This window comes from Cololabis saira, chromosome 19 (genome assembly GCF_033807715.1).
Source record: "Cololabis saira isolate AMF1-May2022 chromosome 19, fColSai1.1, whole genome shotgun sequence".
Lineage (NCBI taxonomy): Eukaryota > Metazoa > Chordata > Actinopteri > Beloniformes > Belonidae > Cololabis > Cololabis saira.
The window spans coordinates 28102065-28169821 of NC_084605.1; the positions used below are offsets into that span (position 1 = coordinate 28102065).

General features: G+C 41.7%; 5 protein-coding genes across 9 annotated transcripts in view; all 5 read right to left on the reverse strand.

The window, feature by feature from the left end:
• LOC133419112 (5-hydroxytryptamine receptor 3A-like) overlaps positions 1 to 5556 on the reverse strand; it is a 16086-nt gene extending 10530 nt beyond the window's left edge. Inside the window, exons 1-2 of the mRNA XM_061708124.1 lie at positions 5520 to 5556; positions 520 to 684 (exon numbers count right to left, since the gene is read on the reverse strand). Coding sequence (XP_061564108.1) covers positions 520 to 684; positions 5520 to 5556 — 202 coding nt within the window. The remainder of the gene's footprint in view (positions 1 to 519; positions 685 to 5519) is intronic.
• A 7028-nt stretch (positions 5557 to 12584) lies between these two features.
• On the reverse strand, positions 12585 to 25191 carry LOC133419621 (5-hydroxytryptamine receptor 3E-like). The gene is made up of 12 exons (XM_061708891.1): positions 25105 to 25191; positions 23903 to 23974; positions 22755 to 22856; positions 22286 to 22449; positions 19542 to 19586; positions 19351 to 19460; positions 18609 to 18778; positions 18344 to 18504; positions 13417 to 13627; positions 13180 to 13332; positions 13011 to 13078; positions 12585 to 12917 (listed from the first exon to the last, which is right to left on the reverse strand). Exons 1-12 carry the CDS (start codon positions 25142 to 25144, stop codon positions 12684 to 12686), a joined length of 1530 nt encoding a protein of 509 aa, XP_061564875.1. The 5' UTR covers positions 25145 to 25191; the 3' UTR covers positions 12585 to 12683.
• A 1572-nt stretch (positions 25192 to 26763) lies between these two features.
• On the reverse strand, positions 26764 to 40687 carry LOC133419593 (5-hydroxytryptamine receptor 3A-like). Its single transcript, XM_061708846.1, has 10 exons — positions 40648 to 40687; positions 39401 to 39564; positions 37628 to 37672; positions 37437 to 37546; positions 36554 to 36723; positions 31903 to 32060; positions 31344 to 31554; positions 31045 to 31206; positions 27273 to 27358; positions 26764 to 27178 (listed from the first exon to the last, which is right to left on the reverse strand). The coding sequence occupies exons 1-10, from the start codon at positions 40685 to 40687 to the stop codon at positions 26948 to 26950; spliced, it is 1377 nt and encodes a 458-aa protein (XP_061564830.1). The 3' UTR covers positions 26764 to 26947.
• Positions 40688 to 41240: 553 nt separating this feature from the next.
• LOC133419620 (5-hydroxytryptamine receptor 3A-like) lies at positions 41241 to 60686 on the reverse strand. The gene is made up of 10 exons (XM_061708890.1): positions 60614 to 60686; positions 59168 to 59325; positions 59045 to 59089; positions 58831 to 58940; positions 56103 to 56272; positions 55760 to 55920; positions 45537 to 45747; positions 45285 to 45443; positions 42670 to 42755; positions 41241 to 41682 (listed from the first exon to the last, which is right to left on the reverse strand). The coding sequence occupies exons 1-10, from the start codon at positions 60651 to 60653 to the stop codon at positions 41464 to 41466; spliced, it is 1359 nt and encodes a 452-aa protein (XP_061564874.1). The 5' UTR covers positions 60654 to 60686; the 3' UTR covers positions 41241 to 41463.
• A 3696-nt stretch (positions 60687 to 64382) lies between these two features.
• rnf157 (ring finger protein 157) overlaps positions 64383 to 67757 on the reverse strand; it is a 28993-nt gene continuing 25618 nt past the window's right edge. For 3 of the 5 annotated variants that reach the window (XM_061708808.1, XM_061708809.1, XM_061708807.1), the window contains one exon: positions 64383 to 66253. In XM_061708808.1, coding sequence (XP_061564792.1) covers positions 66105 to 66253 — 149 coding nt within the window. In that variant the 3' untranslated portion in view covers positions 64383 to 66104. The remainder of the gene's footprint in view (positions 66254 to 67757) is intronic. The other 2 variants (XM_061708812.1, XM_061708811.1) reach the window with 1 other exon arrangement.

The window sequence follows — 67757 nt, forward strand, 5'->3', positions numbered from 1 at the left end:
AAACAAATGAAGACATCTGATTGGTTGCAGATCCTTCCGTGTTAAAAAAAACCTATTTGTGGATCTAGTCACGTCAGGGGAGTCTCAAAACTCACACACAAATCCAGCGCAACTCACAGACAAAAAAACATGTGTAAATCAGGTTATATTTGTGTGTGCATCAAAAATACATTTGTGTATCTTGTCCTACGCACGTGTGAATTGTTCTGTGCATTTGTGAAACTGTGTGTGTATTTGCAAATCGGTCTGTGCATTTGTAAAACTTGTCCTGTGCACGTGTGAAACGGTGTGTGTATTTGCAAATCGTTCTGTGCATTTGTAAAACTTGTCCTGTGCATTTGTGAATTATGAGACTGTTCTAGCTCCATACAAGTCACCCTTCAGATCCTTGTGGGTGGCGTTGGAGGGATCGGTCCGGTCATCTTATTAGAAGGGGCTGTATTATCTTGATAGTCACATCTCACACCTGCGACACCTGGAATGCAACTCTGTTGGAAGAAACTCTGTTATCTCAGCAACTCACCACATCCAGTATGGCATAGATCTTCATCTCAAGGAACACCCAAGTTAGATGACGATGGCTTTTAACAGGTCGGCTGACAGTAAACTTGTCGCTGCTCCTGGTCAGACCGAGGAAATTTAAAATGGCTTGAAAACTGCATTCCTCTGAAGAGTTTACTCTTCCTGAAATTATATGAAGACATATCTGTATCAGTGAGCAGATTAATAACCAGGAAATTAAAATAAATCAAACTCCATGTGGTCGAGAGCTTTAGATACCCGTCTGGACATGGGAGTAAGCATGTTGCCTCACTATTGTTTATTTTGAAAAGCAAATCTCCGGCTAAACATCCCACACAGCCGGGGATTGTCGCCACTAAAAGGACATTATGAAATGCAAATCTAGTAGTACACCCCACGCTGGCACCAAATCAACCAGTTATGCAAGATTTAATTGATTTTGCATTCAAATTCCTTTTCAACAGAGCCGTACATTTATTGTTTCAGTGAATGGTCAGTTGAAAGTTGATGTGAGCAATATTTTTCTCAACTGTCATCACTTTTGATCAAACATCATTCATTCAACACGCAGCATGGGTGCAGCATTCAGGCAATTTCTCTCTTTTGACGTCTTTGTTTTTACCTCGAATTCTTTCAAAGATCGGAGGTAAATTATCCGGGTTGAAGGATCCTGGGAGGAGAGCAAAAAGCTGTTCATTTTCATGCACATACAAGGCTTCTTTTCAACATATATTAATAACATACCAAATGTTATTTTATTATATGGTAATTATTAATATAACTTGTAATAATTTCTTGGGCGCACATCTGTACATTTCTCAGCGGATGAACTTCTTTCAGTAAAGTTTGTCTCAAACGTATTTCACTTTTGTTTAGAAAAACAATAGACTTGATTTTGATATTTTTTATTATGATACTGAGTTTAAAGCCACTTGATGTAGCAATACAACTTATGACCACATGGGTCAAGTAGCTTTACTGTACTGACAAAAAGCCACTGACACTACTATGCTGAGTGATTATGGTCCTAATTTCCTGTAATACCGCCTTTTCCCCATTAGAGATGCAGTTAATTGTGTCTTAAGATATCTTGCTTGACCTAAAGCGGTATAGATAATGGATGGATGGATGGATGGATGGATGGATGGATGGATGGATGGATGGATGGATGGATGGATGGATGGATGGATGGATGGATGGATGGATGGATGGATGGATGGATGGATGGATGGATGGATGGATGGATGGATACCTTGCTTGAGATGTGCTACCACCATGTGGCAGTATTCATTTATGAGAATCTTTGATCGTGTTGTACCTAGTATGTCACCAAAGGTCAGATTAGACATCCCTTGCTCATCATAAAGCTCCCGTGACTCTGAATTGGAGGCATTTCCACCTGAAAGAAAACAAGAACAAATTTTTTTCAGTGTCAAATCAGACTTCCAGTCACCAGATTGTATGACGATTCATTGTTGTGGTTTTTTATTTGTTTGTTCATTTCTTCTTAAAGGACACCTATTGTGAAAAACACGTTTTCTCTTGCTTTAACATATATAAAGTGGTCTCCCCTCAGCCTGCCAACTCAGAGAAGGAGGAAAGCAACCAAATTCTGCAGTGTCTGTACAGCTGCCCGGATGATCCATCCAGTGTGATGTGGATCCACGAGCCGCTCAGATTCTGCTCCTGTCGTTACGTAACGACGGAAGCGATGCATGAAACCACACCCACAACTAACTCCGCCGGCCGGAGCTTCCGCCATTTTTTTTTCGTAGCGGTGTATCGCGTCATTCAGGCAGCCAATCAGCACAGAGCCTCATTATCATAGCCCCGCCCACTCAGAATCCTGCATAGATAATGATGTTAGAGAATGGGAAGATAAAGACATGGTTTAGGCTGAATTTCTAATTTATTTAGCAAAAACAATCAAAAGCTTGTTTTTAAGACATTCAAGGTCTGTTTAAAATAGGTATTAGATGCTAAATAGGTCCCTTTTAAACAAAGGATTAGCTAAAAAAAAAAGAAAAAAGAAAAGGTTGTACCATGATATTGACCACGGTGTTGTAAAAAGTCCGTATTGGTTGAGTATTCGTACAATATTCTTCATGATGTTTTCTTTTTGACATTTAAACATTTGTTTTTACTGAGATTTATGTTCCTCATTGTCCCCTCTGGGGACAATAAAGGTTTTTCTCAGGTTCTGTAAAAACTTACTAAAAAACAAACAATAGAAAAATCTGGATTTTAGATTTGATGAAGTCCCAAATTGTCACAAATAGACGAAAGGTATTTTGTCTTTTAATTTCAGGTAAATCAAGATAATTTCATCATTTCATTAGTGGTTAACGACCAGTAGCTACCAATGAACAACACATACGTGAAGAGCTAAAACAGTTTGAAACAATGCTACTTTAGGGTGTCCCGTCAAATATGGACATTTTGGACCAAAATCAGGGTCTTGTTGCTAAAATTAGTTGGCACATCAAACACAATCCTCTCTAGATCCATCATAGTTAATGATGTAGTTACAAATACCAATCTCCAAATTTTAGACACAGCTTACTGGAAACCAAAAATATGTATAACTTATTTTACAAAAAATGTATGATCTTTTCAACTTTCAACTTTTCAAATTCAGGTCTGGGGTTCTTGTCAGCCCCATTTATTTGTCTTTCAGTCATATCTAAATGGACTAAAAGAGGCCACATGTGGCTGCAGATATTAGTCAACTTGAACAACATGTCGTGCCTCTTAGGCAGCATCCTTGTGTTTCATGTCATCAAGCATGCATTTCCTTTTCAGTTTGCAACATTTCACTCTGAAATTGAAGGGCAATTTTCATTGGTTGTGGTTCTTGAGAACATAATTGGTAAGCAGAAAGTTGCATTTATTACAATTAGCCTATTTTAGTGTCTTCCTTTTCTGAGAAAAATACATTATTTCCTGCCATCAGAATCAAATTACAGCTCTTATTGCACTGGAAGCCTCTGTGAGCGCTGAAAGGATTCCTGTATTCAGCGTTGGGTCTCCTGTCAGTGGTGCCTCCTGCTGTTGTTCAGCATTGGCATCTGTAAAGCTGTGGAAGTGCAATAACAACCTAGGGGCTTACGGTATATTGAAAATCCTACAAAATTGTAGTCTCCTTAACTGTACAAGAATCAATAAACCCCAAGTTATTGTTATCTGCAGGTTGCTCCGAGCCCACTACTCAACGCCGAAGAGGAAAAAAGAAAGTGTTCTGATTAAAATAAGGAAAGTTGGACTATATAACAATTGCGTTCATAAGGATAAAGTTTTAAAAAAAATTAAAATTAAAGAAATAGTCCCTTCTCCCCGTGTGTGTCTGCCTGTCATGCACGGGTACGTGCGCTCATGTTGTTTACTTTTAAGCCGGAATTATGGTTCTGCGTCACACCAACGCAGAGCCTACGCCGTAGGGTCCGGCGTAGGTGCGCGTCGCCGCGAACCCTACGCCGTAGGCTCTGCGTTGGTATAACGCGGAACCATAAAACAGCCTAGAGCAGCTCTGAGGGGAGACGGGAGGGAGGAGGGGGAGCGGGGGCTGCCAGGCCGCTGTCCCGAGTGTCTTGATGATTTGCTGAGCCTACCGTTAGTTTTTAAACTGTAAAAAGTGGGGGGGACAAATACATCATTTTGAAAAGTGGGGGGGACATGTCCCCCCTGCCCCCAGTGGAAATTGCGTCGTGCGATCGTGGCACTAACGGGCAGCAACGACGTGCTGCCACTCACTCGCTTTATTTTATACTATTTATATACTTTTTCTACTTTTACTGTGACCACCAAATAATCTCGTTTCACTGTCCTCTCTCCTCATCATCCACAACATCTAGATCTCAGATCTCAGCGAAATTCAGTGGCACGGTGGCTCGACACGTTCATTCATTCTGACGCATTCATCCCTAACAGGCTGCAGGAAGCCACTGCGCATGCTCAGTAGGCTCATCCATATGGGTTTATGGGCGTGTTGAGGGCGGGATATGGGGCGGATTCAGCTGCGCAGCTTTCCAGGTGGACTGTGATTCATAAAGGGAACATTGCGTGGAAGTCTGCGTGCATGCGGTTTTATAGATCCGGATTTTTTTTTGCGCCCGCCATTTTCGGCTTTTGGGCGTACGTGCACTTTTAGTATGAATCCTACGCACTCCATTTTAAATGAGGCCCCAGCCTTTAAAAAACACTTGAGGTGTTTATTAATTCCTGATATTTTCACACATCCATCACCCGAAGGAGACGCAACAAGTCTTATGAATGCTGACATCAGTGACCACAGACCGTCTTACATTTCCCTGAGGAGTTCACGTTAGGCGCAGCCGGCCTCTGGTACGGTGGGTGATAGCAGACTCAATGTTTTGCAGGGGTTTATTGGCAAGGCAGGACCGGCTTGGGTATCCATGGTCATTATTGTGTTGGTGGAGATAAAAGTTATCAGTTTTGATCATTTTTGATAACTTGCTGATTGTTCAGGAGTAGAACAGGTGAATCCCAAAGCAACAACACAGTGTGAGACTAAACTAGAGCTCATGTCCTCACGCTGTGAAATACATTTGTTTGAAAAAAGGTTCTTAAGTTCATGAGATCACACAGTCAGTTCATAAAGAAATAATTCATCTAGATGTTCAACACGGCACTTATTTCAATGTTTTTTCCCAGCTGCATTATTATATAAGAGTTTTAGAGCATCCTTAAATCACACTTCAATGCGCTAAAGGATTTTTAAAAACAGTTAAACATTGTTATCATTATCATCATTATCATTATCATTATTATCATTATTAATATTATCATAATCATTATTATTATCATTATTATCATTCACAATTTATAGAATTAAACCATTTATATTTTTCTCCTCATTTTGCAGTTGTGAATCTGTGTCATTTAATTTTTCACTTATTCAAAAGATCGGTGCCGTTTTCAATAATGGTGAAAATATTTCACAGTTGACCTGTACATTATACAGAATTATCAGAGCTTACCTGCGAGGAGGAGCAGTGAGAGGAAACCTAAAGGCATCATGGCTGTGGGAGTCAGCGAGCATCTCCGTCGCATCTGTTCTGTGGAGATCTGTTTCCTCTGGGAATCCTCACATTTGTCACAGCCTTCCTTATATTGGTGGGGGCCGAGCATTAACCAGGAGAGGATCTTTCATAATGATGACTCAACTAAGAGCGCCAACATCACATCAAACGGATGTACAGAAAGCTTAAGCAAACAGGAAGACTCACTTATATTGGAATTACTGTAATCACAAAAACAACTTCATAACTGCAACGGTTGCTTCAAAAATATAAACAAGCAGCATGTTTGCCTTGTGTGGTAACTGTAAGAATGTATTTGAATTATCAGCGTAGCCTGCCACTAGCAGCGTTGTCGCCTGATTGACTGCGGGCCCCAGAATACTTCCACATCAAAGTACCATGAAATGATCCAACGTAGCTCCTGGCACCTAAAACCAGTCGATCCTCGAGGAGCTGCAGAGCTGCCAGCAAACACATGCAATGGAGCTGCATGTTGTTTGGAGGGATTTAGCCAACATTATATGAACATTTGTAGTTTCCTATAATTTCCTATAATTTCCTATAATTTTGAAAAAACACTGGGTACAGTTGGATGTGAAAATCGAAACAGTAGAGATGTGATTTTTGGATTCAACCCCCACTGGTTAGTCGGTGGTTTCATTTAAAAAATATATTTTTATACTGATTTTTTCCCCTTTTTTCCCTACCTAAGTCAGTCCTGGGCATTGCTCTCTACCAACCTGGGAGGGCCCTGCACTGAGCTCAGGTCTCCTTCTTATCCTGAGGAGTGAGGGGGCCACTTCTTTTAACCAGACTGGCCAGAGGGGGCATGTATATCCCAGGACTGTTGCATGTTTTTGTGAGGGTAGCTCACATTAGCTACCAAGGGAACACGGGGAGAACATGCAAACTCCACACAGAAAGGCCCTTTCTCCAAACCCACCCAGGGTGTGGGCACTGAAGTCATGGGGGAACTTTAACACGCATTCAGCGCCCACAGCGTCCCCGGTGGGAATTGAACCCAGGACCTTCTTGCTGTGAGACGGCTGTACTACCAGCTGTGCCACTGTGCCCCTTAGTCGGTGGTTTCAGAGCTGTGAAATCACCTTTTCTGATTTCCAAAGTGTTTCCACTTGACCTCGACTGGTACGGTTCTGGATATACCGTTTCATCTGTGTTTAGCAGTATTCAGATGTCAGAAATATAAACTGTTAGTAATGTCTCTCCGTCTAAGCTGTTTTTCTAAGCGTGGGGTTAATATTTTCAACCAAGCTGTGAATCTCAACTTTCAACGGTGTAAATGTATTCAAAATTAGGAGTCTGGTCTCTTGAGTGGGGTCTAAAAGCTAGCTATCCCTTCATCTACTTGGCCCCTTCACTGAACTTTTGAGAATAAAGGCTTTTCTGAGCATAACCTTTGCTATTTTAAAGATGAAAGTGAGTATAGTGAGAGAGCGCTGTAACCAGTGTTGGGTTGGCCTGGAAAGGTCCAGGGCAAAGCTTAGCAACACAAACTTGAAGCCCCTGAGCAAGGCCCTTAATCCTAATTGCTCCCCATGTGTTTGTTCTCTCAGATGCAAGTCGCTTTGGATAAAAGCATCTGCTAAATGACATTATTATTTATTATGTCTGCTACCCCATGCATCATATTCAACCACAGACTATGCAAAGATCTTTTCAGGTTTACTAACTGCAAGCCAACCGTTGGGGCTGCCATAGCGACTGCAAGTCCTCATGGCAATCAGGTGACCGTGGGTTCCTGTGCAGCTCAGTTAAAGGTGCTCTTGTTTTGTTTCAGCTCTGGCAATACTTGTTTCAAGTGGCGTTTCAGTCGGGATGGGGTGCGTCCGGGACCACTGCGGGAACAGAGACGGGATGGGGTTGGCAGCGCTGACGACATCTCCATCGGCATCTGTACAGAGTCTGGATGCTCCAAACGCCAGTCGAATTCACCAGAAGGGTGATCTCCTCCTCTTACCCATAAAAATAATAAAAAAGTGCCATCTACTCTCCTATGCGGTCCTTGGTAGAAGTTGGTCCGTTATGTCACTATTTGGAAATTGTAACAGAACCCAAATGTAGGAGAGCGAGGCAGCAGGAGTGGTTAAAAAAGTACTTTATTAGAACAAAGTTGCTGCAACGCAGGAATAAACCAAAAGTAAACTAAACCTCGAGCAGAAATCTCAGGAAGAACCAGAAACCCGAACACATGCAGAATAAAACAATACAGACAAGGCAGGAGGAAACAAAGGACAAGACAATATATACACACAACGGGCTGATGAGACACTGTTGCAAACAGGGCAGATGTACTAGAGAAAGTCAAAACAGAACTAAAACACGAGGACACAGACTTTCAAAATAAAACAGGAACAAAACAAACCCAAAACCATGACGTGTTTCTGGAAAGAATGGCTCTGGTGCAGTGATGAGTCAATAAAATTTAATTCAGAGGAATATTAAAGAAGGGCCTGAAGGTCGGGAAGAATATTTTGGAAAACCAGCAAGAGTTAGGGGAATTTTGAGAATAAACATTTAAGAATCACAACTTTCTATAGAATTCCGGTATCATAGAAATAAATGCTCAGAAAAACATCTGTTAAAGCAGCACTATGTAACTTTTCCACCTTAATATCATATTTCCAGAGTCGTTGTGATGGTACATCAACTTACAACAGGTTTAATGACATCTCTGTCATGGTCTGAGGGGTCTGTATCGCCTTCACTGGCACTATGTAACTTTGAGGTGCATGGTAGGAACCTTTCCACACTAAAAAACTACACATTTTTACGGCTTTGACTGCTTTACGGCATACGTCACTTCCCCCTCCTTCCCGATTTGTAGTCGAGACGAAAATGGGCGGGGCTTGGAGCGCAGCTCAGCAGAAGCTGGTAACCCGTTGCTGCTGCAGCAGCTCCACACATAACAGACGTGGGGAAAAGATCCTAATGGTTTAACTTTTCACCACTTTCCTGCTTGGAGGAAGAACCACGGAGGCCAAGTATCTGAGATAACAAAGAGTCGTCGGCTCGGTTGGATTGCGGCTGTAACGACCAAACATAACCTTCCACAGTAAACCACAAAGAAACACTCACACAGACCGGCGTCGGATCAAAACACGGGTTTTATTCCCCACCTCTCCAGCTAAACGCAGTTGCTGGCCAGCTCTCTGCGGTGCAATTAACCCCTAATCTTCAGATAAAACTAGTTTGTTGAGGAAAAAATATTAACTATTTGTAGCTGCAGAGGAAAAAAATAATCTCACGAGGAAAACAAAAATATTGCTCACGCCTCGGAGCCTCTTCAGCATAATATAGCACTCAAAGAAAAAAGAAAAGAAAAGTAAGAGTAATACAAAACATGTACTGTATGTTGTACTATTATACTAATTTATTGAAACACATGGCGAGTCAAACATTTACCAAAGCAGCTGCCAAACACTCCTAAACAAGGTAGCCTAAGACGTGGGTTGTGCAGAACTGCGGCAGTAAATCCTTACTAAAGGAGCTCCAACGAGGAGCTCCACTCTTTAGTAGGGATTTCATATGGACCCAAACCGTGGATAATCACTTTTTACATATTTTGTTTCATTGCAGCCTTTAGTTCAATGTTTTTTAATCTGAATTTCATGTGATGGATCAGAACACAAGAATCTAAGTTGAACTTTTCTGCCATCACGGAATATGCTATGTTTGGCGTAAACCCAACACATCACATCACCCAAAGAACACCATCCCCACATTGAAACATGGTGGTGGCAGCATCATGCTGTGGGGATGTTTTTCAGCAGCTGGAAATGGGAAACTGGTGAGGGTTGAGGGAAAGATGGATGGTGCTAAATACAGGGACGTTCTCTGTGCCTCATTTGAGGCTAGGACGGAGGTTCACCTTCCAGCAGGACAACGACCCCAAACACACTGCTAAAGCAACACAACTCGTCTCCCTGCGAAGGTGCTGCTGGCTGGAGGTGTTGGCGCCCAACGTTGGGCGCCAGTGTAGCACGGCAAGTGGTCCCGGTCCCGACCGACAGGACAGAGGACACAGGTTTCAGTGCAGGAACTCCTTTTATTCTCAATCACACGTGCACCAACACCTCCAGCCAGCAGCACCTTCGCAGGGAGACGAGAGACCCCTTTCTGCTGTGCAGCCATGCCTTATCAAGCCAGGCAGGGTGGAGAGGTTGATTGGGGCCACCTGTGCCCTAATCAACCTGAGTGGCTGCAGCTCCTCCACCCTGCCACAAGGTCCCCTTTAAGATGGCTGTTCATAGGTCCAAACCATCCAAGTGGAAGGACCCAGAGCAGTTTTGCAGGAGGAACCCCAGTCTGGCCTTCGGCAGGAGAGTCCCCCAGCCCCGCCCCTTCCTATACGCAGAGTACGCACATTGCGTAAGGCCCCCGACGGCCAGGGGCCCCCAATTGCCTGAGTGAATTTGCGGAGTTAAGAACGTACTATAGGATCCTCCCACTATCTGAGTACTACAGACAGACCCCTCGCCACAGCTGCTGCTACGGTATTTGCGCAGTGGTGCGTTGTGAATCCAAAAACGTAACTTGACGTTCAATCTCATGCGTGCACGGTGCAGCAGCCAGCAGCTGTTTGTTTACGTTTACGAGCCGGCGACCGAGCCGGCGCTAAAAAGAAAACCTAGTTCAGAGTTACAGTAGTAACAGTAACACCAACACTGCAGACTGCAAAATGAAAAGGATATATCCTTCAGGGTGCGAAAAAAAGAAAAAGAAGCAACGGAATGATGAGCTGCGTCAACAACAGTCAGGTAACCAGCCAACGTGACTTCCATGCAACTTGCAGTGTTGCAGACTAGTAACGTCAATGTCGTGTTTTTGTTTTTAGAGAGGAATTCCACCATTTTTTATATTTTACTATGTCATCATGTAATTAAGATATGGTAGATATTGTCTTAGAGAATGATGTTGTGTGGTGGTGTGGAACTTTGGAAGTTGATTTGTGGAAATAATAATAAAACAGTGACATACCTCCAATCTGTGGGGGGACACCATGGAGGTATGAATGAAAATGGGTGGAATTCCCCATTGTTGTGGTGAACTTGCCACAGTGTTGTACACAAGAAAATCATGCACAATCTACAGCATGATTTTTTGTCGTTTTGCTGTAACTTTGTTAGTTGTATCTGTATGACTATGACCAGAGCCTTGGGGTACCTATCCCAGTGGGCCATATACAGTTTTTATCCTAGGCGGATATTTTTATACTTGGATTAACCTAGCTTATATATAATAATATAATATAATATATATATATATATATATATATATATATATATATATATATATATATATATATATATATATATATATATATATATTATATATTATATATTATATTATAAATTTCAAATTTGCATAAAATTAGCTTGCATTCTGTTACTATGCCATGTGTGTGTGTGTGTGTGTGTGTGTGTGTGTGTGTGTGTGTGTGTGTGTGTGTGTGTGTGTGTGTGTGTGTGTGTGTGTGTGTGTGTGTGTGTGTGTGTGTGTGTGTGGGGTGGGCCCGGGGCAGAGGGTGTGGGAGTAGTGGATTTAACATTTCAGTTATCTTATTGTTTGTTTGTCGCTCTCTTTTTGTATCTATAATTTCCAGGAGCTATGCTTAAGAAAAAAAAAAAAAGAAAGTTTGCTGAGAAAGATTTGCACCACATTCTCTGGAGTTTTGGTGTAATATTCAATAAATGTTTCTACCTCATTCTGATGTGTTTGTACCTACTCTGAATATGGATTTTAACTGTTTTTAAGGTGAGAGAAACCCTGCAAAAACACTGGCCAAAATCAGTCCAAATCGGCCAAAATCGTGCCCAAATTGGCCCAAATCGCCGCGGCTGCCATGATTCCTGCTTAGGGCCCCCTGGGAGCCAGGATCGGCACTGGGGTCCCCCCTTATGATCCTGGTCCTGCTCCAGGTTTCTTCCCTCCTAAAGGGGAATTTTCCTTGCCACTGTTTGGCTTAAGGCCTTTAGGGGAGGGGAGTTTTTACCTGCCATTGTTTATATTATGTAATAATTGCTCGGGGGTCATGTTCTGGGTCTCTGGAAAGTGCCTAGAGACAACTTTTGTTGTATTAGACGCTATACAAATAAAATTGAATCGAATTGAATTGAATTGAATTGAATTGAATTTATCCAAAGTGACTTGCAGCTGTGATTGATGCAAAAGGCAAATCTACAAAGTAAGTATTGACTTTAGGGGGGTGAAAACATATGCACATGCCAAGTTTCAGTTTTTTATCATTTCACTTCACCTACTTAGACTCTTGTGTTCTGATCCATCACATGAAATTCAGATAAAAAAAACAACAACAATGTCTGTAATGAGACAAAGGAGGGGCGAACACTTTTGCAAAGCACTTCAGGGAAGGGTTTAAGACTAAGTGCAGGACGAACGTTAGGGCTGTGTTTCCACCCACAGAGTCCTGAGATACATGCAGACTTTCCTATCGTTTTTTGCTTCTGTTTATCACTTGTTAATTAATTGTAGTTTCTTGCTAGTGATTCAGTAAGTAACCACAGTTAAAAGTCTTCCGTGATATTCCAGTTTTTTTGTAAACCTGTAAAGTCATCTATGTAAATACTGATGGTTCGATGCTCTAGTGTTGCTACATCTGTTGCTGGAAAAGATTAAAAAAGAAGGAAAATCTAGACATCTTTATCTGTTAGAAACATATTTATAGGATTAAAACAAAAACAGGAGAAAATAAATTAATCATATTATTCTGTAAAATAGTCTCATTCACCTCTTAATGGTTTCAAACTCAAGACTCAAAAGAGCTTATCCCTTACAAGAGATACATGATTTGAAATAACCACACAACCACACATCTATTATATTGTATTAGGTTATATTCTCTCACACAATCAAATCACTTTAATATCCTTCATTACTTGAAAGCGATGCAGGTCAATTTCATTACATTTTTATATTGTGTATTAAAAAATGGTGTTTTATCATTCATCAAAGACTACATATTATTAATTTTAAGGCATCTGGACTGACGCCACATGCAACAACACCGATGAGGAACCAATGCGAGGGAAAGTACTGTTCAACAAGCTTTAGCATCTTTTAAAGTTTTTTTTATCTATATATCTAATCTTCTGAATACCCCCACACTGTAAAAATTACAGCTAAAAACAGAATGGATGCACTGATATAAAACACTGTGAAAACCTTGTTGATTTTTCCAGCGAGCTCGGTCCAGTATCCGGGCATCATCTCCTCCTCCTTGCTCCCGCTGAGAAGAGCTACTGTTCTCCTGATCTCCTCCAGCTCGTCTGAGACCTTCTCCAGGACGAGGGACACCTCCGAGTGGCGGCTGCTGCCCTGCAGACGTGTTTGAGATGGACGGCTGAAGTCAAGCTCCTGGACAACGAGAGGCTACAAACTGTTGACTTTAAAGTGAATCACAACTCTAACCTCTCTGTCAACAGATGGGGTTTCACCAGCCGACACATCCGATACACAGAGACTCGGTTTCTCCTTCTCTGGAAAAATTGTACATGAACTTGTCAGTGATAAATTATTTACATCAAAGCAATAGTTGGAGGTGTTCAGATCTGAGGTTAATGACTGTAGTTGGTCTCACCTTTAAAACAGCTGTTACCTTGTTTGTCCACTTGCTTCTCGTTCCCTCTTTGCTTTGTGTCTGTCTTGTTGTCTTTATCGATCAGATGCATCACCAAAATGGTCTCGAGGAGGCTGAGCAGCATCAGTGTGAAGATCCCGATGCAGTAGATCGCTGCCAGGACCCGATAGCATCAGTAACATCAGTGTGTTTTTGCTCATGTAAAGTGCGGCGTAATAAAACTTTGATCCTCTTTACCAATGAGTGGAATCCTGTCTGAGGAGCAAGGCAGGATGTCTTTGAGAATGAGCTGCATCACTGTGACGGAGAGCAGGACGGTGATCTTGAAGCCAATCTTGTCGCCGCCGCTGTCAGACATCAGGAGGGACGCCAAGTCCAGACACAAGAAGAAGAAGATGGGCAGCAAGAAGTTTGCTATATAAAGGACAGACCTCCTCTTCATCTTGATCTGTGAAATGATACGTCATGGGTGACTGTCCTGCTCTTATGTGCTTGACAGGTTAGTGGTCGGGTAGTCACAAACAGGTGGGTAATTAATTAAAATAGCAAAACAAAGATAATGTTCGTTAAGACCACTGGTACTGACAGAATCTGTACTCCAATGTAAAAAGGTGAAGTAACTTAAAGAGCATATTGCAGGTTGGAGACCCCTGTGAATCAATGTGTAGGAAAATAATGTAGGAACTGAATTTTCATTGAAATACGCATAAATATATACTACAGTGACCTCCAGAGTTGTTTTTGTGAGAGTATTTTACTTCCGCATCTGAAAAAGCTGAACCGGAAGTGACGTAGCGGGAGGGACCGCGGTGAATTTCAACAAAAGGAAAAATAATGGATCTTAATGTTAGTTGTGACACTGAAGAGGTTGTGAATGTGTATTCACACCAATATGACGGGCCACAGCCTTATAATTACGAACCCGTTAGGCCCCCCACGTTCTTTTGATTGACAGCTGAAACTCGCTTTTTAAAAGGCTGATTTATGTGTCCGCGTTACACCAACGCAGACCCTACGGCGTAGGTTACGCGGCGACGCACCGAACGCTGCGCGCGCCACGTAACCTACGCCGTAGGCTACGCCGTCGATTTTACGCGGAACCATAAATCCGCCTTTATTCACTGCAGCACCCGCCTGTGCGCTCCGGAAAGAAACTCGGAAAATAACTCCTAAAAGATGGGTGAGTACTTGTAATCTGTCTACGTTTGTACTTTCTAAACAGAAAACAAGCTTATTATCTTCTCTTTTTTCTGATTAAATGCATCCGAAATAGCCGGGTATTTTTAAAACCGAATATTTCCCCCCCTTCGTTTATAAAATAATTTGTATCCACATTACATCGTTGTTAAAAAAAAAACCTTCCACACATAACCGAAGATATGCGTTTTCGACCACATTCATAAGCATTCCAAACCTGTAGATCATCTGGTCTTCCCCCCGTGTCCCACCACGGAGCTGCCGCGTTAAATCGTTGCGCGTCGCCGCGTACCCTACGGCGTAGGCTCTGCGTCGGTGTAACGCAGTAAACGGTGGTCAAGAGCAGAAACCATTTATTTAATAAATAGCTTGGAGAACAGATGGTGGATCATCTGTAGTTCTGTAGTAAACAAAGGTCGCACGTTAGACGTCAGACTCAGAGCAGATTTGTTGTTGTTTTGGAGCATAATGTGACGTTCGAAAACGCAAAACTCCGGTTGTCTATGTTTACACCAGGTCTACACGCATCTACATAAACGGAGTTTTCAAAAATCTTCACTTTGCCCAGAGTTTTTTTAAACATTTGTTTATTTGCGTTTTCATGTGGATGACAGGTCCAAATGTAGGAAAATATCTTTGGTTTAGCAGATACCCGGCTACGTGTGTACGGGGTCTGCACAGACAGATGGGGCAGCTGTGGAGACGTCTCCCTCCTGCTGCGTCATATGACGCGGTGTTCGGAAAAAAAAAGCGTTTGTAGGAGCTTTGTTAAAATCACATAGTCATTTTCACATAAGGTCAGGTATCATTTTTGAAAAAACCCTAACCTGCAATATGCTCTTTAAGATTTTGTGACCTGCTCCAAACAGAGTGGAAACGTTGTCTAACTTCATAATGTCCTGCTATCCACCTGTAAACTGAACTGTGGCAAGAGGGAGAGGGTCAAGGACGGATCCTTGATGAGTCCCACTTCCACCTGAAACCCATCTATCCTCTATCCTTTAACACTTTTATCTTCTGCACTTCCTTCTCATCTTGAGCTCTCTGTCTTGGTACAAATCCCCTTCTCCTTCTTTACAGTTCGGTTTTTCATATAACTCTTTGTGGGGTCCATTTGAACAATTACTATCTCACACTTTGCCTTATGTCACATTTCTTTGTACTCCTTCCTTCTTTATCTCTCTTCCTATCACACGTCTTCTTTACAAGTTTGTTCCTACTTATACTTTCCTTAACCTCCTGTTTTACCAAGTTTCTTTATTTTCCATCAGCTGTTCACATGTCACACCAAACTGTCAAGGTTGACATTCCCCCAGCCTCCAGTTTGCCTTCAGTTTCTGTCTTGCCCCGCCTGTGTCCCATCTGCCCTGATTGTGTCCACACCTGTGTCTCGTCTTGTCTTGTTATCCCTTCAGTATATCTTGTCTTGTCATTCCTTGGTTCCGTGTCGGTCCGTACTGTGTCTTCCTCCATGTCTCCTCGTACCTTTTTGATGATCCTGGTTTTTTGTTCATCCTGCTCTGCAGCGCCTTATTTTGCCTTTTTGGATTAAAACCCTTTTGTTTTGAGAACTCCTGCCTCCAGCCTCCCTCTGTCTCCTGCACTTGGGTCCTAAAACAACCTAACCATGACAGAACGGACCGACCAGGTGGACCCAGCGGGAGAGTACCTCACCATGTGGGACTTCCTTTGCCGTGAAGCGGCTAAAAACGTGCGTGAGTGTTGGGACCCCTTTTGGGGAACACGCCTGGCTCTGGGTGGACCCAGGAGCCTGCAGATGCAACGGCGACGGCGTCAGCGCCAGCGCCAGCCCCAGCCTGTTCCGGCTCCAGCTCCTGCACCTGTCCCTGTTCCTGTGGTGGTCCCAGACGCACCTCCCCATGTTCCTGTGGTGGTCTCGGATGCACCTCCCCACGTTCCTGTGGTGGTCCCGGACACACCAGCCCCTCCTCCGGTGATGGTTTCGGACCCCCCTCAGCCGGCTCCGAGGACTCGTGTCCCCCCCCAGCCGGCTCCGAGGACTCGTGTCCCCCCCCAGCCAGCTCCGAGGACTCGTGTCCCCCCCCAGCCCGCCCTGGATGTGGACTCTGGGGACATCTGGGATCTGTCCCTTGAGGGGGGGCCGGCGCCCCTCGAGGGGGGGCCAGCGCCCCTCGAGGGGGGGCCAGCGCCACGGACCCGGGTACCCCCGCAGCCGGCGCCCAGGACCCGGGTACCCCCGCAGCCGGCGCCTCGGACCCGGGCTCCCCCGCAGCCAGCGCCTCGGACCCGGGCACCCCCGCAGCCATGTCCCGTTCCTGAGCCATGTCCCGTTCCTGAGGCGGCCCCGCAGCCCTCTGTTCCTGAGGCGGCCCCGCAGCCCTCTGTTCCTGAGGCGGCCCCGCAGCCCTCTGTTCCTGAGGCGGCCCCGCAGCCCTCTGTTCCTGAGGCGGTCCCGCAGCCCTCTGTTCCTGAGGCGGTCCCGCAGCCCCGTCAGGTTCCCGAGTCCCGTCAGGTTCCCGAGTCCCGTCAGGTTCCCGAGTCCCGCCAGGAATCCCTGTCACGCCCCCCACCAAGACGCCAAGCTCCACGCCGAGACCGCCAAGCCCCACGCCAAGACCCACGCCGAGCCCCACGCCAAGACCGCCAAGACCCACGCCAAGACCGCCAAGCCCCACGCTGAGCCCCACGCCAAGACCGCCAAGCCCCACGCCGAGACCCGCGCCAAGCCCCACACCGAGACCCACGTCAAGACCCAGGCCTAGGCCTCGTGGGCGGCCCCCGGAGCGTTCTCGCCGGTCTGGTCGGCCTCGTGGACGTCCCCCCGAGCGTTCTCGCCGGTCTGCCCGGCTTCGTGGGCGACTCCCGGAGCTGTCTCGCAGGTCTGCACAGTCCCCAGGATGGCCCCCGGAACGTTGGCCGTGTGTTGGCCTGGGCCCTCCTCCAGGCCCCCTCCGCCCGCCCTGGGTGGTAGGCCGAATGGGACATCTGGGATCTGTCCCTTGAGGGGGGGGTTCTGTCAAGGTTGACATTCCCCCAGCCTCCAGTTTGCCTTCAGTTTCTGTCTTGCCCCGCCTGTGTCCCATCTGCCCTGATTGTGTCCACACCTGTGTCTCGTCTTGTCTCGTTATCCCCTCAGTATATCTTGTCTTGTCATTCCTTGGTTCCCTGTCGGTCCGTACTGTGTCTTCCTCCATGTCTCCTCGTACCTTTTTGATGATCCTGGTTTTTTGTTCATCCTGCTCTGCAGCGCCTTATTTTGCCTTTTTGGATTAAAACCCTTTTGTTTTGAGAACTCCTGCCTCCAGCCTCCCTCTGTCTCCTGCACTTGGGTCCTAAAACAACCTAACCATGACACAAACACCTACTTGCAACTTCCTACTTGCATTCCTCATAATACTTTCTGTAGTTGCCTCATCAGCTGTAGTTCTTCACAATCACCCAGTCTGTTTCAACTCTTCCCTGACGTTCTTACCAGAGCTTTCCTTTTCCAGCTTTCATCACTTCATCTTTTGCTCTTGCTTTGCTCTCTCTTTCTCGTGTACCTCCAGGCTCATCCTACAAACCACCTACCTGTTTCAGTGTTCCCTGTCACAGCCTTGCATCTTCTACAAAGATGTGTGTACCAGTTTCTATCTTTGTGCTCGTCACTCTTCACCTCCAGTACAATTCACATATTCTTCCTCTCGACTCCTCCATAGCATTTCTCTTCCTATTTGCTGGCTTTGCACCTGGCTTTGTGGATGCTCACTTTATCCATCTTTCTTTTCTGCATCATATTGGTCCATTGTACCAACATTTTTCTCTGGAAAACACCTAGAGACAACTTCTGTTGTAATAGACGCTATACAAATACAATTGAATTGAATTCTAGATCAAAGGCCGAGGAACAGTAACCGGGTTTGAGAACGCTGGCTTATGACCCGCTTGTGGGTGACTTATGAGAGCTACAAGCGAGCAACAGACCGAGCAAGAGCAAATCACTTACAGTGTAAATAATCATTGTTTGGTTGAAGCCAAAATGATTGACAGTTTTCTCTTGGACTGACATGCCGATGAACAGCCACTCGTACTGCGTCTGCATCGTTTCTCGAGTCAGTTCAGTGATATCTGAATCGTTCTTGTTGTAAAATAACTTTATTTCTTCATCTGAAATGGAAAACAAAAACATCTGTGAGCTTTCTTTGTGAATCACCGACAGATTTAAACGTCAGATGGGGTGAACAAGTGAAACCAACACTTCCTGGACTCACCAGAGTACATGATAGACTTGAAGGAGAGGTTGCAGGTCTGAGTGTCAAACGGGAATCTGAAAACATGCATCCTGCATGTGCTTATAACCACCTCATCATTTCTAAATTCGACCCAACCGTGATGTCGAATGTTGAGATAAGGGCTTGGAGAGGCTTTATCCTGCTCCGTCCTGAGTGGCAGAAAATGACAGGAAAAACGCACATGTGATTTAATCTTCAATATAAATCTCACTATAAAATATATAGCAATTTTTAATTCTTTAAAACTTACAGTCCTTCCAGTGCATTTTATTTTACTTTATTTTATTTACCAAAGATTTCAAGCCACCAGCCAAAGCTTCTTGTGATAAGTTTGCATGTGACCCTGGTTGTTTTTTGTTATTGTTTGTGTTTCTACAGTCTGGAGACGTGTATTAGTTTCCTTATTTATTCCCAAAATCTTTAAATGTTAGGCTGCCTGTGTATTATTGTTAAAATTTGTATTACGTATGTGAAATGTGTGGCCCACAGCAGTTCAGATAGACCCGAGGGGCAACACCTAGTTTCCACTCAGGAAATGTGTAGTTCATCCAATGACCACTGGGGGCTGGCTCCAAAAGCAACTGACCCCGGTCTTAAAATGATCAACGTTAAAGCAGAAATAAACATATTTACAGCCCTGTTCAAATTTAAGGCTTTTGTCTGTGTAAGTGATGATGTAATAGTGTAAGTGAATGCACATGTACTGTATATTTAAACTTACATTTCTTCAATGGTCAGATCTGGCATCCACAACATTTGAGTAGGAACTAATAAATGCTTGATCCCACAGAACTGCTCCGGCTCCCACCAGATGTGCTCGTTGTCCCATCTCTACACAGGAAACAAAAACTATTTCACCTTCCACCACAGAGAGGTAGGTGGCAAATGCACACTTTTGAGGTGAAAACTCACCAAGTAAATCCAAACATAAGAAATGAAAGTCTGGTCCGTTTCCCTCTGTGACCAAAGAAAGACAGTATGTGTGAAAATCTATCCATCAGCACAAATAAAATACTGTAATCAACAGTACACACAGTAACTACAAGTACCAAGCTACTAGATTGGACGTAACGCAATATTACAAACAACAAAAAGTTAAATGAAGTTATTTAATATAATGACACCTTTTTTTAAAGGGGACCTATTATGGCATCAAATACCTATTTTAAACAGGCTTTGAATGTCTTAAAAACAAGTGTTTGATTGTTTTTGCTAAATAAATTAGAAATTCAGCCTCTGAGCCATGTCTTTATCTTCCCATTCTCTAACCTCATTCTCTATGAGGGATTCTGAGTGGGCGGGGCTATGATAATGAGGCTCTGTGCTGATTGGCTGCCTGAATGACGCGATACACCGCTACGAAAAAATGGCGGAAGCTCCGGCCGGCGGAGTTAGTTGTGGGCGTGGTTTCACACATCGGAGGCCAACCTATGTAAATCGCATTTTCGTTACGTAACGACGGGAGCAGAATCCGAACGGCTCGTAGATCCACATCACACTGGACGGCTCATCCGGGCGACTGTACAGACACTGCAGAATTTGGTTGCTTTCCTCCTTCTCTGAGTTGGCAGGCTGAGGGGAGACCACTTTATATATGTTAAAGCAAGAAAAAACATGTTTTTCATAATAGGTCCCCTTTAAAGGATTACAAAAGTGCTGCCGTGTACATATTGCACTGAAGAAAGTTCTCCATCCGAGGTGCGTGAAGTAGGGTTGCCACCCGTCCCGTAAAATACGGAATTGTCCTTTATTTGAGAAAAAAATGTTGCGTCCCGTATTGAACTAATACGGGACACGATTTGTACCGTATTTTCATTAACTTTTACACCATATTCTAGTTGAATTATTGAAATAAATTAACTTTTACACCATATTCTAGTTGAATTATTGAAATAAATTAACTTTTACACCATATTCTAGTTGAATTATTGAAATAAATTAACTTTTACACCATATTCTAGTTGAATTATTGAAATAAGTTAACTTTTACACCATATTCTAGTTGAATTATTGAAATAAATGAACTTTTACACCATATTCTTCACCTGTAGGCTATATTATACATCTGGGCAGATGTGGACATACGTAGCATAGGAGGATATTTCAGTTGCTAGTATGGTTGTCTGTCTGTACAGTCATGCAAGTTCAATGCTATTAAAGCACTTTAAACTTTAAATCAAAGCATTTCGTTTTTTCATATAAAATAAACACATTTTTATTCAGTTTAGAAGTTTTGGGGCTTTTTTTTTGGCTCCTGCGCTGCTGAAATCAGGGCGTCCCTTATTTCTATTTCTGAAAGGTGGCAACCCTAGCGTGAAGTTAGCTTGAACATCCAGGGAACCGCAGTCTCTTCCCCAACTTTTTTCCAATTAGCCTGGAAAAAATGTTGTTACAGGTCTGCAGTTGTTTTCCGGCCTGGTGAGGGTGGTTTCTGACCTGATGAGATTATAGGAAAGTGTGTAGGCTGCCAGCTGCAGGACAAGGCTGCAAACACTGCTGCAGGAGCACAGGACGGAGACAGAGGCCTGGCGTGTACAGAGCAGCCATACAGCACCGAGGAACAAAGGAGACACCAGCCTGCAGCTGGTGACTGTGAGCGCCGCCAACACTCAGCAGGAGCTGTGGCTGGAATAAACTGGGGGACCGGGGGTTCAGAGAAGTATCCAGCTGCAGACCTGCAGACCTGCCAAACACGCCCACATCTGGATACACCTGCTGGAAGGCTGTCAGCGCCACTAACGATATATCTGTCTGCTCTCCAAGCGCCACCATTCTGTTGAATGCAGATGATGCTAAGCCTGGTCAATTATCTGTAATTTTTATAGACAGAAAAGCTCTTTATTCCCTCCTTAAAGAGAGGAAATGTTTTTTAGATTTTTTATTTTATTTTATTTTATTTTATTTTATTTTATTTTATTTTATTTTATTTTATTTTATAACGATCTCAAACTACACAGCTGTAATTATCATTTTGCACTACCTGGAAAAAAATGTATTGAATTGAATTGAATTGAATTGAATTGAATTTAATTTAATTTAATTTAATTTAATTTAATTTAATTTAATTTAATTTAATTTAATTGGCTGCATATTCTTATTCCTTTAAAACTGCACTCTTTTTACATCGGTTACTACTTTTAGTTTGTCACTGTTGTGGATGAGTGACTCACACCGCTGTATTTTCAGGCAATCAAAACTGGAAAGTATTGCCTCCATGGGTAAAGTAACAGGGAAAGACACCCTCTTCAAAGATGAGGACTACATGGTCAAAAGCATCTTGTCAGGAGTTTCTGAAAATCACAAGCGTTTATTACAGTTATTTACAGACGCACCTAAATGTGGCAGGAGGAGATCCCAATAAAACAAATCTGCCTACGTTATCTTAAGCAGCACATCTTTTCTCTCTTTTTTAGCTTTGACTTAGTTTTAAATTATCATGAAGACATTGTATTGGACATTTCCCCTTTTGAACTTTATATCCTTGTTGTTTATAATAGTTTGTAATTATTTTACCTGCTACCTGCCTGGTCAGTATAACGCTCCGTGAAAAAGTACTGCATTTTCTTCATTGTCACACATCACACTTGTAACACCTCGACTCCCACAGTCTTAGAGAAAATCTTATTAACCACAATGAAATTGTTGTAACAACTCACCACATCCAGGATGGCATAGATCTTCATTTCAAGCAGAACCCAGGTGAGTCTTTTATGGCTTTGAACAGGTCGACTCACGGTGAACTTTTCATTGCTTTTGGTCAGATTCAAGTGGTTTAACAGATTCTCAAAACGGCAATCCTCTGAAAAATTGATCCCGGTTTCTGAAATGACATTAAGTACACATTAAGGATCAGAGAATAGATTGTTATTGAGAAAAGCAAAGAGAAAAGTTCAAACCTAAGTCATGAAATTTGTCTGAACGTGAGAGTAACCTTCTGTCCTCACAACTATTGATTACTTATTTTGATGAGGAGGTCTCTGGGTAGACATCCCTCTTTCAATGTTTGTCATCCAGCCATTAGATGCACGTGGCATCTAATGGCTGTGGCCAAATGCATGTGGTCACATCTAGAAACTGCGGCTACTAAAAGGCCATTTTAAAATCGCACTCTTTGCAGTTTCTTACCGCGAATGCTTTCATAGATTATATCGTTGAAATCATCGGTGTAATTGGGCATCAGTCGATCCTCTATAACCTCCTGTGACTCTGAATATGACGTATTTCCATCTGTCAGGAAAGAACAGAGATTTCAGTTTTCAATATCAATTTATGCCACTTCATCAAATTGAGGGGAATTAGATTACCAACGTAATTCAGCAGCAGTGGACCGCTAATTGATAGAATATCCCCTTTTGATACTGCATTTCTTTAACATACAACCAATTCAGTGGTTGTATGTTAATCAGTAACTCAAGGCAACAGTGATATCAACGTGGATCAGAGGGAACAAAGAATATGCCAATGTTTTTCCCATTTTCCAATTTGGTTATCATACAAAACAAAACAACGAGTGATGGTTGGATACAATTAATGTTTTTACTCTTTTGTTTTTATTGTCACTGTGTTTTTTTTAACTTTGGTTTAAAACAGAAAAAGCAAAGACTGAAAGAGTTTGGTTGTTTATCATTTCTCTGGTTCATCATAATGAACTGTTGCAGCTCTAAAAGGGAGGAACGAAGAGGGATTCATTTATATATTAAACATGCATAATCAGCTCACTACCCTTTCTATTCCTGGCATAAATTATATGTTTTACAATTATCCTGATTACAGCTTCAGATTCATTCATTTTTCAAACATGACACTAATGACGTCCTGATTAGATATCCGTCTTTCAAATTCAATTTTTGTTGTCAAACAAAATCTCCTCTGTGGGTTTGTCTTGATGCCTGTCTGTGATACCCCTCCTTAATATTCTTTTTTAATCCAAGTAACAGCAGCAACTTTATTAATTGTTTTATTTTGGTTGATGGAGTTGTAAAGAATGACCTGTTCCAAATTTTAGAGAGCAGACTGTTTTTGTTTTCTTAAGTTTTCTTACGTTTTCTAATCTTTCCATCTTTTCCACTGACTTTTGATCCACTGACTGCTGTCCTCATTACGTTTCCTGTCAACTCTTAACTCTCTGTTGACTACTAACTAATTTAGATACGTATATAGACCTGTGCAAGTACTTGTTTTTAGTTATATTTACATTTTTAGGTTAAATCAATTTTAAACAGCTACAGGTGATCTCTTAGGAACACTTTTAAGCTGCCATGGCATCACCTCACCTTGTTGTACAATCTCAGGGTCACCATGAGATGTTGAGGGGTCTATCAAATCTCCGTTCTCTGCAGTTGTTCCTGAAGATTACAAAGAGCAAGATTTTAAGTTCGCAAACCAAAACAGATGACATGACTTTGTTGTTAGTTTATAAAAGCAGCACAATGGACTTTTTTCCATGTAAAAAATATCACTTTCAATTTCATTTCAAGGCATATTTGTATATTTTGTAAACTTTTCAAATGTGTCATCTGCCTCTCCATTCCCGATATTTATGCAGGAACCAATCAGGTAAATTTGGACTTCTGTCCCAGTTGTCTCTTGTGATATCTGCATGTTGCTTCATGGCACCAAGTCGCACGTCAACGACGACGGACCACAGACTCATTAAGGTAGAGGGGACTAAAAGACCTACTAGGAAGTAATGTGTGACAAAAGAGCAAACAAGAAGACATCATGGACAGGGTCGTAAAAATATTTCAGTTTCTTTGTAGAAGCCGCCATACTGGCGCTGGCATTACTGTGATAGCGAGTGGGGATGGTTTACAAATCTTGCAATAGAACTTTATCCTGGTAGAGGCGCTCCATCAAGCCAGCGTCTGACACATAAACTTTGTGTAATATCCTGCCTAACGTGTGGTTAGAAGTAGTATTGCAACATAGAGCACCTTTAAGATTATACAAAAAGTTAAGCAATCGACAAAGCATTAGGTCACCTGACCCTTTAATTTATAAAAAGCACTTTTTAAACCTCTTTATTATACTTTATTAACAATATTCAGTTTAGTCACCACTTTCATCCATCCATCACATGCACCTGCTTATTCCTATTTAGAAACAAAGGGTTCTGCTGGATCCCCTGAGGGAAAGTCAGGGGTATCACATGTAGACTAACAACCACACATGCTCACACTCACAGGTCATTTAAGATCACCAATAAACCAGACCAGGAGAAAACCGCCACAAACAGAGACCCCTGCTGGGATTCAAACGAGGAACCCTCTTGCTCTCAGGCAAGAGCACCAGCAAGCCACCGTGCTGTCCTAGTGATCACTTGATGTTTTTTTTTTTTATTTAAGTGCTGCTTAATCAATGATAAAATAAGCATAAAATATTCCACTGGTCATATTGTCATAAATAGCCTTAATATTGTCAAACATCTTCAGTTTTGTTCAACCTGCATGCATAGTACAGAATCATTGGCACTTACCTGTAAGGAGGAGCAGTGAAAGGAAACCTAAAAGCATCATGGCTTTGGGAGGTCTGTGAGCATCTCTGCCGCATCTCTGCTGGTTGTTTCCTCTTGAATTCATTTGTGATCAGTCACAGCCTTCCTCGTATTACGAGGGGGCAGGACATATGATGGAGGAGGGAATCGTTCATATTCATGACTATAGCATTACTGTACTGTACATATATTCTTCCACACGTATATATCTACATTTATATTTAAATACCACTGATTTCACCAGGTATTTAATGCTACTTTTACACAGCATTTTCATTGGCTCATTGATCTGTACCCTGTACAATGACAGTAAAGTTGAGTCTAATCTCATTTTGTCTGATCTTAGTTGTCCAGGAGAGGTCCTGCGAATATGGATCCCAAAGAATTTGAAGCTCGTCACTCACTCCATATGTTGATATGGATGGGCGGGTGGGTCTCACCTGTCCTAGAAGTTCAAGATGAGCTCCTTAGTCTTCTCTGTATTGAGCAGCAGATTGTTTACATCACACAACACAATTATATCATACTAGACACTCACAAATGCAAACTCAGTTTATATGCTGAATGAATCAATATACTATATATATGTATATATATATATATATATATATATATATATATATATATATATATATATATATATATATATATATATATATATATATATATATTGCAGCAATATGGAAACCTAAGTGTATCTAGGGACTCACTCACATCCTCATTATCTCTGCTAAAACCAGGGTGTGGTAACGAGACCTCCACACAGCTAAGTGGCACCGTTTAAATCAATATCGTCTCATAAATTTACAACCATGAAATTACCATAAAATGTCACATTAAAAATAGGATAAAAAAAACTAAATAAAAAGATACTCTATTAATACAGTAGCAAGCCGTATAAACTATCAAATTGAAATGATTATTTTCTGTTAGGTCTTAATTCACATCTTAGAAATCAATTTCAGGAAAAGGGCCAAGTGGCTCGTAAATTCACGATTTTTATATCATTTTAACAAATTATGTACATAAAATTCCTACCCTGTTCAGTTGTGAAGGGTGTGAAATCCAGCTGTGGGGACCAAAACCATTTTAACGAGCGTGCTGTAAGTATTAATTTAAGTTTATTTCTGGTGTAACAGAACATTTTTAAAGTGAGGATCATTTCTTTGGAACGTTTGGTCACTGGAGGAACTGCATATTTTGGTGCTTCCAGGTTGGACTCAAAAAGCAAGATTGCCGCTTGGTGGGAGCTTTTTAATGAGATGAGAGAGAAAACATGAACAATTATCATCACCCTAAAGGTGCTGGCAAATAGTAAACAAAAAAATTAAAGTTTCATAAAAGTGAATGTCACAAAGATACTTTGGCCAAAGAAAAGACCGAGAAGTGATAAGTGGGCACCATCTTTCACTTTTTCTTACCGTTACCCACTATCTACGGAGCCTGGCGTGTGCTAACTGAAAAAAGACAAAATATAAAACATTATATAGTCATATATTCACAATGATTGAGTGGAAATCTGTCCAGGATGCACCCTGCTTTTCAACCTAGGACAGCTGTAACAGGCCCAGGCAGAACCGTGACTCTGAACAAGGAGAACTGGATATAGATGATGGATGGATGGATGGATGGATGGATGGATGGATGGATGGGTAGTAAACAAGGGGAAATAAGGGAGGAATTGATATTTTATAATACTATATTTGCTCACTAGACCGTCCGTCTGTGTGTTATGGACAAACATCGGTTTCCATTATCTGCTTGAAGGTTCTGAGTTACTTGAAACTCAAGTCCTCATTATGCGGAAACGATTCCCTCTCAACCCTTAAATACTGCTCCACCTTGAGAACATCAAGAGCAAAAACACACCGATCACTGTGACATAGAAAATGAAGAAAACTTTGTTGACCCTTTGAGCCACTCGGGTCCAATACCCAGGGTTGTTCTCTTGGTTCTGGGTGTTGAGGAGCAGAGTTAATGCTTTCTCCATCTCCCTCAGATCATCTGAAAGCCTCTTCAAGATATGGTTCTCCTCTGTCTGTCTTTGGCCGTCGCACTGAGAAAGGGTTTAACAGAATAGCTCACAGAGTTGAGGACAGTCTTTCACATTTTCATCAAGACATTAATAGAAATCTTAATTAAATTCAAACCTCTTTGGCAGCTGACAGCAGCTCAGATGAAGTTTCATCAGCAGGCAGCTCATACATATATCCACTTTGAATCTGTTTGTGCAGCTCTGAAAGAAAGTGATTTTTTAACACTTAGCTGTACCGTTCCTTTCATCAGTGTTGTTAAAAAGTGTTTTTTTTTCATGCTTGTGTTGTTTTTAAAAAGGCATTTGTGTGTGATACCACTCCAGACCATGTAGGGTCAGCGTATCACGATAATTAATGACTGCCAATAATTGTTTACACATAATGATCGCATGCTGATGGGCAACCACCAACAGCTCACTGATTTACCCCTGGCAGCAGTGGTAGGGTCTACATGATACACAGGTAAACCCCCTATACCCACAAAGAAAGGTCCTGAATTCCATATAACCACTGAAAAATGCACAAAGATACGTATCAACATGGTTTTGTGACACAACTTTTACTTCATAGGGAGCCTGCTGACACTATCGCTGTGCCTGGTAAATGGACCCCGTCACAAGTTCACCACCTTCCCCTTTTACCCCACCCTAAGAGCACTATGACAAGACATTTGTCCAGGTGGAACAAGACATGGGTCGCCTCTAAGAGTCTTCTTTCCAGGGCTTCTGGGCCAAGACCACACAGGAATCTAAGTAATCATAATGATGTTAAAGTGAGCAAATTGTTTTAAAATCATGAGTTTGATAGTTATTAAAGTTGAGGTGTTGAGCGGTGATGTAATTCGTGCATGACTGTTCAGATTGTTTACATTTTTCTGATGCTCATGATGTGTCGATACAAAGTTGGTTAAAAATCTCCAGTTGCCTTATCGAGCTACAGGGAAGTTTGTGTAGTTTGCACCATATTTTGCAATTGATTGCTGAAACTTTATTTGTATATTATTCATTAATTCATTCATTCATTCATTTGTCCTTATTTGAAACTTGTCTTGTCACTGGCTGTTTAACTGTTAAAGTCAAGCTGTTAATGGCTGTTACATAGCTTGTTGCTTAGGATACATTTACATTTAAATAACACATCACTATTCTTTCAGGAATCTCAGTTATGTGTTGGTGCATTTGTGCATTAATGAGCATTGCAGTTCTTGTTTTAGTCACTGCTCTGAGAGGGCCGCTGATGTTGCTCCAGGACAGGGGTGTACGACCTTGGGAGAAATAAAATCAAAGTATACCCACTAGAATGAACTAGACTGCAACGCTGCCTATCGCTTCTGTAAACTTGGCCTGTGGTAAGTGATCTGTGCTGATGGTACTCCAGACAGATGTGAATAGAATATCCCCTTTTACCAGCAGAACATCCTCTTCTTCATTTGAATACATGTAGACCAAACACTACAATTACTTTTATCACCTCTAGTGGGAGACAGTGGTATTACAAGGGCAAGGCAAGTTTATTTGTATAGCACATTTCATGTCCAAGACATTTCAAAGTTACTTTACATAAAAAAAAAAAAAAAATGAAATTGCATTTAAAAAAGAGTTTAAAAGCAAAATATAAAGGTTGAAGTGGATTGTGGTGGATTACTGAAATGCAGCAGGAAATAAAAAGGTTTCAGCAGCCCTGATGCATTCTGGGAGTTTGTTCCACAGGCGAGAAGCATAAAAGCTGAACGTTGCCTCATCATGTTTTATTCTAACTCCGGGTACAGAACTAGGTGTTTCCCTGGTGACCTGAGGGTTCTGGTTGGTTCATAATGGACCAGGAGATCAGACGTGTTTTGGTCCAAGACCATCCAGAGATTTATAAACCAGCAGCAGGATTTAACATCTGCTCTGACAGACAGGAACCCCGTGTAAAGATTCAAGAACTGGAGTTATATGGTCCACTCTCTTGGTCTCAGTGTGGACTCTGGTCTCCTGGTCTCAGTGAGGACTCGGGTCTCCTGGTCTCAGTGAGGACTCGGGTCTCCTGGTCTCAGTGAGGACTCGGGTCTCCTGGTCTCAGTGAGGACTCTGGTCTCCTGGTCTCAGTGAGGACTCTGGTCTCCTGGTCTCAGTGAGGACTCAGGCAGCAGTGTTCTGGACTAACTTCAGCTGGGTGATGGAGGTTCTAGGGAGACCCTTGAGAACAGTGTTTGGCCCTGTCCCAATACTCCCACTAGCCCTACTTTTCTCCTACCCCTAAATTTTGCGCGTTCCCGTGAGGGTAGTGGTGTCCCAATTCCTCTTTTCACCTAGGGGGAGTGCACATATCTAGGAGTAGTGAGTATGAATCTGTCCCTACGGATCGAGGGTTTTCCAATGCTCACTAGCTGACCTAGGGCCAGAAAAATTTCCCAGAATGCTTTTCGTCGTCATTTGCGGACTGAATCAAAAAAAAAAAACATGGGGGACATTTCTTATTTTTTAGTGAATAAAATCAATATTTTGAGTTAGTTTCTGCATAAAAATGCATTTTGATTACATTTCTAGCGAGAAATATATATTTTACTTTCATAATATTCACTCAGTGAATGTACATAATCACTCGCTCACCTGTTGTTGCGAAGTCTTTTTCAAACCTCGCCAGAATAAAGCCTACGGCGTAGGTTACGCGGCGACGCGCGCCGTACCCTACGCCGTAGCCTACGCCGTACCCTACGCCGTACCCTACGCTGTAGGCTCTGCGTCGATTTAGCGTGGAACCATAAATCAGCTCCCGAGCCGGCAGCCGGCTGTACTCATCTCGAAATTTTCGGAGCAAATTTCTCAACAGGCGTAGCTACAACTGTTAGATTTCATCTATTAAACCAACATTTATTTTCCTAAATGATTTATTTCAGCCAGCGGTAATTCTCCACAGAGCTGCAGGTTTCTCACCCGGGACGACGGCGCAGGTTGACCCGGCCGTGAGCTGCTGCTGCTGCTGCTCCAAGCCGGCGGCTCTTCTCCGAAAACATCGGATCAAATTTCTTAACAGGCGTTATTTGGATAAACTGAGCCCAGGTTGGGGATCTTAACGGTTACTTTTACGCCTGAAAAAATATTAAAACTTAATAAAGTGGCATATTAACAGCGCTACAGCTGAAATAAAGCAGCTTTTAGCTCTCGGCTTCCTGATATGGTGTGATGTATGTGCAAACGTAACTACGCAGTCGCTAACGTACCCGAACGTAAACCACGCAGTGAAGTAGCAAGCAAAATTTAGGGGTGGTGCTGAAAAGTAGGGGAAGTGGGTGTATTATTGGGACAGGGCCCTGGGAAGATTTCAAGTGCCCTAAAATCTGTGGCTTCTTTTTTAGGGGTAGTGGTAGTGAAGGAGGGCTAGTGGTAGAAAGTAAGGGGTGTAATTGGATTGGCTCTTACAGTGGTCCAGTCTGCTGAAGATGAAAGCTGGACAAGTTTTTCCTGCTGAGACGTCAGTCCTTTAATCTTTCATATGTTCTTTAGGTGGAAATAAACTGACCTCACTACTGTCTTAATGTGGCTGTTGAAGTTCAGTTCTAAGTCCAGAACCAGTCCCAGAAATCTGGTTTGTTTTTAGCGTTACTGCTTGAAGTTGAGTGCTGAATTTGAATTATTCTTCTTTGACTCTAAGCACTGTTATTTCTGTTTTGCCTTCATTTAACTGGTGACATGGTTATATTGAGTTGTGTGTCATCTGCATAGTTATGGTAACACATTTTGAGGCCCCAGAATTGAACCCTGGGGGACTCCACATGTTATCCTGGGCTAATATGGCCTTAAAAGCATTATCAACCTAATTTTAATTTAAAAAAAAGAAAGAAAAACAGAAAGAAGTAACTACTAGGGCCATACATTTTGCTCAACTCCAGAGCTGGACTTACCTGTGTGACAGTTGTTGAAGCTGGGTTTGCTACACTCCTCTTTTGAGCTTTGGTTTCCATTTTCCTTGTTGTCATGAGAGTCTTTATCTATTAGATACATGACCAAAATTGTCTCCAGGAGGCTGAGCAGCATCAGTGCAAATATCCCGATGCAGTAGACCGCTGAGGGGAGCAGACGGGACATCATCAATGTGGACATATGTATCATGTATTATGAGGTGCAGCACAAAAAGACAAGATATAAGATAGTACTTTATTCTGCCACAATGGGGGAATTCACAATAACCAAGTTTCTTTACCTATAAGTGGGACCCTGTTAGATGAGGCGGGCAGAATTTCATTGAGAATAAGTTGTAACACTGTGATGGCAAGCAGCACAGTGACTTTGAAGCTGAGCTTCTCGCCTCCGCTGTCTGAGATCAAGAACGAGGCCAAGTCCAGACACAGGAAGAAGAGGACAGGCAGCAGGAAGTTGACAATGTATAGAATAGACCTCCTCTTCATTTTGATCTGAAAAATCAGATTTGAAGAAAACATATTATGCTTTTTGCACTTAACATAGCTAGTATTAAGTTATTGAGTTTAGCTGGACTGAATACAGTTTTATGGGCTCTGGAGCTTTACTAGAAGATAACAAAAACACTTAAAGCGTTGTTCTCTGTGGGGGGGAAGAGTTGATGGGGGCTGGGTGGAAGGCTTTGAATGGCTCACTGGCCGTGCTGAGTTTTGAAATTAGCTATTTATATAACCAGAAAGAAAAGAAGAATCAAGAAGCTCAAATTAAAAAGCATATGTCCTCCTAATGATTGAATATTCAGATGTCTGAGTTTCTGGGTCCAAGAGTTTAACTGTACGTACGGTGTAAATGATCATATCCTGTTCAGTTGGACTGCTGGCGTTGTTGGTGGTGACCGCCATGTGCAGGAACAGCCATTCGTACTGAGTCCGCATGACCTCACGAGACCACTCGGTGGCCTCTGATGAGTTGTCACTCGGGTACAGCCGGATGTCCCTGGCTGAGGAAAAGAAAGTACTATGAAGTGGTTTTCTGAACCAAGGAAGGATGGGATGAGCATTTGCACAGAACACAACAGTCACTCTCCAACTTTAATAATAAATATCTCACATTAAAGTACAGTATTTGTGTGTAGTTAAGTTCAATTCAATTCAGTTTTATTCAATTAATTGTATTTAAATTATTGAATAGGTGTCCTGGGATTAAAATGTAAAACATCTCATCTTTAGAAAATTGGTGGTCTTTCTGGTGGTCAGCTGGACTTTTTGCTGTTTCCTGCAATATTTATGTGAGCTTGTCCCTTGTATACTCAGCGGGCTCGACCAGCGTTGCAGGAAAGCAGAAGTAAAGATCACATCAGTAACACCAACAGGTTACACTGGTGCAGGAAATAAGCTCAATGCCCAAGAACATGAAAAACAAAGGCATTTCTGATCATGAAAGCAGTATAGGAGCTTACTGCTTGGGAAATAAGTTTCCTTTTAAACACATCTGGATCAAATTAATAGTGATTAATAGTTCAAACAGAGAAAGTACTTTGGAAGACGGGACGATACAGTTCAGTCTTTCTGCAGATGTGTCATCTGGACCCCCCCCCAAAAAATGTCCATCATGTTGGATGGTGGCGTCTCTCACAGTTGCTGCATCCTGACAGATTTCTCTTCGTTCTGTTGCAAGAAGGGATGGGAATCAAGAACTGGTTCTTGTTCAGAACCAGTTCCCAGCGTTTCAATTCCTTGGAATTGTTTGCAAAATTTGCAAACGATTCCCTTTTCGATTCCAGGGGGTACGAATGATGTAATCACGTACGTTGCATAAGCCAGCAGTCAATAGTAAACATGGCGCCCAAGCAATACAAAGGCTCGAAAGTCTGGTCACCTTTCAGTAAAAAAGACGACAACAGGGTGACTTTCAATACTTGCCAAGTGGATATTTTTCGTCGGGGGAGGAAATTCTACCAACATGCAACAACATTTGCGCACCATGCATTAACAATTAATGAATGTCACGTTTTCGATCCGCTCCGGACCAACATCAGTAATTCTCAACCCAGCACCAGCATCAGCAACGTTAGCATTTCCTTGGTTAATAATACTGCAGGTAACTAATTACCTAATGAACACTGCCTATCATATTAGTGCCATTTGCCTCTGTGTTGTCATTTTTTTCCCAAATGAGAATCGATAAGGGAATCGATAAAGAACCAAATCGTTAAGCAGAATAGAAAATTGAAGCAGAATCATACAAATCTTATCAATTCCCATCCCTAGTTGCATGTACTCCATGTTGAGTGATAAAAACTTTAAAAATGTGTTGTTTTTTTTTAAGGAAGAGAAGCTGTGTACCTGCTGGTACTACAGGTCAGCTGGACAATACATCTAGAATTTAATTAAACACGAAATAAACATGTATATGTGTTTTTAAAGGGTTAAGGTACAGTATGTTTTTGTTAAAACAAATAAAAGTTTGGTGGAGGCATAAAAAAATCTGAAAACATGGGGAAGATTTTTAATTAGCTCTACCTTGATAACTCAATCACAAGTTTGAATGTAGAAGAACTATATGTATGCATGAAAACATCTTATTATCTATGTTATAACTCTTTTATTGCTATTTTACTCCTTTTCTTTTGTCATTGCGGCTTTTTGTTCGTGCAAAATGCAGTCTGGGATATTTTGCCACCATGGATGCACCCTCAATAAAACTGGGGGCTTGGAACTGAACACCCTGGAACAGCACTTCAACGGCAACAGATGACATTTAACACGAACGCAAGTACCAATGACTGTGGTCGGAGAAATACTGGGCTACATCTTATCACACCGGGACGCTGCAGTAGATAACTGTTGGTGCGGGTTTGTGTGTTATTTTGCTCTGGAGGTGTGGTTTTTGTTATTGTTTAAGAATTCCTCTCAGCATCCTACTTTACCTTACCTTTACCTTAAAATGGGATGTATTAGAAGAAAAAAATAAAAGAAACATATAGGTCTTGAAGTGGTAATTTGAATGTGCTTCTGGCTATAAAGAAGCAGCTAAAGCAAGTCTGGAATTAAGTGAGAAAAGAGAGAAAAGAGAGATGGACAAGGTGCTGATTCGAACTGTGAAGGCAACTCACAGTAAGAGAGAGTAAAGTGGCTTAATACTTTTTCCTGACTGGAACATGTCCAACTGTTAAATGACCTTTTGCAACTTTCAGCTGAGACCGTCCCATAAGAGCATGTAAAGTTGCTTTTATGAAGCTGAGATTTACAAGCCCTCATTTTATCATTAATTCTCTCAAGTCTCTTAAAGGGGACCTATTATGGCATTTAATGTCCATTTTAAACAGGCCTTGAATGTCTTAAAAACAAGCTTTTGATTGTTTTTTCTATATAAATTAGAAATTCAGCCTCTGGGCCATGTCTTTATCTTTACCGTTTCTAACCTCATTATCTATGAGGGATTCAGAGTGGGCGGGGCTATGATAATGAGGCACTGTGCTGATTGGCTGCCTGAATGACGTGATACACCGCTATGAAAAAATGGCGGAAGCTCCAGCCGGCAGAGTTAAGCCTGAATTATGGTTCTGCGTTAAATCGACGTGCAACGCGGAACCCTAAATCACCCGTTACACCGTGTCATGCATGCGATGCGAGCTTCAGCGACAAAATCAATTCCATTGCTTTATTTTCTATTGGACTGTCCTAACTGGCCGCAGTGACGCGGCGCGCCGTTTTGAGCTGAACATTTGTCGTACGCCCTGCTTCTATTTTTATTCCTGTCGTTCGCGTTGAAAGTCGGCTGAAAGCGCTGTAGGAAACGGTCATGGATGAGGAACGGCTGATCCAGTTAATTGAAATGAGAAGTTATCTCTATGATTCCTCATTTCACAACAAAAATCTCAATGAATTGGCAGCTGCTGGAGGGAGATGGACAGAGAGCGTCCGATGTCACGCAGTGCAAAGCGATAGTCGGAGGCTCGCATGCAGTTACACAGTGTCATAGTTGTGGGCGTGGTTTCACGCATCGGAGGCCAAACCTCTGCTCCCGTTGTGACGTCACGACAGGAGCAGATTCTGAACGGCTTGTAGAAGCCACGTGACACTGGACGGCTCATCCGGGCGGCTGTACAGACACTGCAGAATTTGGTTGCTTTCCTCCTTCTCTGAGTTGGCAGGCTGAGGGGAGACCACTTTATATATGTTAAAGCAAGAAAAAACATGTTTTTCATAATAGGTCCCCTTTAAGTCGCCTTTAGCCCGATGTCCGCTGAACAGGAGGCAGAGGTGGAACTCTGCCTGCATCTGTGAGTGTCGTTTTCACTGACATCTGCTGGGTGCACCTTAAGCAGAGGAGATTGGACGGCTCTGTGGACAACGCTTCTGGCAGAGGTGTCAAAAGTATTCGCATTCCTTACTCAGGAAGAAGTATAGATACTAGAGTTTAAAAATACTCCTGTAGAAGTTGAAGTATCAACTCAAGTTTTTTACTCAAGTAAAAGTATAAAAGTACTGGTTTCAAAACTACTTAAAGTATAAAAGTAAAAGTAATGTAAGGGGGAAAAAAGCCATTAAGGACAAAAGCCATTGAAAATGAATGCATCTTAGTATAATGCAAATAGATTAAAGAACCATATATGTGTACTATTGAGAATTAGCATGTGTTTCAGAGAGCAGGAGATATGATGACTAGTTGCCTATAAGTATTGTAATGGTGCAAAAAGTCAAACTTCAGAGGCATGTTATCATTTATCCTAACCTTTATTGGAATGTACATCCAAGTTTAGTTGCAGGAATCTAGGGAAAACGGATGTAAGAACAAAACTGGACAAGAACATTTGTGCCACAACCATAACCAAATTCACTCTATCCGGATGGAGCAATTTAACTGGATAGTTTTTTTTTAAAGGCTGAAATGAAATAGAAACGAGGCTGTTTTTAAAATGTAAGGAGTAAAAAGTACAGATAATTGCGTGAAAATGTAAAGAGTAAAAGTAAAAAGTCGTTTCGAAAAATAATTACTCCAGTGAAGTATAGATAACCAAAATTTCTACTTAAGTAAGGTAACAAAGTATTTGTACTTCGTTACTTGTCACCTCTGGTTTCTTGTCAGTGTTTGTTGTATTTACAGGGTGGAGACACGAGGGAACGCCCTAGCGAGGGACAGCTGCACACTGGATCTGAGTCCATAACGAGACGGCTGCAGTTTTATTGGATTAGACTGGCGAGGTTCAAGCGGTTCAAGAGTTCTTTTAACTGATCAGTGCAAGAAAATCTTATTCTGATCTGTGAAGACATTTTTATTTTATGGGGTTTTGGTTTTTAAAAAGGAGTATTTTATTTCTGTGCTGTTCTTAATACAAAAAGTAGGAATAAAATAGTTAACCAAAACCTCTGGTCTCTGTTTCTCTGGGTTCAGATTCACTGGCTCCCCCTTATTGTTGCAGAACCTGTCGGTGTGGCGCTAAGACATAGCAGCTTGGTGTCTACAATAATATCGTAAATGTGTTCTCACCGGTGTGTATGACAGATTTGAAGGAAAGGTTGCAGCTCTGGATGTCAAAGGGGAAGTTGTAAATGTGCATCCTGCAGGTGCTCACCAGCACCTGGTCGTTCTGCAGCTCAACGACGCCCCCACTGTTGATGGTGACATAAGGACTTGGAGGGGCTCGGTCCTTCTCTGTCCTGTTGGAGCAGACGAGAGCTTCACGACTCTTTACAAACCCCAGAGTTTCTGCTCATAAGTTCTTTGTTTTATACATCCGACAGAGGTACTGACTGTATCTTTCAACAAGTCAAATTCAGGCTTTTCCACCATTTAATAATCCAGTTTTATTATTCCAGAAAGATCTGGTGACACTTTTAAAACACCTCTTCTGTCTATTCAGTAGCAGCTTCCAGCAAGCATGAAAGATTATTAATAATGTACAGTTGCATTGAACTTTCTAAACACATCCATACATTATTGATATTAATGAAATTGGAAACTGGATATCAATATTGGATATTGATGGAAGTATAAGAGGCAGTTAATGTCTGCAGAGGCATGTTAACATGATGACTGGCTTCTTAAGAAGTAAAGTGAACTAGAGTCCAAATGCTTCGGTTATTATGCCGTATCCAAACCAAAATATCTTTTTATATCACGAGTCTGTCATTATTTAAAAAAAAAAAAGAAAAAAAAATAGTGAAAAGGATTTGTGATGGAAAGAAATGAGCTGACACGAGAGAATATGTTACCGTCACATTTTGTCTTTCTCTCTCTCTAAATGAGTTATGTCCTCCTCCGTCACTTGAAAAAGTCAATATCAGATGTAAACACAGCCTTGTTTTACTGAGGCGTAATTGCAAAACTGAGTCATATTATTGTAAAGACATCAGAGCAATATGAGACTCACATTTCTTCAATGGTAAGGTCCGGCTGCCACAAAATCTCAGCGGGAAGAGAAACGTTGTCAATTCCACAAAACTGGTCTGGATTCCAGGAAATGTAGTCGTTGTGCCACCTCTGCAAATAATAAAGAAAGAAATGGAAATGCTGAGATTCTTGATAAAGCTGCAACACTGACTGAATGAGGAAAGGACTCACCATGACGGTCCAAACATAAGGGATGAATTTCTGGTCCTTCTCAACCTGGAAATAAGTAAAATGAGGGGAAATCATGTCAGACTGGAAACGAAAGAGTTCACGTCAAACACGCCGACTAAAGTGTTTCAAAGTGAAGCCTCGAAGTGGAGTGTTGGACAGTTTTTGTTGATGAAGCTATCGCCACTTGGGAGGCAGTAAGAGAGGGAAAACAGAGGGGAGAAGAGCATCATCTCACCCTCACCAATGATGCTGATGTCCCTCAGGTATCTCTAATGCCGCCGTGCAGTGTCTGATCTTGCCCTGGTGTGGTGTTGGGCCACTTAGGGGCTTAATAAACTTTCTACCAGGCTGCTGCAGAAAATAATCTAACCGATAGTTGGTCAAGTATTGATTGGTCCTCCTTGCGCTCACTTCCCCACTTGGCCCACCTCTGACCTTCTGGGGGAGATGGCTACTGCACAGGAATGTTGTTGCTATGGTGAGCATGTCATTGGTCTATAAAAAACTGCAGGTGTGCACTGTGATCAGTGTTTACAGACATTACCTGACAGTGGTTATAACATTATAGTTGACCGGTGCCCATATCACATCTTAGGGTTGCCACCTTTCAGAAATAGAAATAAGGGACGCCCTGATTTCAGCAGTGCAGGAGCCAAAAAAAAGCCCCAAAACTTCTAAACTGAATAAAAATGTGTTTATTTTATATGAAAAAACTAAATGCTTTGATTTAAAGTTTAAAGTGCTTTAATAGCATTGAACTTGCATGACTGTACAGACAGACAACCATACTAGCAACTGAAATATCCTCCTATGCTATGTATGTCCACATCAGCCCAGATGTATAATATAGCCTACAGGTGAAGAATATGGTGTAAAAGTTAATTTATTTCAATAATTCAACTAGAATATGGTGTAAAAGTTAATTTATTTCAATAATTCAACTAGAATATGGTGTAAAAGTTAATTTATTTCAATAATTCAACTAGAATATGGTGTAAAAGTTAACTTATTTCAATAATTCAACTAGAATATGGTGTAAAAGTTAATTTATTTCAATAATTCAACTAGAATATGGTGTAAAAGTTAATTTATTTCAATAATTCAACTAGAATATGGTGTAAAGGTTCATTTATTTCAATAATTCAACTAGAATATGGTGTAAAAGTTGATGAAAATACGGTACAAATCGTGTCCCGTATTAGTTCAATACGGGACGCAACATTTTTTTCTCAAATAAAGGACAATTCCGTATTTTACGGGACGGGTGGCAACCCTATCACATCTATCGAGACCAAGAAAATGTGCTACTGTCAGGGCAATGAAGTAGATGTTTTTCCTCACCACAAGTGAGCGTTAGAGATGCTGGTAAGTTTATTCTGTACTTGGAGTCATGTTTTGCGTCGCACTGCTGAAACTTCCTACACTCCATTAACCCACAAGCTCAAGCTAGCGTCCATCCAGTTTCTGGGTCTTAAAGATCGGGTGCAGCCCGGAGAAGAGCCACACAGACAAGCGAAACATTACCCCTCTTGGATAACGTAGTCATCTTCACCTGAGCTTGATATGCAGTGATCTAACTGGGCTGGAATGCACCTGTATGCAGGACCGGCACTGTTGATATGAATATTGTAGTCTGTGTGGTGGAAGGTGAACTCAGAGAAAGCTCACGCAGGTAAGAAGGACAACAGGTGACGTTTACTGCAGTCTAATGTGCTGCCGGAGTCACACCCTTGTAGTGTTGTAACTATGACAGATCAAGCTTTCACTATTTACCACGTCTAGGATGGCATAGAGCAGGACTTCCAGGGAAACCACGGTGGGCTGTTTGTAGTTCTTCACAGGCCGGGTCATGAAGTACAGCTCATTGTTTCTTGTCAGGTTTAAGTAGCTCAAAACATCCTGGTAACTGCAGTTTTTCTCAGATGAAACCTCATCAACTGCAAAGACACAAAAAGGCAACATTCATTAAAGCCAATTACACCAATTATACAGTCAACTGATTTCATTTCAGTTCAGTTCCCGTCATTCAGATAGTACCAGTTCACAACAGAAGTCGCCTCCAGACAAGCTCCATTATAATATACTTACATTTAATCTAGTTAATTGTTTTTCAATCTGTTATAACAATGAAAGTCATTCCAGTTGAATCAAAGTTCAACATCCAGGTATCATGAAAACATCCAAAGGAAAAGTGAAGAGGAAAAATAAATAAATAGATCCAGAGAGCAGTCATCTGCCTCGACTCAGTCCAGGAATATCCACTGACGAGACACATTAAAGTGCATCCAGTACTTAAAATGAGATGAATTTCTCTTGGGTCGGTATTTACCTCTCCTAAATTCATGATCTAACCGTAAAATACACCAGCCTTCACATATCAACGATAACAGCCAGGGACTGTGGTCACTAAGAGGCCATTATGAGATAGGAGCTGGCGGGACTCCTTTATGTCATCAGCACACTAATTATCAATTATGCACACTTACATGTAATTAATACTTTTCTCAAAAGACATTCACATTTTAAATTAGGCTGCTTAACATGATCATAATCAATATATATATATATATATATATATATATATATATATATATATATATATATATATATATATATATATATATATATATATATATATATATATATATATATATATATATATATAGGGAGTTTAAATACTGATATGCTGTTTTTTTTTTGTTTTTTTAACCTTACACAGAAATTAATAATAAACTCATTAAGTTCAATATGAGAATCAATATGTGTCTTCTTCTTCACCACTAACTCTTAATTTAATATTCTACGAAGATTCTCAGATGTTAAAAACAAAGCAAGGAGGATGAACCCTGGATGGAAGGTGAAACATCTAAAAAAATAAAGGAAAAATAAGTCAACTTGCCTTGTTTCAAGCTTTTCAGAGTTACCACGACTCAGACTCCACTTTAGCATATTGCCTCTAATATTTCTCAGGGAACAACTTGATCTGCTATAGAAAGTGCAGGATATAATGTCACACTTACCTGAGATGAAGAGCAGCAATAAAAAGCCAGCAGGTATCATGACTGCTCCCATCCAGGGCTATGGAGTTCATGCGTGTGCTTCCCTTGTCACTGCTCCCTGGAACTATTACCAAGTCTTTTTGTGGCGACCCAATGTCCTAATGCAGGAAATGGGCTGGGCAGATAACACCACTGAATCTTAATGTGCTTTTTTCTTCCCCATCAGTGTAGGAATAAAGCACATGAATACATACTGTATCTGTGTATGTATGTATTTATATATACATATATATATATATATATATATATATATATATATATATATATATATATATATATATATATATATATATATATATATATATATATATAATGCAGTAAATTCTACTGTGTATATTTGATAATGTCATCAACTCACATAAGACTGAATCCGTCATCTGTTCAGTAAGTTTAATTCTGTTTTTGTTAACATCTTTCTTAAATACAGTTATTTAGGAATAACTGAAAAGTAAAAAACGAATGTTTTTTACTTATCACAAAAGCAACACAGGGGCTAGTTTTACACAGACATCCAAGCTAATTACAATTATCACAACAGGATCGTTTGAATTCGGTTTACGCTTTTTAAAAATCTAACAGGCTGAAATCATAAGAAATAAATTGAACAGAAAACACAGGATCCATATTTTTCCAAGCAGAACATGACACTGATTTTACTGTATATTTCTACTTCATGTGTGGACTAATAAAGTTTCCATTTCTACTTCCTTTCACAAATACATGAACAGGTTACATATCAACAGACCTACGATAACAAAACAACAGTTTTTCACATTTCTAAGAGTTCCATTCTGTGAAAATGAATAGAAAAAAGAGGAATACAGTGATGATGTAAAATATGAAGAAAGCTTTGTTGATCCTCTTGGCCCAGCAGGCGGACGTCATGTCCTCCTTCCTGCAGCTGAACTGTAGATACGTAGTTTTCTGCAGCTTCCTCAGCTCTTCCAGGATCAGCAGCAGCACGTGGGAGTCACCCAACTGGACGTCATTATTCACCTGCACATTTATCACACGCTGTTATTCGTCTACTCAGTTTCTCTGCTCCGTGTGTCATTTTCCGTATCAGATGGTCGTGATAAGACAATCATCACTGCCTTCTATATAATACACACAGAATGGACACAAAGAGCTGGACAAGTGCTCTGACGCGTCATTAATTGATATAATTTTGGCAAGAGTGGACACCTAAATCCTTAAAAATGGGCAAAACAAGCCAGGCTGGAACATGCCCACTTTACCTTAGTTACCACAAACTATCTCGTTTAGGGTAGCTAAGCTCATGCTAATCTATGATGCTGACTGCTGTAGTCCTGCCTGAGCTGTCGTGCTTATTTGTCTGCTGGACAGACAACTGAGGCTACCTGCAACTGGCTAGCCATGATCCGGTTGAGCAACCTGATCTTTACTTAAGAGGATAAAAATAAAACAGTCAGAAATATCGAACACGCAGTCACAAACCCACCCAGGTTGATGGCTGCAACGCAGCATCACTTCTTAATGACCTCAATAAGCTTTTACTAGATTTGTAGTCTTTTTCGAGCCTTGTGGTCCATAGAGCTAAGCAAAGCTAGGTACCCATTACACCTGGGTGAAGTGAGGAAAGCCGAGAGTAAAGCATCTTTCCCAAGGATGCACAAAGTGACGCTAGTCCCAGGGTTCGAACCCACGACCTTCAGATCCTGAGCTCTAAGCACTAAACACTAGGCCACTCCGCTCCTTTTACTAGATCTGAGAGGGACAGATCTCCCCCCTCCCCCCCCCTGTATTTAACAGCTTTCACCTACACAATCAGCCCATTTTATGGATTATTGATTTCCTCACTAATCAAACACACAGGGGGCTTGTGAATAACTCATGCTCAGATGTTCTCCACGCTTCAACTGGTGTCCATTCTTGTTTTGTTTTTGTTTCTCAACACATGAAGCACAATTCTCCCTCCCAAGAATAACACATTATCTGTACACTACAAGCCACAAGCTGTACCTCCTCAACAACAGGCAGGAGCTCATGCTGCTTCTTGCTTTCAGGCACTTTACAGATGCAGGAACAGCAGGTTTGTCTCTCGTCCTCTGAAAGCAGAAAAGATTTGTTACAAAAATGACCGCACGGGCAATGTAATTCAGAACTATGCATCATTTAGAAAATAAAAAGACAATGTAAGCATGTAGGCAGACTATATAAAAGTGTAGGATGTAGTCATACATCCCCCAAATGACTTGTGCACTAACATTTTAAAGCCTCGGGTTCAGCTTTTTAGTTGTTGCTATCTGAATTTTTGCATCCCTACCGGGCAGACATCATAGCTTGTGCCAACGCCAATATTTCTATTTGATCTATTTTAGTGTTAGAGAGACTGCAAACCACAAAGTTATTAAATAAAATGCAAAACTGATAACTTATGCACAAACATCCACAGAAAATATCAATTAAGTGTACAAACTGAGCAACATTCATTATCCCATCTGCTTCAATAGAAAGGTGTTTTTCTAAGCTCAGTGATGCTCCCTGCTGGGTAATTCATAGAATACAGATTTGATTTGTTTAATGTTTAACTTTTAGTATAGAAAGCTACTGATGTGTCCGATTCTACACAGAACTGGGTAAAAAAAAAAAATTCTTTTTTTTTTAATGCATCAAAATTAACATACAGGGAAGTTGGAATCAGCAAAGACTTTGAGTACATCATGCCAGTGAAATAACAACAAATAGCAAAAACGTAAAATATTTGGAAGTACATTCATATATCAATGCAATTAGTAACTTAATATCAACCTAATCTAATGGAGAACAAATTAAATCAAAATAAATCAAACAAAAATAAATGATACAGAGAGGAGTTACATTAGTATAACATTCAGGGGTTTCCATCTTTAAAATTGTTGAGGTGTACAAGTATAGATTTACATTTATGATTCTTCATATTCTTTATGGATGTGATAAGGCGTTCAATCTCAAAGAGAAAAAGATGAATGTTGGGGGATGATATGGCAAATTTTTGTTTATGAATATGGAACTTCCCCATCAAAAGTACAAAGTTAGTGACATAGTCAATATTCTTCAGGCCATCACTTTGATAAAAAGTAACTATATCTTTCAGAGAGAAGGTATAATTTCTATGCACAAAATTAAATATATGTGACGCTACCTCTTTCCAAAAGGATGAGGTTTTGTTACATTCATAAAACAAATGAACAATAGTGTCCTCTTGCTGTCCACAAAAAGAACACATACTGTCAATATCTACAAATTTTGATATTATCGAGTTAAAGGAGCTTGAGGCTCCTTTTAAGAAATGAGACTCTCTAGCGCCACCCTTCACCACGACGGCCGTCGGGGGTACTGCAGCCAACAGTGAAGCCGGCACGGGAGAACGGGGAGAACGTGCATGCAGCGTCATGTGACGTCACATCCGCAGCCCAGCGCGGGAAATTCGGGACCGAATTGCAGCACATTTTGCAGCACACAGCCTGTTCAAGGAAAAGGAGAGATACACTAGAGGGTTCATTCTTTTGGGTTTGGAACGCTTCATCTGACATTATTACTAGAAAACTTAAAATGTATACAGATTTTTTTCATAAATCTTGCCACAATCCGGCCTCAAGCTCCTTTAACAGGATAAATTCCATGAACAATTTTGAAATGAACTTCTCTCATTTTATTTGTGACAGAATCTGAAAGGTAAAGACCATGTTTTCTTCCAATCAATATCTTCAACCCCTTCTTCTGATTGGTTGTCGCTATTTTCTGTTATAACTTTTGAATGGTTTGACATAGAGAGTCGTGGGTGGTGTCATCGAACTCGGTTTTTAGTACTTGACCTTCGTTGGTGCAAATTAGCCCCGCCCCTTCTTCTGATTGGTCGATATTTCATAGTCCCTATTTTCTGCTATAACTTTTGAATGGTTTGACATAGAAAGTGGGTGGTGTCATTTCTGATATGCTTATGGGGGGCGGTGGCCATGAGTGCGAGGGCCTGTTCATCGCTGCTTGCAGCTTTAATTGATATTACTTTACATTCATTCTGATCAAATCTGTCCCATCATCCTCATGTCATGTGTCGTTACCAAAACTAAATCTGAAACAAGTGCGGCCATAGCTGAAAGGAGGACTAGCAGAGCTTTGCTGGGACTCCCCATCATTTGGACATGCAGATTGTGAGTATAGACTCATTGAGTCTGGCATGCGTTGGCCCGCGAGCTGTAGGTTGGTCCTGAAATGATCTGCAGTGGCTCCTGCAGCGAAGCTACGCGTCCAGGCCTGGCCCACAGCCAGTCACACTGGTCAGTTAGTAAAGTGAATTGCGCAATAAAACATATTCTGTAAAAAAAATATGAATGACTATGACTTTATTCACAGCTCAGAAGTTATTAAGAGAGCTCCTGACTTAGTAGCAAAAGTGATGACAGCAAGTCAATCAAAAGACTATGCCACACCCCTAGTTATACATAAATGAGTTGCTTCATAAAATTTTGAAAAGGTCGGGACTTGAATATGATTGTATAAAACAAAAAAAACAGCCATCATTATAAAGAATAAGATGCTGCATGAACATTATTATTAAGAGAAATATTTTTCAAGGCTGTAAATGGTGCTCTCACCTGCACTGCAGCTTTTAGTGTTGAATTGTTCACGGTCGTCCTCCTGTTTATCATGCAGACGGAGCCTGTCGTGAGAGTCTTTTTCCAGCAGATATGTAACCAGGATTGTCTCCAGCAGACTGAGCAGCATCAGAGCAAAGATCACAATGCAGTAGGTTGCTGAGAGAAGGAAACAGGCAATAAGTACTAAGTAAGTTTTGTTTAAGTTTTTATAACTCCTGCAGGGCACCGTCCCTTTGAGGAAGACTGTACCTATGAGCGGGGTCCTGTTGGACATGGAGGGCAGGATTTCATTCAGGATGAGCAGCAGAACAGAGATAGCCAGCAGCACGGTTACTTTGAAACCCAGCTTCTCCCCTCGATGGTCCGCGATGAGGAAGGAGGCGAGATCTAGACTCAGGAAGAACAGGATGGGCAGCACGAAGTTGATGACATGCAGCAGGGGCCTCCTCTTTATGGTGAACTGGGAAAACGGGCACAGGGGTCAAGATAGAGCAGCAGTGTGTAGACCTGCTCCTGGTGCATGTCAGTGTGGAAAGTCTTATCCCTTTTCAGGCTGGTAATATTGGAAATATTAACAATTTATTAATGTGTGCACCTTTAACTGGATTTAAAATGTATACAAATTAAGTCAAAGCAGGAATTACGAATGCTTTACAAGTTTTAACTTGAACAGATGTGACACAAATAATAATAATAAAAATAATAATAATAATAATAATAATAATAATAATAATAATAATAATAATAATAATAATAATAATAATAATAATAATTATCATTGGTATTATTATTATTATTATTATTATTATAATAATAATAATAATAATAATAATAATAATAATAATAATAATAATAATAATAATTAAAGCTGCAAGCAGCGATGAACGGGCCCTCACGTGTGCAATTTTCACCAATAAAGGTCAAGGACTCAAAACCGAGTCCGATGACACCACCCACGAGTCTTTTTTTTTTTATCAAATTTTTATTTTATTTTCACTCAAACAGAATGTTACATCAATCCCCCCACCCCCACCCTACCCACCCGGACACACATAAAATGAAATAAACTATTACAGACCAGGAAATCACCTATGAAATCAAAATAAAATCGAAACAGGGCGGCTAAAGCAAGCAACAAAAAAAAAAAAAAAAAAAAAAAAAGAGAGAGAGAGTCGCGGATTTGTGAAACAGTGAATATAGAACCTCACGGTGCTAAGCAAGTTAAGTCAAATACACAACAAAAAAAAAAGACATGAGGATCAAAGCAAGCGCTTCAGTGCTTCAGCTGTGGTGAGCCACATATTCACATTCGCCTCTTTGGCCCCATTTATACGGGCTGTCGATAACTCCATGTAAGTAACATCAAGAAAAGTCAAGATCCATTGTTTGATGGACAAAGTATGAGGGGGCTTCCAACGTACTGCTATCATTTTCTTAGCAGCTGTTAGACCTGCTAATATGACCCGTTTCTGACGTTCAGGGACTGGAAGTGCGTAAAGATCATTCAGTAATAACACTGGTATGGTCACAGGTAATGTCTCTGATATGAGTGTCGTCAGCTCAGCGGCCACGCCCTGCCAAAAACGAGCGACGGGGGGGCACTCCCACACCATGTGGAGAAAAGTGCCAGGAGTTTTTAATGTACACAGGGTGCATGAGGGATCACTGATAACTTTCATAAAATGTAGCCTACGAGGGGTCAGGTAGGTCCTATGCACAAAATTATGATGGATCTGTTGATGGTCAGGATTTCGAGAGGCAAGTTTGATATTGGCCCACACCTCGTCCCAGTCAAAATCCTGAACCAGTCCGGGGACATCACCCCTCCACAACCTGTCTACTGGAAGCGTTTTGTAGGAGGCCTCAAGCATGTACAAATACAAAGTGGATACCATTCCCCTCGAGGGTCTATTAGTAATGATCAACTCGTGAAGTGGATGTGTAGGTAGCGGGTGCTGCCAAGGTACACCGTGTGCTTTAAGAGAAGCTCTCAGCTGCAAATAAAAAAAAAAGGAAGTGCCTGGTAAATTGAAGTTATTCTTAATGTCCTGAAAAGAGCGTAAACCATCTAAGCTGAATATATCACCCAAAAACTGTACACCTCCCCTTTCCCACTGAGAATAGGTGATAGGTCTCCCCCCGATCAGCAAGTCCTTATTATTGAAAATTGGTGATTGTAGGTGCCATCTACAAGATATATTACAAATCCTTTCTACAGAGCGCCAAACCCGAATCAGATGGGACACAATGGGGCCGCAGCGCAGCTGACACTGCCTCACAGAGATATTCGCAAATAAAACATCTGCCAAAGACCAAGGGTGCACCATTCTTTCTTCCATCGTGCGCCAGGAAACCGACGTCTGAGAGTCAAACCATGTGACCAGGGGTCTGAGAGAGAAAGACCAATGATAAAATTTGAAGTTGGGAACTGCTAAACCTCCATCTAATCTCTTGCGCTGGACAGTGGCAGATCTGAGGCGGGGTCTCTTGCCATTCCAGATAAATCTTGAAACAGCCGCCTGCAGTTTACCCCAGTATCCAGTAGGGGGAGGGAGGGGGACCATAGAGCTAACAAAGTTTATTCTGGGCAATACATTCATTTTGACAATAGAAATGCGAGCCTGAAGTGAGTTGGGCAGGCTGGACCATCTCTCCAAATCACTCAAGACCTTATTCAGTACCTCAGTATAATTGTGCTTCACAATAAGGTGTAAAGAGGGAAATATCTCAATGCCCAAATATTTGAAATGTGGAACCGAGGGAATATTAGGAGGTAAAACAGAGTCCCTAGTCACTTTGTTCAATGGCAGCAGAGCCGACTTCGACCAATTAATTTTGAACCCTGATAACGAGCCAAATTCATCCAACATTGATAAGAGGTGGGGGGCAGACTGTAACGGGTCGCCAAGAAAGATTAAAATATCGTCAGCGTAAAGCGCCAGGTGGTGGAGTGTGTTATGAACAGTTATGGGCTTAATAACCGGTGATAATCGGATCATCTGCGCTAGGGGTTCAAGAGACAGAGCAAACAGCGTCGGGCTCAAAGGACAGCCCTGACGAGATGATCTAGTTACTGGGAACAGAGTGGAGCAAATGTTACCTGTAAGAACCATTGCAGAGGGGTTTGAGTATAATAGCTGTACCATTTTCACAAAATCGTCTCCAAAACCCATCGCCCCCAACACCGACCACAAAAAGGATCACTCAAGGCGATCGAACGCCTTCATCGCGTCAAGGGATAAAACAGCTGCCGGATGTTTGATGTCTGTTGCGGCGTCGATTACGTGCAACAGTCGGCGGACATTGTCAGAGGCTAGACGCGATTTCATAAAGCCTGTCTGGTCACAGTGAACCAGTGACGAGATATGCGGTTGCAGACGTCGAGAGAGAGCCTAGGCATAAATTTTTACGTCGGCGTTCAACAGACTAAGGGGCCTGTAATTACCACATTCCGTCGGGTTTTTATCCTTTTTCAGTAGTAAGGTGATTACAGCTGTATTCACATCCCTAGAAAAAGAGCCCTTCTCCATCGAAAAATGGATCATACTGAGAAGCAGCGGGCCAAGAAGGTCCCAGAAGGCCGCGTAAAATTCTGGCGGAATGCCATCGAGACCCGGTGATTTGCCCCTTTGCATACTGAGCACAGCCCTCTTAAGTTCTTCAAGAGAAAATGGTTTTGCCAACTCATTTGCCGCCTCCACCGCAAGACGAGGTAACTTTAATTGGGCCAAATAATCGTCACATTTATCTTTGTCGAAAAGTATGTCTGATTCATACAGGTCAGAGTAAAAACTGCAAAAAGAGTCATTAATCTGCATTGGGTCAGTGGTAATAGCTCCTGACTGTAATTTGATAGAGGAGATATCTGAAAACTGCTCATTTGACCTAATCTTCATCGCCAAAAGGTGGCTGGGCCTTGACCCATGAAAATAATAACGCTGCCTAGTCCTGTGGATTAAGAATTCTGATCGGCGTCTGAGGATGGCATTGATTTCTTTTTTGATCACCTCACGCTGCAAGACTATCTGTTCTGAGTAATTAGCAGACAACGCGGATTCTAGTTTTGCAAGTTTGTTTTCCAATTCATGTAATTTAGAAATTTGCATCTTGCGCTGGTTGGAGGAAAACCATGTGGCATTACCCCTGATAAAACCTTTAATTGAGTCCCAAAGTATTCTAGGATCGTCGACTGAACCAACATTGAACTCCAAGAATTCCTTAAGTTTTTCTGTAAATTGTGCCCCAAACTCTTCTTGTCTTAACAGGGTCGTGTTAAGGCGCCATTTTGGTGCACGAGGGGAAGCGTTAATGAGCACCGATGAACAAAGCACACCTTTATGATCGGAGAGGGCCATGGGAAGCAGAGAAACACTGTGAATATTAGAGAAGAGTTTAGGGGACGCAAATATGTAGTCAATTCTTGAGCAAGATTTGTGTCGAGCAGAGAAAAAGGAGTAGTCTTTGATTGATGGATTAGTCGAACGCCACAGATCTGTGAGCCCCAAGCTGCTAGCCCACGTCTGTAAAGCTGTGGACGCTAGTTTCTGATCCCTTGTCTCGGATTTACTTGACCTGTCATTGGCTGCACTCCAAACAGCGTTAAAGTCTCCCCCCACCACTAACGAATAATCATTCAGTTCCAGCATACTATTTGTCAAGTTTTCGTAAAAGACCCTATCAAAACAGTTTGGTGCATACACCGATATGAAGGCAACTTTCCTGCTGCTAATTTCTGTCTTCACAATTGCCAGCCTGCCCTCCTTGTCAGAGCATGTGTCATGGATTTTAACTTTAAAGTTACGTCTGGCAACAACCGCCACACCCTTGGTCTTCGTACCAGACGAGGAGGAAGCTATCACATGATAATGTTTATCTGCCAGGCGTCTGACATCAGCAGCCAAGAGATGCGTCTCCTGTACCAATGCAACATCTATTCTCCTTCTGCGAAATAAACTCAAGGTGCTAATCCTCTTGTGAGGGCTATTCAGGCCGCCCGCGTTCCAGCTCAAAATATTAAGTTCAGGCATAATTTAGAATGAAGCCTCTATAGCGGATGCGGACAGAGACATGAAAACAGCCCCTGCGACCCTCTGAAATGATGAACCCAAGCAGATGTGAGTATAACTTAAAACAGTCAAGCCTCTCTCCCACCACACAAACAGAATGTGAACACAAAATCCACGATGTGAGCCGCTCCACATCAAAACAAATAGTGAAAAAATAAAATAAACGTTTAAACCCACCCCCCACCCAACCCACCCCCCGAAAGGGCCAGAAATATGCCCTAACTAACAAACCTTCCCTAATACTTGATTCCGTGACCATAGTCGGAAATAGGGCAGCAGTAGGGCAGCAGCAGCCAGCCCCTCCCCTCCCAGACTGTATCAATAACGAAAAACATGTCAAAGAAGTCATCCCTTCAAAACTTAGAACTACATGCATGAACCGTGCACAAGGAGCTGCGTGTAAAAATGTACCGACCTATTTATGATGCATGAGATACAACACAATAGCCATAATTAAAACTATAAGACTGAGGTAGCTGCCTTACCATTAAAGTGTTGGCTACACCAAGGGCAAAACTGAGATCTACCCCCTGATGTGAGAAAATCTCTTGAGCGTGTAAAAACAGAAATGCCCCTCTGCTAAGGCTGCAATATACCATAAAACTAAAGATAAATCAAATCCAGCAGGAATTCTGTGGTGACAACGGTAACTTATAACACTCATGAAGATCAAAGTTGTTGACATTGCACATAACCATGACAGCAGTGACTGATATTATTAGAAGAGAGAGAAAGAGAAAAAAAAAAAAAAAAAAAAAATCTATCCAGTCTTGAAGCTAAACAGTCACTTTAAGAAGTTCAAAATGTTGAGCATATACGTCGCCAACTTATAACTATGACAGCAGTGAGTGACATTTTAGAAAGAAAAAATTAATAAATCAATTAAAAAAAAAAAAAAAAAAAAAAAAAAAAAAAAAAGTCCAGCCTTGAAGCTAAACAGTCCCTTCAAGAAAGTTCAAAATGCTGAGCATATACGACGCCAACTTATAACTATGACAGCAGTGACTGACACTTTAGAAAGAAAAAATAAATAAATAAATCAATTAAAAATAAATAAATAAATAAAATAAATTAAAATATTAGAACAACTCAGACTGTTAATAAGAGCAGTAGAAATAAAAAAAGGGGGATTTTCGCCTTATAAAAGGGATTAAACCCGCATCTGGAGAAATCCAATCTTTAAACTAAACAGTCACTTTAAGAATGTTCAAAATGTTGAGCATATACGTCGCCAACTTATAACTATGACAGCAGTGAGTGACATTTTAGAAAGAAAAAATTAATAAATCAATTAAAAAAAATAAATAAATAAAAAAAAAAAAAAAAAAAAAAAAAAAAAATGTCCAGCCTTGAAGCTAAACAGTCCCTTCAAGAAAGTTCAAAATGCTGAGCATATACGACGCCAACTTATAACTATGACAGCAGTGACTGACACTTTAGAAAGAAAAAATAAATAAATAAATCAATTAAAAATAAATAAATAAATAAAATAAATTAAAATATTAGAACAACTCAGACTGTTAATAAGAGCAGTAGAAATAAAAAAAGGGGGATTTTCGCCTTATAAAAGGGATTAAACCCGCATCTGGAGAAATCCAATCTTTAAACTAAACAGTCACTTTAAGAATGTTCAAAATGTTGAGCATATACGTCGCCAACTTATAACTATGACAGCAGTGACTGACATTTTAGAAAGAAAAAATAAATAAATCAATTAAAAAAAAAGAAATAAATAAATAAATAAATCAATTTAAAAAAAAAATAAAATAAAATAAAATAAAAATAAATAAAAAATGTCCAGCCTTGAAGCTAAACAGTCCCTTCAAGAAAGTTCAAAATGCTGAGCATATACGTCGCCAACTTATAACTATGACAGCAGTGACTGACACTTTAGAAAGAAAAAATAAATAAATCAATCAATTAAAAATAAATAAATAAATAAAATAAATTAAAATATTAGAGCAACTCAGACTGTGAATAAGAGCAGTAGAAAAAAAAAATATATAAGAGGGATTAAACCCGCATCTGGAGAAATCCAGTCTTTAAACTAAACAGTCACTTTAAGAATGTTCAAAATGCAGAAATAAAGTCTTATATGCGAATTACCTTGTTCCACCACTAGAGCCAGCGCATAAAGTTAAATGGAATATGAAGCGTGAAAGAAAAAGAGATGTCCATTCACCGTGATCCGTTGCGGCATACATCGTTCAGGAATATTATCAGCTGATGAGTCCCACATCCATCCAGGCGATGTGACGGGGACGCTATGGATCCTCCGCCGCCGCCGCCTGCGCGGCGCCGGCCCGCGTGTGTCGGCTCACAGCCCCGCCAGCCAGAGCCCGAGGGGACCTCTCCTGCGTCGTTCTCGGCTGAGAGTTGAGGAAATCCTCCGCTTCTCTGGGGTTGTTGAAGACACGATAATCCGAACCATCCTTGACTCTGAGGGTCGCTGGATAGAGGAGGAAAAATTCAACCCCTCTCTCGCGCGCGGTGTCCATCGCCTGGGTGAAAGCCTGACGCCGCTTGACTGTGTGATTACTATAATCGGCGGCAAATCTCACTCTCCTGCCGTCAATGGTGACCGGGTCTTTCCTCGCCGCCCGGAGAATATCCTGCCGTGTCGTGTAGCGGAGTACGTTGAAGATGAGAGTGCGGGGCCGGTCTCCTGCAGGACGTCCATTGTATATGCGGTGGGCCCGCATGATCTCCGGTTGCCCAGGCTGAAGAGACGGGAACCACTTCGGGAGTGTGCGGTTCAGGTATTGCACGCCGTTCGATCCCTCGACACCCTCTTTCAAGCCGATGATGCGTATGTTGCAGCGTCTATTCCTGTCCTCCTTGTCCGCCATCTTGAGTTCCAGTGCGCCCAGCGCCGCCTCGTGGTTTGCAACCGTCCTCGAGTTATCATTGACGGTGCTTTTCAGAGTCAAAATATCCGCTTTCACCACACCAATACTGGCCGATAGTGAGGTCAGCTCAGATTGAATCGTGTCCAGCTTGTCCTCTGTGGATTTAGCCGTCTCGTTGAGTTGTACGAACCGCGGCTCTAGATATTCACGTTGTCTCTCCATTAGCATGTCTGCCATAGCTTCCTGTTCGGAAACACGAGCTCCTTTGTTCGACTTCGTAGAGCCTCCACCTGTACTGTTCTTCTTCCCAGCCTCCGTCATTTTGTCACAAGCAATTAAAAACGTCACAAATATCCGGGTAAAAATAGACTTAAAGGGATAAACTAGGTAAAAACGGGGAGGTTAGGGCAAGCGCGAAGAGCCTAAGCTGCCATCTTGTCCGGCCGGTCACGTGACCCCCAAAGGACACCACCCACGAGTATTTATGTCAAACCATTCAAAAGTTACTGCAGAAAATATGAACTATCAACTATCAACCAATCAGAAGAAGGGGCCGGGCTAATTTGCAACAATTATGTTCAAGTGCTCAAAACCGAGTCCGTTGACACCATCCAGGAGTCTTTATATCAAACCATTCAAAAGTTATGGCAGAAAATAGGAACTATCAAATATGGACCAATCAGATGAAGGGGGGGGGGGGGCGCTTTTTGGCGTCTATCGTCGCCACGGTAACGCTTTTGACTGAGAAAAGTAATGTGCGTTGTCGCAGGATGGAGACGCACATTTTGATGTATAACACACCTGGGTGCACGTTACGGTTCGGGCCGTAACTGCCGAAGGAATGGCATAAATTGCGCCAAACTTACACGATTAATTGAAAATGGCCGACTTCCTGTTCGGTTTCGGCCATGGTGCCAAGAGACTTTTTTTTTAAGTTGCGACATGATACAGGTGTCTACCGATTTTAGTGCATGTACGTCAAACCATATTGTGGGGCTTGAGGCACAAAGTTTTCCAGGGGGCGCTGTTGAGCCATTAGGCCACGCATGCAAACCATTAAATATCACATTTTTCACCAGGCCTGGCTTGCGTGCAAAATTTGGTGACTTTTGGGGCACGTTTAGGGGGGCAAAAAGGCCCTCCTTTCGTCAGAAGAAAAACGAGGATAAAAACAATTCCTACAGATACAATAGGGCCTTCGCACTGTCAGTGTTCGGGCCCTAATAATAATACAAAAAGACAATCTAGATGGATAATCTGGACTCCACCTCCTCAAAAATAGCTGTGTGAAGAGAGCTGAAAAGAGGGAACTTTAATGTTTGTGATGTTTTCCTATTATTGTCAGGGCGATACGTGGGGACCAAAGTGTCCCGAGTCCCACCATTTGTCCAGCTTTCAACCTCGTCTACCTACGACCTGCCTACCGTGGCAGAATGTGATGCAGACATTTCTATACACTAATACCAGTCAGGCACCATGGAGGTCGGCACAGACGCAGCTTCACGTTCACAAAGATAAGCATGTCAATGACGGTGGCGGGTGAAGGATAAGAGGAGGATTAGCTCATTATGACGCATTGCAAGTGTCACCTGAGGGTCCTCGTCTTCAGTCAGACAGCAACACCCATCAAATAGTGACAGCGGTCATTGACTAAGTTTCCATTACAGTTTTGGTGCAAAACAAAATGTTGACAAAAAATATGGACTTTTGTTCAGTTTTCTAGGAAAAACACCCAATGTTTACAAAAGAAACAGCATATATGGGCGTATTTCTACTAGGTTTATTTTCTATCTGCAATTCCACTTCAAGGGTAATGTAAAGGCACCTACTACTATAGCTCTTTGTAAGTTTGCATGCTTCTTTTTCAAATCTTCACACGTTTAAAAATCCTGTCATGAATCTAAAGAAACATCCAGAAACAAAGAGCATTGCTTGGGGAAATAAAATTGTAATATTAAATCTTCTGCTCTGAGGAGCAAACACATCTGTGTGCCAGTAAAGACTCTAACATGACACAAGCTTCTACTATTGTTTTGGGCTCCCATATCGAGTTCACATCTGCAGGAACATCGTGATCTTCCTCTCCACTCAGCTTCATGCTGCATTCATGCCGTAGCTCAGAGAGTACGTGCAAAGCTTTAACTCTGACGTCCAGAAAGCTGCACCTTAAAGACGTGGTTAAAAAGGGTGATTATCTGCTGAACCCTTGTATGACTTTGACCCAAAAATGTAAAAGATGTTTTATTAATGCCTCAATAATCAAATGTGCATCATAACTCTCCTTTAATGCTTGAATTAATCCAGATAACGATTTCTTCAAATCTATGGAGTCTCCTGGAGAGATTTAAATGTAGTATTTTTGGCTTTGGTGTTTTAATGATCAAAATATCCCAGTTATCATGTGATCTGGACATTTGATTACAAATAAAACTTTCTCACTTCATAATGTACAAATATACAACTTTAGATCCATCAGCACTTACACGTCTCCAACATGTTTTTTTTTTTTTTTTTAAACCTATTTTAGTTTTTCCTTGCGTAGCGTAGCGTGGCGTACCGTGTACGTGAGCATTTCCCAGGGTGTTTCGTCAAAGGTGACGACAACGTTGTTGATGGATACTTGGAGGAACTCCCACTCTCCCTGAGTCATTATTATCTCTCTGGAAAACTGCGTGGCCCGAGAGGAGTTTGAAATAGGAACAATTTGCATTTCATTTACTGCAGTGAGAGAAGAGAGAAAAAATTCAATAAGCCATGACGATGATAACGCTGACTGAGATTCTGTCTGGTGCCTGCTGAAGTAAGAGGAGTGCTCTGCAGAAATCTGTTTTCCTGGCTTATATGCCCTGCCCTTGGAGTCATACGCTGTGCACACTGATGTGCACGCTTTTCTCACTCACCGCTGAACGATGCAGAGCTAATGGAAATGTTGCATTCCTGTGTGTCGAAGGGGAACTTGTGGACGTCCATCTTGCAGGTGCTGACCACCCTCATGTCGTCATCAAACGAGACCGTCCCGTCATGAAACACAAACATGTATGGATTCTGAGGGGAATTATCCTTTTCTACCCTGAGAAAACACACACACACACACACACACACACGCACACACTCAGCCCTTTTCTTGGTGTTTTTGTCAAGTATTTACGCAGCATCTCGTTTCACAGATATGAGAGTTCCTGCTATCATCAAGTCGCCCTGAGAACAATATTAAATCAGTTTTATGTACTTTAATTAAAGTGAGCACACAGTGAAGTTATTAATTTACTAAACTAACGAGGAACATTTAGCATCAGCAAATATTAAGCTATTATTAACTGGCACATCTGTTTATTTACAGTTTTTTACATCACAGGCTTTTAAACAGCATACTGTATCTGTGTCAAATGCATTTAAATTGCTTCTGAAATTAAATGACTTCACTTAAAGGGAAAGTTCGTTTTTTTACAACCTGGACCTTATTTCTGGCATTTTTTATGGTCGTATACTCACCCAGAAAAGTTTGGTGTCATTTGGAGTCCTTCGGAAGATATTAGGAGTTTCTTGTGAGCCGCTTCTCCATATAACGGTAGTGAACGAGGCACCGCGGGACACAGACGATGCAGCGTCTAAATAACACATTATTGCAGCGAAACTCGTTCATTTCTTTTATGAATCACTAGATCTGCTTCCAGGACCTGTTGTCTACATCCGGGGCTGTGTGTGTAACAAATAAATCAGTTTGTAAACAAGACCTCTGAACTCATGACGTCATCTCTGTGCGCGCGTCCCAGACCCAGCTCTGTGTACAGCTGGAGTTCGCTACTGTTAGTTTACTGTTAGTTATTTGAAACATGTCTGAATATTTGTCAAATTCTGAGGTTGTGGACGACGACTTTGAATATGATGGACGTCCTTACCGTTTTGAGCCAGAGTATACGGCTGAAGAGCGAGAGACACCCGAGAGAGAGAGAACCTGTCCGGGATGCGCGCACAGAGATGACGTGATGCAGGTCAGAGGTCTTGTTTACAAACTGATTTCCTTGTTACACACACAGCCCCGGATGTAGACAACACGTCCTGGAAGACGCGCAGAAGCAGATCTAGTGATTCATAAAAGAAATGAATGAGTTTCGCTGCAATCATGTGTTATTTAGACGCTGCATCGTCTGTGTCCCGCTGTGCCCCCATTCGCTACCATTATATGGAGAAGCGGCTCGCACAAAACTCCTAATATCTTCCGAAGGACTCCAAATGACACCAAACTTTTCTGGGTGAGTATACGACCATAAAAAATGCCAGAAATAAGATCCAGGTTGTAAAAAACGGAACTTTCCCTTTAAGGCTTCTGCAACCTCACAATGTCTTCAGACAGCTGAAAGAAGCCTCTAAGATTTCATTTCTGTGGCAGCCCTTGAAATGAGGACGTTTTCCCAGATTTGATCAGGTGACTCAGTCAAGCGACGGTGTTGAGAGAGTGAAATGAGCCTCCTCCATCGCGTGGCTGGACCAGAGGAGTTCAGTCATCTGAGGGACCCGGAGTGGAGTCGCTGCTCCTCCACCAGGAGGAGGTGAGCCTGTTAAGGTGGTTCTGCATCTGGTGAGGATCCATCCTGGGTGCCTCCTCAGGGAGGGGTTGTGGGCGTGTCCAACCAGCTGGAGGCCCGGGGGAAGATCCAGGACACGCTGGAGAGGTTATATCTCTCAGCTGGCCTGGGAACGCCACGTTATTTCCCCCGGGGGAGCTAGTGGACGTGGCTGAGGAGACGGGGGTCTGGCCCTCATTCTGCTGCCCCCACGACCCGATCCCAGGACAGGAATTTAACTAATCTAAATCACCAACGCCAAAAGGGGGCTAACTGTGACAGATATAAAGCTGGTGTCTTCCAGCTGGTTCCTTCTGCACATTTGCAAGATGATGCCGTGAAGGACGACAAATACGAGGCTTCAAAAGCACTCGCTACTGCCACTCAGGGGGGCCCGGCCCTCCTTGTGTACAGTTTATGGTTTAACCATCATTGCTCTGCTTTGGAAATTCACACACAACAAAGACAGGGGGCACCTCATGCTGGTGAAGTTGTAACTCCATTCCATGTCCATGTCATACAATGTCTTCAAATTTAATCTTAGGAATTGGTTGATCGATCATCAAAGATGCGAACATTAATGTGTATACTACCGATGTGGGGATGAACTGTGTATATTGTAAGGGTTGAATTATATATGTTATATGTTACTGCTGATGTGTTTGTACTTGTGTTTTAATCTTTTTTTTACTAGGTACTAGCCTATTATTTCTGGCAGGGGGACTGCCAATGTAAACTAGCCTTTTGGCTACAATTGGGTACATTTACATTTTATTTTATGAAATGTTTCTTAATGTACGTTGTCCCTCTCTAACAAATAAAAATAAACTGAAACTGAAACTGAAACTCAGAGTTTTCTCCACTTCAATTCTTTAAAATGTATTAAAAAAAATGTCATAACACTGATGAAAATAAAATACAGTGGATGACATGAGGGTGGTTGTGTGTCTTTATCTTCTGAGGACAGTTTACTGCCTCACCAGCTGTTTCACAACAACATCAACAGGTTGGCTATATGTTGTGTATAAATGTGTGTGTGTCTGCGTGTGTGATCCAGACTTACATCTCATAGAAGAAGAGGTCCGGTGCCCAGAGCAGGTCTCGGGGAACTGAAACGTGAGTGATTCCACAGAAGTCATCGGGATCCCAGGAGATGCGTTCATCTCTCCATCGCTGCAGAAGATACAGATAGAATGAAACACAACTTGAAAACAGACCTGTAGAATCAGCCCCCCCCCCCCCCTAGAAAAAAGTCAAATTTGATCCATTTAGCTCACCACTGACGCCCAGAGGAAGGGAATAAAAGTCTGAGTTTTCTCAACCTGGGAATAGACACAAGAGTCAGAGCAGTTGACGATGAATCGTACGTATGTACAGATGCTCGGCGATGCCGCACTTACCACCGCCAGGATGGCATACAGGACGAGGTTGAGCTTCACCACAGTGACGTGTGTGTGGTCCAGAACCGGCCGGGTCAGTTTATACACGCTGTTATCTGTGGTCAGGTTCAGGTAGTCCAGGATGTCCTGGTAACTGCACACTTTACACGACACCCCATCTGCAGAGAAACGGCTGTCAGCTAATTTGTTGTTACGTGAAACCCAACTTTCCTCTGACTTAACATTTCAGAGGCTCTTAGTTTGCTGGATGGTTGTTTTATTACCAGTTAACCTGACGTTAATGTTTTTGGACGGTTAGAGGCAGTACTCGAGTTGTAAAAAAAGAAATCAGGGGGGATGGTGGATTTTATCATATGGGGAGAGATAATTTGTGCTGATTACAAATAATATTATAGATGACAAATAATAGCACTGACCAAAACACCTGCAGAAATACTGCAGGAATGACATAGCAGCAGTTAAATGCAGCCTTCTGTAAGCTTTAAATATCCACTGGGCTTACAACAAATACATCAAAACACAAAAATAAAAAACAGTTTTCTGAACTTATCAATATGACTCTGTCCTTCACAGGATACGTAAAATGGATCACTGCAAAAAAAAAATCTCATTACACTTAAAACAAGACTCATCACTGCAAAAAACAACAATTTTCTCCTGTTTCAAGTAGATTTTCACTTAAAATACGTAGAAAAATCTGCATGTGGAACAAGATTTTATTGCTTGTAATGAGAAGATAAATCTTGTCCCATTAGCAGATTTTTCCTAATTATTTCAAGTGAAAATTTACTTGAAACAGGTGAAAATGGTCAAATAAGTTATTTTTCTGGTGTTATTTTTCTGGTGATGACTCTAAATGTTGAAATAGCAGTAAAACCATATTCATTGATGAAATGACATAAGGGATGGAAAGGGGGGATGATTTTGACTGTTTTTATTTCCCCCCTCATCTCCAGTACTGGTTAGAGGAGGCTGGAGGTTCCTATGCAGGCATGAGGGGGACACGAGGACTCAGAAAGGTTCCTGGTGGGCGTCACACCAGGAACCCTCTTGCTGTGAGGGAACAGTGCTAACAAGCAACCCACCACTCATCAACATTTCAAATAGGAGATAATATATTGCTAAGATAAACTCTCAGAAGAGGGTGCAAAAACCTTAAAGAGGAAAAAAAAGGATCATAAACACTTTTTTTTAGCTCAGTCTTTACTTTTTGCTCTGAAAGTTTGCCATAAATATGAAAACTGTGCTCTTTTTATAAAAAGAAATATGCCATTTTAATACAGAAGAAAAACTAAAAGGAAAAATTCTTGATTTCGGTCACACATCATAATTTCATCTCTTCCTTGAGTTTGAGTTTTGATCATGAAACACACCTAACAAAAATGTTGTACACCAGCCTCACGGGGCACAATAGTGGAACGGAAATGTAACCTGGAAGCCACTTACCTGTGAGGATGAGCAGGAGGAGGAAAGCAGCACACCTCATGTCTGCAGGGTTAGGTTGGGCTGCGTCCAGCTGAGCATGTGTCCTGCTGTGCGAGCTGCTGTCCTCTGGTCTGAGGAGAGCTGGCCACGACGAATGAGCTCACTCTCTGCCTGAAACGAGGACTGGACCGTGATGGCTGCTGTAATTGGTTTACAGTGGAGAAGTGGACGCTCAGCTCACGGTATATATCAAAGCTGGATCTCCTAACAGATGAGACCGAGGGAGACCGCTTTAGGTTTAAAACAAATATTTAAACTTAATGAAAGGCAGATGGAGGCTGTTCGTCTTGTTGCAGACAGATGATGCAACTTACTTGTACAAGGAAAAAGGACATATTGGATTTACAGCTTCAATTCCAAAAAGATTGAGACATTGTGTAAAATGTCAATAAAAACCGAATGCAATGATTTGCACACCTCATAAACACATTTTATCTACAACAGAATTTAGAAAAAATATCAAATATATAAAGTGATTAATTGCGCCATCTTGAGAGAAGAATTAGGTCATTTTGAATTTAATGGCAGCTGTATGTGACAGCCAGAGCCGACTGGGAGATTTGCGAGGCCCTGTGCGAAATGGCCGGGGGGGGGCCCTCGCGCGCTCGCTACGCTAACGCGCGCGAAATTTTGGGGTTTTTCGGGTCGGATTGGGTATCGGTGGGTCGGTGATTTTTGTAACAAATTTATCTAACGAGGCTTTCAGAAAGGCATTAAACTCTTCCATTTTCTTTCGTTTTTTTCTTTTTTCATCCCCTGATGGAAATTTCCTGAATTTATATCGTTCTCTCGACATTGTGTGACAGTTTGTTCCAACTCCACCCGTCTGGATCAGAGCAGCTTGTGTCTGCGCTTGGTCTGATCAGTTGTATTGAACAACAGACACGCGCATCATTGCACATATATTTATTGATATGCACAGACTAGTACACATTTAGGTCTGTAATGGAACGTAACTGTTGATATTTATAAGGGAAAAAACGAAAAAAAAAAACAAACAAAAAAAAAAAAAAAATTGGGAAAAAAAAAAAAAAAAAACGGCCCATAGCGCGAGGCCCCTTGGGGCGCGAGGCCCAGTGCGGTCGCACGGTTCGCACACCCCTTGCGGCGGCCCTGGTGACAGCGTCCTGCTGACCACCGGGCGTCACCTCCTCCTCAACAGCAGCACCAACACCCAGGAACCAGGACACCATTTTCAGGATCCATTGTTGTTTTCTTTTTATATACTACCCTTGGGGTCAGTTTTAAATAAATATTATCTTTCTTTCATTGTTTTGAAGATGAAATCCAAACACATCTGCCTTTTAAACCTGGAGGCTCTGATTCACGTTGATGAACTGAGGGATGAAACCCCCGTTTGGACTTTAGCTTTCTGAGTCAAGACAGATGTTTCTGTGTTTCGGGGTTCAGATCAGAGGCTGCCGCTCACGAGGGCCCTTTAGGGTCATTTGCTAAAAACGTGGGATATGGATGGCACGTTTAAATTTAAAAACAGATCTGTTTGGTTGTCAAAACTAGTTTCTTCTTGATATGACTGTTGGCTAAGGTGAAGTCATACTTATTTTTTAATAAATGTGAAAACATGTGAGAGACATGATGACCTCTGTCCTCAGAACTGATCTGATCCGGTAGAGATTTCCATCATAGGATCATGTGGGTTTTTATTGATGGGCAGCCTGAGGCCCTGAAGAGCTTGTCCCAAGTGCACAGAGACTTCTGCAGATTCTCTGTCTGCAGACGTTATGTAGTCTAGGTAATGACACATTCAAAATGTTAATGTTTTACACTGACGAAAATGATTGTAAAATTGTTTCATAGTTTGTAAACACTTATTTTGTAGATTGGTGAACCATCTTTATTTCTAAGCAACTCTTCCTCTCTAAGATTCTCTTTTGCCAGTTAACCTAATTAGTTGCAAGATGTTCTGAAATATATTAATTTTATTATCAATTACTTTTCAGCCTTTTGTTGCCAATCTTTCAACTTTTAAGAGACGCATTGCTGCCATCAGATTCATTATTTTTCATGCCTCACTTTCAACATTCAGTGTGTTTTCTGTGTTCCAGTGTGAGTAAAATGTGGGTTTTACAATTTTTACAACAATGTTTTGAACTGAGGTCATGCATTTTCTCGTGTAACTTGTGCACTCGGTCGCAGAACAGATGATGTAAGACATTTAAAGCTGTTAACGGTAAACGAGAAAATGAAATGTAATTATCAGGGAACTTGATCACCAAGACGATGCTCTGATGGCATCATGAACCTTGTTTACTGTTAAGCCCATTTGTTCTCACTGTCGACTCCTGCTAGTATCACCATAGTTTGTTCGCTGATCAGACCAAATTTTTTAAAATTTTATAACATTTTTCTTTTGTTTGTCTTATTGTGATATTTATTTGACAGTGTTACCAAAAGTGTCTTCTACAACAGTCCCATAAAGTGCAGCAGCGCCAGCAGAGCGGTAACATGACAACCTCATATACAGACATTAGACAAATGCATCTCTGTCCTCTGCACTCCCTCCATCCCGTCTTCATCCCTCCCACCAGAGAATCGGAGGAGATGAGGGCAGATGCAAGCAGAGAGGAGATGAAGAGGCACATATTACACAGATTAGATGAGTCTCTTGTGTTTGAAACCAAAACCAGCGCTTCATCTTCTGGTCTTTTACTATTCAATGACTATAAAAAAAAGTCAATTTCATTTATTTTCAAGATGCACAATTAAAAAGTAGAATTGATACCAAAGAGCACCAAACTAGTTCTGGTGGCCTTAAGATGTTTATGTAATAATGGTTCTTTATCTTATATTTATGTTGTACTATAGTGTTTCACTTGGACTTTAACAAGGCCGGTACAAAATACCAAGCTGACGTAGATTTGATGATGTCCTTTATCCTGTTACATTTGTACTCTGGTAAACAGAGGAGCTTCTAGTCCTGTCAATGACTCCGAGGCACACAGGTCCTTTGGGAACCAAAACAAGCCCAAATAATCACCCTGGACTCCAATTTTGTCTTATCTGCCCACAGGACATCACCCAAAGGTTTTGTGGTTTGTTCCGATGCAGTTTTGCAAATCTCAGCCGTGCTTCCATGTCTTCCTTCCCAACGGTTTTCCCACTTTCATGAGGTGGTTTTTTTCAGATGCGTTGACAGTCCAGTTTAACGCAAAAGTGTGATGGAAATACTTTTTTTCTGCATTTGCATCTCTATGGGATTAGTGGATGTGACGTAGTCGGTCATATGACCAGAAAGTAAGCAAGATGGTGCGCTATGTGTGGACAGGGGAGGCGATGGAGAATGATCTGCTGCCTTCCTCTTCTGTTGAATATTTTCAGCAGTGAAAATCTGCCCAAAACTCCATCGTTCTCAAAGTCAGCATCTCCTTCTTCTTCTTTGTTTTGAAGAGAAGTCTCCCAGGACCAGACATCTCTGCAAAGCAATGCAATGACTTCTCTAATAGAAGTCCTTATGTCTTTCCCTCTGTGCATTGTGTGTTATATACTGTATATTCTGCTGATTCTCACGATCAGAAGACTTTTATGTTTTTTACACAAGTTGTTAAAACATAGGTTTAGACTTGCGTCTGGCTCAGGGTTACGGCTAACTGCACATGGTCGTACACCAAAGCAATGCCTACATGTGTCAGGAGTATGTGCATGACCTCACCAGGAATAATCATTCTCACTCAGTAAATCAATAACAAATCACTCAGTGATTTAGTTGCAAAAAACTTTATTGTCTCTTTTAACTGTTCTTTGACGTTTTCACTCTACAAAAGTGGGGTCTTGCGGGTTTCTTGGACATCATACTGCGACCGGTGTCAGAGAGCGGCTTCGTCTGCACATTCAGACTGTGATCAGATGACTGTATGCAGCTCGGGTATAGTAGTGCGGTAATCTTGACCGTAACAGTTTCGCCAGCGGGAAAAGATGCCAACAGCTAAAGTATAACACCACGGAAGGATATGATGCTGCTTCATGTTTGCGCAGTGATCCATCGTCAAATCTTCATGAAGGTGCAGGCTGACCTAGACTAACATGCTCACTGTATTATCACCTCATGCACCAGAAAAATGTGTCGTCTAGGAATCAGCTAATAGTGCATTAAATGTAGATATCATCCCTTTTTCGGTTCATCTTTACACGTCGCAGGTTTGCTCAAGGGCGTAAACCTTTACAAAACGTTCACATATTTTCATCCACATTCTAATAAACAACACAGTGTTCTGCAACAAATCAAAACACAAAAGAAGAGGATCATCAATATCAGGTAAGATATACACCAAAGTTGTACAAAATCAAAACAACTAAAAGCTTCACCAACAAGGGGAAACAGGCGCATCGGGACGATCAGAACGAAGGAATATGAAGGTGGAGAAAGGTTAGTCAAGTTAACAGAGTGGCCTGAACTGTTTCCTCTTCACCACGTGTGTCTTTTGTTGGTTTGTTTTTCCCCCACAATGAATCCCTTTACAATGGCAACATTAAAATACAAAATGACAATTAAACACTGAATTTGAGTATAACAGGCCAGTGCAAATTCAGTTTTGTTATTGTCTGAGCTGCAAATGAGCGTCCGAGTGCCGGAGAAGAGAGGGCAAAGCAGTGTTTTGTTATTGCTCGGCTGGGCCGGTTCCTTCCCGGGTGCACTACAACAATACTGACATGCTGGGATGGAGCTGGAAACATGGACGGCACGGGTACAAAGTTAGTGTTTAAAAGCGGTTAAAGTGACAGTTTAGGTGTCACGTACATTCTCCCTCTGCGAGATCCGCCGTCGTCGTCCTACATTCTGCGGGGCTTCATTTACTGTCAGTCTCCTCCGGGGGGTTTTGGGCTCCTCGTTCATCGACATGAACGTCTTGTCCGCTCGTGAATTCAGCGCAGGTTGTTCAACACAGCAGCGGGAATTAGGAGGAGAACTGCATGCGGAGTCGAGACGGGAGCTCCCTGATCAGAAGAGAGTCTTCTTCGGCGAGATAAGGTAGTCCGGTGAGAGCCGACGCTTCGCGTCGTCGTGCCCGACCACTCATTCAACACAGTTCATAGGAGAGAGGAAGGAGTTTGTAGGAATAAATCCGATTGCCGATCACAGTAACCCTGACTGTTTGGCTGGTAATACAGTTGGAAGGAGGGAAAACAGAGTTTTTGTAAAGACAGCGTCACAATACGCAGCGCTCATTAAACCAACAGGTAATAAATAATAGCGGAGCGGAAGGATCATCGATGCCGCAGTATGTCAGGTCATAGACAAGAGGACAAAAAACTTCTGAGATAAAAGTGCAGCGATCGTGGAGAGGTGACTCCTCAGTCGGCCCGGGAGATGTTGGGTCAGGGGAGGATGTGTTTCCCTGCTCGGCGAGGACAGTATCCAGTGTTGCAGCACAGGTGGCAGGCTGGGCGGGCCGACGCTGGGGGGGGGTGTTTGAATTTGTTTACGGGAGAGGGTTTACACAATGAGTGGTCCGCGGCGGGGGTGGCGGGGGCTCTGGCCGTCCCCGGGCTCCGCCCCCTGGTCCTCCAGGTTGATATTGCTGGTGGAGGTGTGATGGGGGGGGGGCTCCAGAGCGGGCCTGTAGCCCCCGAGGTACAGGAGATCTGGAGGGGAGCAGAGCACAGGGACAACCAGCTCATCAGTGATTGATATTCTTTTACTAACTCACAAACTAGTGATGGTTTCTGCAGGTTTGGTGTCGACCCCGTGAACACTTTCAACAACCTTCTGATTGAAAGATAATAAAGCCTACATCTCTGAAGATATTGATGACACAGTCTGATCCTGGCATTTCTCCACCCGTTACGAGACGTTGTGTTAAAGACTGTCATGAAATTAAATTAAATACGGGGACAAGTCGTATTTTAACAATGTTCGTAAGGGGGCAGTATTCTTTAAGTACCAGATGTTTTGGTGGATGACCGGTCTGGACTGCAGGCTGGTTTAGCAGCTTTATTCAGCTTCTAAAAAAAACTATTTTTATGTGCATTATACTGCTGATCTGTTGTCAAGCACATATTTGAGATTCTGCACGAGTGCACTAAAAGAAAAGAAAAAAACAACTTTCTTGGTCTTTTGTTGCCTGTTGCCTATTCATCAGCTATGACTATGGTGTATTGCAGTGGTTCTCAAATGGGGGTACGCGTACCCCTGGGGGTACGTGAAGGCACTCCAGGGGGTACATGAGATTTTAAAATATACATATATTTAAAAAGTAGCATCCATGCAAAAATCCTTTAAAAATAATTATTTCATAAATAATTGAGGAAAATATAAGTCTAAATTCATAAAATGAATTTTATCTTCAGGAATAGGCTATTCAACTTATTATCCTAAAACCCCAGAGTCTCCCCCACATCAGGATGGTTCCACCTAACCTGTCAAATGCCACCTGGCTTCACCTGTCAATCACTTGGACCAACGATGGAGTCGTGGTTGAAGCATAGCAGCAATATTTTTATGTTTAATACATCAGTTACTGATGGCACAGTGCTCTGTTTTAGGTCTTTTTTTTTTACAACCAAAAGTGCTTTGCGCTGGTTAGGGGGTACTTGGCTGAAAAAATATTTCACAGGGGATACATCACTGAAAAAAGGTTGAGGACCACTGGTGTATTGTATACCAGTAGCACGTTGGCTCAAATGGAGGCTCTACAAAGGATTGTGAATACTGTACAGACCAAAAAAATCATGGGGGGCTCTCCCCAGACTCAGGTAGTGTAGATGGTACAGAATAATAAAATCAACAACAACCCGACTCAGAGACAGTTTTTATCCTACAGCTGTAACAAAACTCTACTGAAAAACAAACTGTAACTGATGGATTGTGTGCACGAGTAGGCTGTTTTTAATTATTTTATTGATTTTAAAGATCTTATCTAATCTGAAGATACTCTCTCAGAACGTATCAGTGTAAACAGTTATATTATCTTTGTATTAAGCAACTCTCCTTTAATCAAAGTGTCTACAACAAACAACTTACTTTAAATGTGTATCAAAACTTTTACAGTCTTTATGAGTGTAAACAATATCTAACATCACTTCAGAGCTCCTTCATTTCCTTGACTCTGTGTCGCTATATATCAGGATTTTATCTTTGTACAGTACC

Coding starts and splice junctions, on each gene's coding strand:
- LOC133419621 (XM_061708891.1), bottom strand. CDS start 25,144: ATGATGCTTTTAGGTTTCCTTTCACTGCTCCTCCTTACAG. Junction 23,975..25,104: donor TTCACTGCTCCTCCTTACAG/GTAAGTGCCAAT, acceptor TGTAATCTTCAG/GAACAACTGCAGAGAACGGA. Junction 18,779..19,350: donor GATCTGACCATTGAAGAAAT/GTAAGTTTAAAT, acceptor TCTGCCACTCAG/GACGGAGCAGGATAAAGCCT.
- LOC133419593 (XM_061708846.1), bottom strand. CDS start 40,687: ATGATACCTGCTGGCTTTTTATTGCTGCTCTTCATCTCAG. Junction 37,547..37,627: donor CTTATGTTTGGACCGTCATG/GTGAGTCCTTTC, acceptor TATTATTTGCAG/AGGTGGCACAACGACTACAT. Junction 36,724..37,436: donor GACCTTACCATTGAAGAAAT/GTGAGTCTCATA, acceptor CTGCTCCAACAG/GACAGAGAAGGACCGAGCCC.
- LOC133419620 (XM_061708890.1), bottom strand. CDS start 60,653: ATGAGGTGTGCTGCTTTCCTCCTCCTGCTCATCCTCACAG. Junction 58,941..59,044: donor CCTTCCTCTGGGCGTCAGTG/GTGAGCTAAATG, acceptor TATCTTCTGCAG/CGATGGAGAGATGAACGCAT. Junction 56,273..58,830: donor GACCTCTTCTTCTATGAGAT/GTAAGTCTGGAT, acceptor GTGTTTTCTCAG/GGTAGAAAAGGATAATTCCC.